Source organism: Enhydra lutris, unplaced genomic scaffold (assembly GCF_002288905.1).
Source record: "Enhydra lutris kenyoni isolate GAN:26980312 unplaced genomic scaffold, ASM228890v2 scaffoldscaffold68, whole genome shotgun sequence".
Taxonomy (NCBI): Eukaryota; Metazoa; Chordata; class Mammalia; order Carnivora; family Mustelidae; genus Enhydra; species Enhydra lutris.
Genome location: NW_019154152.1, coordinates 10,320,885 through 10,392,973, shown reverse-complemented (window position 1 = coordinate 10,392,973; position 72,089 = coordinate 10,320,885). Strand labels below are relative to the sequence as shown.

The window sequence follows — 72,089 nt, the reverse complement described above, 5'->3', positions numbered from 1 at the left end:
AAATTTATATATATAAAATATTTATATATAAAAATATATAAAAAATATATATAATATGTATATAACTTTTTTTGCCAGATTTTTGATACCCATATAGTTTGATAGTACTAGGATTGAGACTAGGGTTGATCTGTTTCTCCACTAAGCTTCCCCAATCCTCCTCATCAGAATTAATCAAAACAAGATGCGTGATACTGTGTCCTACAAAGCTGACCAATGCATTTACAGTTTCCACAGGGCTGTGGGCAGGAGTCCTGGTGTGCCCTGCTCTTCCTCTGCCCAGTGCTCTTGGATGCAAGGCTCCCCTGCCTGGGATGCACGCCTGCATGGTGTGGACCTGCTGTCGTGCACACACTTTGTGCTCAGCTCAAGTGTCCTGTCTTGTAGGATGTTCAAGGCCAGGTCAGGTGCTAATCTGGAAAGGACACATTTCCTGTTCCCTAAAGTCAGGCAGGTCACTTACATTTCAGGAAGTGAACTTCAACTACAGGCCACAGAATGCCGTCCTCCCCTCTCCAGATTAGCATATGTGTGCATTCTTTTTACCTCCACATAAGTACATAAGAGATTCCAATCTTGGGAAAATTGTAATTTAGATAGGGGCTAGACTGAAGAAGGGGATAACTAGGCTGAGAAATAAAGGAAACAAAATCTTTCTTCCCCTCCCCCTCCCCTTCTTTCCCTCCATCTCTTTCAAGACAGAGATTCACCAACATGAAAGATTTCAAGGACCAATACATGTCAGTTCTGGATTTACTGACCACAAATCATCCTTATCTTTCAATGAAAGGAGAACCCTGTAAAGTTGTCATAATAGGTAACAATGCATGAGCTGAGTTACCTGTATAATTGAAAGAATACAAATGGATTGCCTCCTTTACTTCTAACATTCTTCATACTTGTTAGTACAGATATTTGTTTATTTAGTAAATCATAGTGAACTATCACCTTCCTTTTGTTCTTCACAGTGGGCTACTTGGCAAAGGCATGAGACTTCTTAATGACCACAACTCAAGAGTGGGGTTCTTGCCCTGACCTTTGCCTCCTGCCACTTTGCTTTTAGAGCTCTGTGGACACCATGAAATTGAATGTAGAATAGTGCTTTGCATTTTGGGAGGGCATTGGCTTTTACCAGATTCTCAAAAACATCTGTGTCCTGCAAAGGGCTAGAGCACCATTGGAGAATCTTTCTCAGGTGTCAAGATTGTTCTAGCAGGGGCATGACCAAGATGATCTTTCATATCATTCACAACAAGGGTTCCATTTACCTTCAGAGGCACACCCTTTCCTGCAGTGGTCCCTGAGAGCTGGAGTCCATATGTGTCCAACTCTTGATTGCAGCTCAGGTCATGATCTCAGGGATCTGGGATCAAGTAAGTCTCACCTCAGGCTCCACTCTCAGGGAGTGTGCTTGAGGATTCCTTTTCTCCTTCTGCCCCTTACCATGTCTGCATTGTGCACACACTCTTTCATTTATATATATAATTTATATATATATAATTACACATATGTATAATTATATATATATATATATATAATTTTTTTTTTGATGTTGAACCAACCTTGCAACCACGTGGTCATGGTGAATAATCCTTTTAATGTACTGTTAGATCCTTTTAGCTAGTATCTTGTTGAAAATTTTGGCATCCATGTTCATCATCATTAAAAACCATCATCATGGTTTTTAATTCTTCTTTTTGGTGGAGTCTTTGGGATGAAAGTAATTCTGGCCTCAGAGTTTGGAAGTTTCCCTTCCATTTCTGTTTTTTGGAATAGTTTCAGAACAATAGGTATTCTTTAAATGTTTGGTAGAATTCTCCTAGGTAGCCATCTGGCCCTGAACTCTTGTTTGTTGGAAGGTTTTTGATTACTGATTCAATTTCTGTGCTGGTTATGGGTCTGTTCAGGTTTTCTATTCTTCCTCTTTCAGTTTTTGTAGTTTGTTTCTAGGAATGCTTCCATTTATTTGAGACTGTCTAATTTGTTCACACATAGTTGCTCATATTATTCTCCTATAATTATATTTTTGCAGTGTTGGTTGTGGTCTCTCCTGTTTCATTCATGATTTTATTTGGGTCCTTTCTCTTTTTGATAAGTGTGGTTAGGGGTTTATTGATCTTATTCTTTCAAAGAACTAAGTTCTAGTTTCTTGATCTGTTCTTTTTTTTTTTTTTCCTATTTCATTGATTTCTGCTCTAATCTTATTTTCTTCTCTTGCTGGATTTAGGCTTTATTTACTGTTCCTTTTTTTGGGCTCCTTTTAGGTGTAAGTTTTGTTTATGTATTTGAGACTTTTCTAGTTTCTTAAGGCCTGTATTGCTATGTACTTCCCTTTTAGGACTGCCTTTGCTGCATCCCAAAAGTTCTGAATTATTGTTTTCATTTTCATTTGTTCCATGTATTTTTAAAAATTCTTTAATTTCCTGGTTGATCCATTCATTCTTTTGTAGGATGTTCTTTAACCTTCATGTGTTTGTGGTTTCTCCAACATTTTTTTCTTGTGTTGTCTTTGGACTTTTATAGCATTGTGGTCTGAAAATATGCATGGTATGATCTTGGTCTTTTTGTACTAGTGAAGACCCAATTTGTGACTATGATCTGTTCTGGAGAATGTTCCATGTGCACTTGAAGAATGTGTATTCTGTTGCTTTAGGATGGAGTGTTTTGAATATATCTGAAGTCTTATCTGATCCAGTGTGTCATTCAAAGCCCTTGTTTCCTTCTTGATCTTCTGCTTATCTGTTGCTGTGAGTGGGGTGTTAAAGTCCCCCACTACTATCGGATTAATGAGTTCCCTTAATTTTGTTATTAATTGGCTTATATAGTTGATTGCTCCCAAGGTAGGGGGATAAATATTTATAATTGTTAGATCTTATTGAGTAGACCCCTTTACTATGATACAGTGTCTGTTTTCATCTCTTATTACAGTCTTTGGTTTCAAATCTAGTTGTCTGATACAAGGATGGCTACCCCAGCTTTCTTTTGAGATCTATGACCATGATAAGTGGTTCTCTACCCCCTCATTTTCAATCTGGAGGTGTCCTTGGGTCTATAATGAGTTTCTTCTAAGCAGCATATCAATGGTTCTTGTTTTTTTTCCCCTCTAAATCCATTCTAATATCCTATGTCTTTTGATTGGACCATTGAGTAGTACATTTACATTCAGAATAAATATTGAAAGATATGAATTTAGTGCCATTCTTTTTCCTGTAAAGTCACTGTTCCTGTAGATCATTTCTTTCTAGTCTTCATTATTTTTAGTCTTTTTCTCTGCTCAAGGGATCTCCTTTTAATATTTCTTGTAGGGTTGGTTTAGTGTTTACAAGTTCCTTAAGTTTATTCTGAAAAGAAATAAAAATTTAAAACATTCTTTTAGTTTTTCTTTGAACTAGAAACTTTCTCTCCTATTCTGAATGATAGCCTTGCTGGATAAAGTATTCTTGACTGTATATTTTTCCCATTTAGCACAGGCTGTCCTTTCTTGCCTTCCAGGTCTCTGTGGACAGGTCTGCTGACAGCCTCATATATCTACCATTGTATGTTAAGGACCTCTTGTCCTGAGTTGTTTTCATGATTTTTCTCCTTATCTTTGTAATTTACAAGCTTCAGGATAATATGTTGAGGTGTCGATCTATTTTTGTTGATTTTTGAAGTGGGTTCTCTGTGCCTCTTATACCTGAATGCCTGCTACCTTCTCCAGATTAAGGAAGTTCTCAACTATAATTTGTTCAAATAAACCTTCTGCCCCCTTTTTCCTGCTCCTCATCTTCTGGGACTGCTATAATAAGGGTATTATTTTGATTTATGGAGTTGTTGAGTTCCTTGACTTTCCCTTTGTGATCTCAGTTTCCTTTCCCTCATTTCAGCTTCCTTATTTTCTATTTTATTTTTTATAACACTGATTCACTCTTCTGTTTCATTCATCCTTGTTTTTATGGCCAGCACCTGGGACTACATCTCTGTAACAGCATTTTAAATTTCAGTCTGACTAGATTTTAGTTCTTCTCTCTATACAGTAGGAGATTGTCTAGTGTGTTCTATGCTTTCCCCCCACCCAAGCCCAGCTAGTATCTTTGTAATAGTTGTTTTAAAATTCTAGTTCAGATATCTTAATTATATCTGTATTGATTAAATCCTTAGCAATGAGTACTTCCATTCTTTTGGGGGTGAATTTATGTCTCATTTTTTCCAGAAAAGAAAAGAAAAACCAAAACCAAAAAAAGTATATATAAAAATAGGAATTAAAGAATAAAATTAAAAACACATATTAAAAGACTAAAAAATAAAAATACAAAGAATGCCATATACTGTTTTCCCCAAGAGCTGAAGCTTTGCAGGCCTCTATGATCAGTAAATTTGGTGAGAGCGAGTTGTTTGCACTGGTCTTTTGGGGGAGGGGCCTGTTGTGCTGATGCTGATTGTTAGGTGTACTTGCCCTAGTGGAAATGCACCTCCAGTGCACTGGGGGAGGGCTTGGTGTAAGGAGTTATGGACTCCACCAGGTGGTGCTGTTTTGCTCCCTGAAGGTTCTCAACACTGATGGGTGGAATGAATAGGGCTGCTCTGCTCTCTAGCCTGGAGCTGAAAATTCTCACCCCTTCACTCCTCAGTAAGCTTCAGAGAAAAGCAGCCAATCACTCTTGTTGCCATGGTTTCTGTCGGAACTCTGTTCAGGCCTGTGACCAAGCATTTTTATTTCAGGCATGAGACTGAGTTTTAAAACTCCAAATTTCAGGGACTAGGCACAACTCTGCTTTTTTCTAGACCCCTCCTAGGAAAGTGGTCATGTGACTATGCAGCAGTTCCTAGTTTATAGCAACACAGAGCAGAAAGCTGGTACCTAGACCCACTGTTCTCAGCTGGCTGTCTTGCTTCTATGCCTGGGAACTCTGCTGCACTCAGACACCACTGCCTGTTCTTCTTGTGACCCTGGGGATCCTCAGGCCATGCTGTCACACCTGGGATTCTTCTCCACTTCACCTGAGCACCTTTAAGCCAGGCACATCCCCTCACTGTAGAAGACTTCTAAAAGTTCCCATTTTGTACTCTACTTCTTTATAATACTTTGCAGTAGCTTCCTTAAGCAGGCTTCCCACCCCTCTTCCGTATCATCAACTATATCACTCTGGATTTAAGCCTCCACACCTCTTACCTTCCAAACAGTGGCCGCTTTTCTACTTGAAGACTTGCAACATTTTTCTTAGCCCTCCAATTGATTTCTTAGGTGTTCAGAATATCTAGTTGTATTCCAGGGATGAGACAAACTTAGGATATCTCTACTCCTCTGTCATCTTAACTCCTCTATGCGTAATTTATGACAACTTTATTGCTATTGGAAATCATTTGAAAATACAGATTTAGGAGTATATTGTTTACTTGAAAATATTAGCAATAAGTATAATGTACATATGAAGTATATTTTGTGCCAAAGGAAATACTTGTTATGTAATAGTAAGTAAAAATATGACCTACAAATCATGATATATTATACATGAAGATATCATTAAATGACAAAATGTTTTCTAAATATTAATGGTTTTACGAATAATAATTATACTTTAAAGAAAAATATTGTTAAAGTGCTGAATAATAAAAATTTAAATCTAAATAAGTGGGATAAAAATGATAAATAATGGACATACTTCATTTTTTTTCCATTTTTAAAAAAACTTATTTCTTTTCAGCGTAACAGTATTCATTGTTTTTGCACCACACCCAGTGCTCCATGCAATCCGTGTCCTCTCTAATACCCACCACCTGGTTCCCCCAACCTCCCACCCCCCACCCCTTCAAAACCCTCAGATTGTTTTTCAGAGTCCATAGTCTCTCATGGTTCACCCCCCCTTCCAATTTCCCTCAACTCCCTTCTCTCCATCTCCCATTGTCCTCCGTGCTATTTGTTATGCTCCACAAATAAGTGAAACCATATGATAATTGACTCTCTCTGCTCGACTTATTTCACTCAGCATAATCTCTTCCAGTCCCATCCATGTTGCTACAAAAGTTGGGTATTCATCCTTTCTGATGGAGGCATAATACTTCATAGTGTATATGGACCACATCTTCCTTATCCATTCGTCCGTTGAAGGGCATCTTGGTTCTTTCCACAGGTTGGTGACCGTGGCCATTGCTGCTATAAACATTGGGGAGCCTCTTTGTCCTAGCGGCTTTCAAGAGATTGTATCTACAATTGTGATTCCTCAATTTGACTATCAGGTGCCTTGCTGTTTTTTTGGAATCTATAATCTTGGGGAGACCGTTTGGCCTCTAGTACATGAATGCTGGTTCCATTTGCGAAATTGGGAAAATTTTCATGAAGAACGTGTTCTACTATATCTTCTAGACTTCTTTCTTTCACCTTCCCTTCAGGGATTCCAATAATTCTGATGTTGGAACGTCTCATGGCATCAATTATTTCCCTGATTCTGTTTTCGTGGCTTCTAAGCTATTTGTTCCAGGCTTCCTCCTGATCCTTTCTCTCTATCTGTTTGTCCTCCAGATCACTAATTCTATCTTCTGTCTCAGTTACCCTAGCTTTTAGAGAATTTAGATTAGATTGGAACTCATTGAGAGCATTGTGAACCTCATCCATGGTGGCTTTCAGTTCTGCCCTAACATTATGAACATCATCCCTGGTCGCTTTCAGTTCTGCCCTAATCAATTCCATTTGGTCATCCATGACTTTCTCCAACCTAGCTATTGCCTAGATAATTGTTAGCCTGAATTCTCTTTCTGACATATTGTCTATGTTGATAGCCGTTAGCTCTGTTGCAGAAGGCCCATCCTCTGTATTTTTCTTCTGTTGGGCATTCCTCCTCCTAGTCATTTTGGTGAGAGATGATTGAACGGATGTAGCTGGATGTATCGACCATGGTGCAGTCAAGGTGCACCCTGGAATGCTTCTGAGAAATCAGGATTCCCCACCCAAATGAGAGAAAAAAGAAAAGAAAAAGAAAAAAGAGAGAGAGACAGGAAAAAAAGGGAAGATAAAAGAGAAGGTTCAGCACAAATGGGCCCCAAGGTAAGATTTATGAAGTATACAAACAAAAACAGACAAACAAAGAGACTAATAAAAGTATATGACAAGAGAAAAAAAATATATATGCAAATAAAGGAAGAACCTTGTCAAAAAAAAAAAAAAAACCCAAGTGTAAGATTTATATACTATCAGGACAAACACAAAAACACAGAAACACTGGCAGAAGAAAAAGATGGGAGAGTGGTTATAAATTCTCAGTGTGGGCGAGGAAGGTTGTTTTGATTCTTCTCGGATGTATCTTGATATCTTTGTTAAAGGACTCAACTTTCCTAAGATAAAGGGGGATTAAAAATTGGTTTACCTATAGGGGTAGCATTGATTGGGGGAAAGGGGATTACCTTGAAGTTTAACTCTATATGAATATTAGAAAATAAAAATAAAAAAAGGGAATAAACTAGACTAAACTAAACTAAAATTTAAAAAAAATTAGAAATGCAAGAGAGAAACACAGGTGTATGTATCAAAAAGTTCAGGTTAGAAGGTTATTATGGAATTTGATGTACTGGACATCTCACTGTGATGGTAAATAGGTTAAAAAAATTATCTATATAGGGTGCCTGGGTGGCTCAGTGGGTTAAGCCGCTGCCTTCGGCTCAGGTCATGATCTCGGGGTCCTGGGATCGAGTCCCGCATCGGGATCTCTGCTCAGCGGGGAGCCTGCTTCCATTCCTCTCTCTCTGCCTGCCTCTCTGCCTACTTGTGATCTCTCTCTGTCAAATAAATAAAATCTTAAAAAAATTATCTATATAAAAAAAAATGAACCAGAATAGTGGGAACGAGTTAAAAATAAAAGTTGTCCTATGAAGTAGTGGTGGTTGTTCTCTTGTAGTCTTTTTTTTTTTTCTTTCCTGGTTGGTTGTCTGGTTGAGGGGCCTGCCACGTGGGTTTTCAGTCAATGTTCCCTGAGTTAAGTCCTCCCGCCCCCCTCAAGGGGGTGGGCTCTGAGGAAACCAGATTTTTCAGACTTCTGTTCTCTGGAGGTTTTTATGTTTGTTCACTTTTTTTCCCTCTCGCCTTAACTTTTGATGGTTTTTGTAGGTTTAGAGGAAAGCAAACTGCACCCTGACCTCCCTCTCAGAGAGAAGCCTTAATCTGGTCCCCCGTGGGTGCTGCAGAGGCCATATAAATTCCCCCTTGGCCCCTGGCAGAACAGGTTCTGAGTCACAGTCCCTGGGGATGCAGGATCTTCTGCTTGTACCCAAAACCATGGCGGTGGCGGCTGTCTGGGCAGCTCCAGACTGCCAGAGAGTTTCCAAGCAGCGATTGCACACTCAGATTTTGCTGCTGGCCTGGGCTGGGAGTGCCTGGTCTTTCTAGTCTAAGAGCGTCGGGCTTGCGCACACCTCTCTCAGGGGAGGATGTGGGTCACTTGCACGTCTCAGGCTCTGATAGCAGGGCGCAAGTTCAAGAGCACCAGTCTGGGCCTTCGCGTACCTCTCTCAGGGGAGGGTTTGGGGTTCGTGTGCGCCTCAGGCTCTGGTAGAATGGCGTGGGTCTAAGGGCTGGGCCTTCGCGCACCTCTCTCAGGGGAGGGTGAGGGGCGCGCGCGTCTCAGGCTCTGTTAGCACGGCTCAGCGTTCTGCCATCTGGCGAGGCTCCCAGCCCCTCACAGGAGCTGGACCCCACGCGTTCTCAGGCACGGTGGCGGCTCAGGGACCAAGACCTGGTTTCTCTGCCGCACTCTCTCTGGCTCAGTGCCAGGGGAGGCTGTCCTGGGTCCGGGACTTAAGCCCCTGTCCCTAGCCGCCCCGATTCCCACAATTTCCCCCCCGCAATCCTTTGCTCTTTTTGAGTGCTTTCAACCAGTCTCCAAGTTAATGCTGGTCCCCAGATGCAGGGCACTCTTGTATTATGAGTATTACTTTCCAATCAGTTGCCTCTGGTGGGTCCCTCCCCCTTTTGTTTATCTTCTGATATCAGTCCGACGTTCCCACTTGGCTTTACCTGCCCACTGGCGTCTTCTGCCCCTATAGAGATCCAGACGTGTATAATTTTGATCTCAGGCTGATTTCATGGGTGATCGGACTTCTTTGGTAGGTAATCAGCTCACTCTAGGGTACAGGTTGAAATGGCGCCTCCTCCTACTTCCCTGCCATCTTGTCTCCCCCTCAATGGACCTACTTTAAATCAGAACAACTTCTGAAGTTAAAAGGGAAACACCCAGAGGAAAAGCCTGGTGATTTGACATAAAATTTAGGTCCTCCTATATAACTAAAATTAAAAGACATAAAATGAGGAAATACTTCGAAAGAATATTCCTCCTTTGGAAAGCTGCAATATGTTAAACATACTATTGTCAAATATGGAGTGATTATTTACATTATGATAAACTCCTAAATTGTTATAATTTGTAGTTAATAAAAATGGTTGGGGTACCTGGGTGGCTCAGTCGTTAAGCGTCTGCCTTTGGCTCAGGTCATGATCCCAGGGTCCTGGGATCAAGCCCCGCATCGGGCTCCTTACTTGGCGGGAAGCCTGCTTCTCCCCCTCCCACTCCCCCTGCTTGTGTTCCCTCTCTTGCTGTGTCTCTCTGTCAAATAAATAAATAAAAATCTTTATTAAAAATGGTTAAAATGTGTTTTAAATATAATAAAATACTTGTTAGACATATACATGAAAATAGGACATAAGATTTTGCATAGTTTGATTTCAAAATGTAAAAAATTGAGGCGTTAAGATGGAATTATATAATAAACATAAGGGTCATAAAAGGAACTTATTCATGCCATTTAAATATTTTCTAAATGGCCTACAATGAGAATTTCATGCACTTTCTCTTTAAAATGAAAAATTCCTTTGTCAATATAGTATCTAGTTTATTAGTAGTGTTAGTAAATATACCACATGGGTATATACCCAAAGGAAATAAAAACAAGATATCAAAGGCATATGCATTCCCATGATTGTAGCATTATTTATAATTGTAGCTTGTTTCCATATCTTGAGACTAAGTGTGTGGCAATGGGTGAATGATAAATTATGATTTATATATGTGTATGTATATGTATTTGTATATATGTGTGTGTATGTATGTATATACATATATGTGTATATACACATTTGTGCATATGTGTATGTGTGTGTGTGTATATATATATATATAAATATATCTATTATTCAGCCTTAAAAGGAGATCCTGCTATTTGCCATGGATGACTCTAGAGGACGTTATGCTAAGTGAAATAAACCAAACACAAGGAAAAAAAAAAAACAACCCTATGACCTCACTTATGTGTGTAATGTAAAAAAAAGCTGAGTACACAGAAGCAGAGAATAGAACCTGTGGTTACTGGGGCTTGGGAAGTGGGGTAATTAAAGAGATGCTGGCCAAAAGGTACAAAGTTGCAGTTATGGGGGGAGAATGAGTTTGGAGATGTAATATACAACATGTCTGTAGTTAGTAAGGTTGTAATGAACACTGGAAATTTGCTAAAAGTGTAGATTTCAGGTGCTCTCACCACACATACACATGAAAAGGAGGTTTCAGGACTTCACTCCTTTGTCCTCAAAAGAACCTGAGCACAGTACTCTCCTTGGACTGAGCAAGCCTGCTCCTGCAAAGACCCTGGGACAGGATGCATTGATTTTCAGAAGTCCTATATCCTTAACAACTCTAGCATGATCATTAGAAATAGATGAAGTAAAAGCAGTGCTCTGGCCTGGGATTTTGTTTAGCTCTTCCTCAGTGAGTCTCTCAAGCTTTGAGACTTCTTGTGATGTCTCTAGACAATCATATGCAAACCTCTACTCCTTAATGTCCTTCATTCTAACTAATGACATTCTTAGAATCAGGGATTCCTACATTTAATTATTCCTATTTTTTAAAGTAGCATTATTCCTTTTATTTATATCCTGTCAACATGCATGTCTGTAATATGAGGATGTAAATGAGTTACATGTTTTATAGTTGGCAGAACAACCCTGGAGGAGATTGAGGGAATGGAGACTGATCTCTCCTGTGGTTTTTGAGGGCTGATGTGTGCTGGGGGGTACTGAGGAAGGGTTTTTTTTTTTTTTAATCCCTGTAGAAGGCCATGTAATTTAGTGATCCCCTCCTCATTGGGGCATTCAAGGCCTTTTGTGAGCTGACTCCTGACGTCCTTTACTGCAACACTGCCCATGTCACCTCCATTGGACACCAGGCCATTAAAGCCTCACCATTTCCAGATCATGCCACATTCTCCATGTCCCTGCTCTGCCTGGGGATAACTGCCATCGGCTTGTGGAAAATTCCTATTCCTCCTTCCACACCCACTTCTCATCTCTTCTCCTTTCTGACACTCTCTCCAACAACAGCTCCTTCCCAGTGTGCTCTTCAGTTGATCTTCTCTTGGAGGAAGATAGCATGCTGTCCATATTTATTTTTTCAACACTTTGTTCAAAAATCTATGTTCTTTGTAGAGAACATTAGAAATTATGAAAAAGACAAACATGACATGGAACCCATAAACCCATAAACTTACAGCCCCAAGCAATTTTATTAAAATTTTATTTTTGGGGCACCTGGGTGGCTCAGTGTGTTAAGGCCTCTGCCTTCGGCTCAGGTCATGATCCCGAGGTCCTGGGATCGAGCCCCGCATCGGGCTCACTGCTCAGCAGGGAGCATGCTTCCTCCTCTCTCTCTGCCTGCCTCTCTGCCTACTTGTGATCTCTGTCAAATAAATGAATAAAATCTTAAAAATTTTTTTTATTTTCTATGGCTACGTATCTACATACTTACATATGTGCACGTACATCTGTATCTAAGTCTGTGTCTGTATTTTATCTCCATCCGTATCTATAGCTTCATCTACTCCTGTATCTACCTGGAAATTATCATGTGGTACATATTTTCTGGAAGTACATTGTTGACATTGTTTTCTAATATCTATGAATTTATATGATCAATTACTATGCCCATATAATATTTTATTTCTGGGTTTATGATAATTTACTTAGTCAAGCATTCTTTTAAGACTTTGTTGCTGGCATTATGACTGTATATTTACAAATCAAGGCTCAATTCTACTTGCTGCTTAAGTATGCAGCTCAGATGTGTTTACATAAATTGTTCATAATTACTGTCTTCAAAATTTCTGGCTTCACCTTATTCAGTTTGCTCACTTGTCAAGACAATCAGAGAACTTTAAGAGGTAATAGTTGCTCAGTGTTCTCACCTTGGGGAGCTAAGCTTTGAAATGACTGAGGGGCACAGTTGGTTAAGTGTCTGACTCTTGGTTTCACCTCATGTCATGGTCTTAGGGCTGTGAGATCAGCCTGAGTTGGGCTCCATGCTCTACAGGGGGTCTGCTTGATTCTCTCCCTCTGTTCCTCCCCCTCCATGTGGGTCTCTCTCTAAGATGAATGAATAAATCTTAAAAAAAAATGGAAGTGGAAAAAGAAAGGCATTATTTCTGGGGGAGGGTGTGGAATATTGATATCTGGAAGATTCTTCTGCTAGAAACTAACATGTAATTTTACCATTTGCTTCCCAGCAGACTTTCCTTCATTCATTAGCTTAATCATTCAGGAAGCTTGTTTGGAGCGTGGGCTATATTTCAGGCATCCATCCTAACTGGGCTTATGGATTGAGAGAGTGGTGGGTATGTACACAGATGGGATCAGTAAAATGTTCCAGGTGTGGGTCAGAGAGCACCTCCTGAGAAGGGCACCATATCTCATCCTGTTTTCTCCAGAATGAAGAAGAAATGAAGCCAATAATAAAGTATCTTCTTCACAGGGTTTCTGAAGATATTAGATGAAGGGGTATCTTAAAATATCTAGCTCAGGGGCCAAGATAAATCTTACGCTTGCTAATAATGTTAGCATTGGTTACACTCCAGTTCCCTCTCTTACTGCCTTTTTTTCTTTCTGGGAAGGAAAATTGGATCCTAGTTCTCACACCTGCAGAGATGCTCTGGCTCCTTTCCCAAAGTCACCTCCAACATTGGCTTGGGGCAGGTGGCCAGCTCGCTGCCATTTTCAGGGCTCCTTGCATGGTTTTCTAGGAGGTGTCTGTAGTCTAAGTAAATGCATTTTCTGTTTTCTCATCTCTAATCTACAATTATTAGGGCACCTGCCACTGATAGGATAGCTTCTCCTGATTTGCCACTTGTTAGGAACTTCCATCCTGCCCAGATATCCTCAGCTCCCCTCCCAGACCTTACTTTCTGAGTCTGCTAGAACCAATCAGATTTGCCCCTCTGTTCTTTAGCACTTTGTCCACGTGTACCAGTAGCCTCCAAGAGTCCTGTCACCTCTGGTCTCTTGGGGACAGAACACCAGCCCAGTCCTTACTGTGATCTGGAAACCTCCCCATCCCCAGATGTCTAATTCACTCACCAGCCTTGGGCTGGCTCTCCAGGAGCAGACCTCATGAGCTCCATAATAAAATTCAGCTTGTGGGTCTGGAGTTGAGCTGTTTATCCTCTTTTGTGGAACCGTGGAGGGAACACTTCCACTAGGGCTCCAGGGACATAGCCAGTCTCCACCAGCCTCACCTTCTTCCCAAATAGGCTGGCTCTCTCAACCCATTTCCTGTCTCCCTTTTTTCCTCCTGATCATCTTCTCTCTTGCTTCTCTCAAGATGCTCTGGTAGGAAAGCCTTTTCCATCTAACCTAGCCTTGCTAGAGACCTATTTTAATGAATGTTAACTCATTCTAAATACAGAATTAATTCATTCTACATTTCCAATATAACAATATAAATGCTTGTGATTAATATGTACCGATAACTTGTAAGTTTGTGCTCTTCACAAAAGCGATCATGTTGAAGTTTTCAAAAGTTTCTCTCTCTCTCTCTCACACATATACACAATGGAATATTAGCAATAAAGAATGAGATCTTGCTATTTGTGACAAATGCATGAACCTAGACAGTATTATGCTAAGTGAGATAAGTCAGAGAAAGACAAATACCATATGCTTTCAGTTATATGTGAAATCTAAAAACAAAAACAGGCCCGTATATACAGAGAACTAGTGATTGCAAGTATGGAAAGTGGAGCAGGATGGGCAGAATGAGTAAAAGGAAGTGGGAGGTATAGGCTTCCAGTTATGGAACAAATAAGTCACAGGTAATAAATGGTCTACATGGTCTCATATTCATTTATCATTATATTTATTCCAGTTATGGAATGAATAAGTCACATGTAATAAGTACCTATAAAAGGTATTTATAATAACATAATTATAATATTACCTATAAAAGGTAATAAAATAAGTAATAAATAAAAATGAAATAAATAAAAGTAAAAAAATAATAAATAAATAAAAATTAAAAAATAAAAAATAAATAAAAGGTTCAGCATGGGGAATAAAGTCAATGGTATTATAATAGCACTGGATAGTGACAAATGATAGCTATACTTTCAGTGCATAGCATAACATATAAACTTGCTGAATCACTGTTGTACACCTGAGACTAATGTAATGTCATGTATCAATGATACCTCAATACATTTTTAAAAACAACAAAGAGCTTAGGATAAATGAATATGAGACCATGTAGAGTGAAAACACAGGGCATAAAAGCATAACAGCTGACAAGCATAAAGGCAAGGATTTTGCTTTTTTTTTTTTATTATTATGTTAGTCACCGTACAGTACCTCATTAGTTTTTGATGTAGTGTTCCAAGATTCATTGTTTATACCCAGTGCTCCAAGCAATATGTGCCCTCCTTAATACCCATCACCAGCCTGGTGAAGGGTTTTACTTTAATTGCTTTATAGCTTAAACTTGAGCTGTTCTCGGTATAGTGTAGGGACATAAGAAATACACATAAATTGCTGGTGGCAATGAAAATTGGTACAACCACTATGGAGGAAATGCAAGTCTAACAAGTCTACAAATGCACTTAAACCTTGACCATGATACTTACACTTTTAGTAATTAACCATAAGATTTATTGATATGAATGAGAATATGAAGAGAGAATAAAAGAACAAGAAAAAAAAAAGAGATCCTTAGGTATTGCTGGAACAATGCCAAAAGTTCTAACATGTAGTTGGTGTCTAAAATGAAATGAGAGCGAGATTAGACAGAAAAAATTTTGAAAAAATTACTGAAATTTTCCAAATTAGATTAAAAATCATAACTTTGCAGATTCAGAAAGATTAGTGGATCTCAAAGAAGATAAAAACAAAGCTATGCCTTGATGCATCACAATCAAACTGAAAATTAAGAGACAGCCAACATTGTCTTTGAATACCCTGTAGCTCAATTACTAGATCGTATGGTCTTTCTATCTTTAATTTTTGGAGGAATATTCATACCTTTTTCAACAGTTTCTGCACCAATTTATCCTGAGCTTTTTTTTTTTCCCCTTGGCCACTCACTTGCTTTATTAGCTCACCAGTCCCAAAAGTTTGAACTGCTTCCATCCCCAGTGGATTAGCAATGACAAAAATTCTGCCATAAGCTGACTAATGGTAGAAGAGCCATATAATCACAGTAGTTAAAGACATAAAATTTGCTTCAGTTACCTATTGCTATGGTGTAAAATTACTGGCTTAAAATAAGAACTACTTTATTATCTCTGACTATTCTGTGGGATGATAGGCTCAGCTGGGTGGTTTTTTATTTTATTTTTAAGTTAATTTTATTTTTTCAGTGTTCCAAGATTCATTGTTTATGCATCACACCCAGTGCTCCATGCAATACATGCCTTCCTTAATACCCATCTCTAGGCTCACCTGTCCCTCCACCCCTCCTCCTTCCAAAACTCTGTTTCTGAGTCTGGTCTCTCATGTTTCATTTCCCCATCTGATTTCCCCCAATTAACTTTTCCTTTCCTTCTCCTAATGTCCTTCATGTTATTCCTTATGCTCCACAAATAAGTAAAACCATATGATAATTGACTTTCTCTGCTTGACTTATTTCACTCAGCATAATCTCTTCCAGTCCCGTCCACGTTGGTACAAAAGTTGGGCATTCATCCTTTCTGATGGAGGCATAATATTCCATTGTATATATGAACCATATCTTCTTTATCCATTCATCTGTTGAAGGGCATCTTGGCTCTTTCCACAGTTTGGCAATTGTGGCCATTGCTGCTATGAACATTGGGGTACACCCTTCTTTTCACAGCATCTGTATCTTTGGGGTAAACACCCAGTAGTGCAATTGTAGGGTCATAGGGTAACTCTATTTTTAATTTCTTAAGGAATCTCCACATTGTTTTCCAAAGTGGCTGCACCAACTTGCATTCCCTCCAGCAGTGTAAGAGGGTTCCCCTCTCTCTATCCTAAGCTTTTTAAATGGCTACTAGCCTCCAAGAAAGCCTAATGGAATTTGCAAGGGTCATATTTCCTGAAACTCACGTAACGTTATTCTATTAGTCAAAGCAAGTCAGAAGTCCCTTCCAGATTCAAAGGAATGGGTAATAGACTGCATCTCATGATGGGGAAAATTGGCTTGTGTGTGCAGTCAAGGAAAGAATTACTGGCAGCCATTCTTGCTGAGTGTCAACCACATTTGACAAACTGTCAGACTGATAAATGTTCAAAAGCTTGACACCAGACTCTCCTGGCAAGATTATGAGGAAGAACAGCACTTGCATACACTGCTAGCATAAAGTCCGGAGCTAGAGGTGAATTGCCTAGGATTGTGGAAGCACCTGGATCAAGGCTACTGAAGGATTTATGAGGCATTTCATTTCATTTATTTATTTTTTTAAAGATTTTATTTATTTATTTGACAGAGAGAGATCACAAGTAGGCAGAGAGGCAGGCAGAGAGAGAGGAGGAAGCAGGCTCCCTGCTGAGCAGAGAGCCTGATGCTGGGCTCAATCCCAGGACTCTGAGATCACGACCTGAGCCGGAGGCAGAGGCTTAACCCACTGAGCCACCCAGGCACCCCTCATGAGGCATTTTTAGAAATTATTGAGAGTAACCCTGGGCTAGATAATCAACAGCTCTAGTATATAGAACTTCACCTGTACACCAGATCCCAGTTCCTGAGCCTCTTACCTTCTGTTTTCCCACAGTAGAAAAACCCTTCCTTGCCCCCCAGAAGTATCCAGTGAGTTCCATGGTCTGTAAACTAGTCCTCCTCAGGATTCTATTTTGCTTCAGATTCATCACCTTTTCTCTACTGATGTTTAATGAGTGTTGATGAACAGCTAGCCACCAAACTTCAGTAGTATTATCATTGTCTAGTTTTGGTCCTTCCATCTCTTCCTGGAAGATAGCTTTCCTCAGGGGTGTGTGTTCTCAAAGCGGTTGTGTGGCCATAGAATGACCTGCTGGTAGCTGTCCTCAGCAGGCTGGTCCTCACAAGCCTCTATTGGCACTCCTTTTACAAGAATGTTTTTCAGTTGTTTCACCATAACTTAGAGAGTTGTACAGAAACAAAAAAGAGGGGATTTTCCTACTACAGAAATAAAATGCAGAGATAAGAGAGTTGAACTCAGAGTGGGAGGTGACTATATTTACACGTACTCACTATGTGCTCAGTTTTGAGTCAGACATTGAGTGAATGCAGACATGCTGATGGTTGTCTTTCTATGAGTTTCATATCTTGACTCCCTGAACTTCCCACGACATGAGTTCTACACCAAGCTCCTCTCCTGCAAGTAGAGATGGGAATATCAAATTCAACACACAGAGAGGGCATGGGAGTGGGGAAGCCCAGTATATGAGAGCAACTTAATTGCCTTAAAGTTAATTTTATGAACAAATAAAAATGTGTTGATAGCCTTCTAATGACCTCCACAATGATATGTATTGTCTGTATTAGAATGGATTTTACTAGTGAATTATATACATAATTGTTATTTACTATTGTATGCCAATCTGAATTACTCAATGCTTTCTCTTTTATACTGCTTATGTATTACTCCTATAATCAAACATTTATAATCAGGACAAAAACAAAGGAAGACAGGAATATGCAGAAAAGTGACTATAAATTATTGATCCTGGTGATGGTGTATTTTACATTAAAAATCAAATGGCTTGTTCCAGTTCTAGTCAGCCAAAGGAAATAGTGCTTTTATAACAATTATAATTCACATGTTGCTCCAAACAGCCCTACATGTCATACACATTCCTTTAGTTAAAGACTCCAAAATACAAATTTTATCACAGTGCTAGATAAATTGAACTTTGGATTTTGTCTTGATTATGAAGAAATATTTTATGGGAAAAGATGCCTATTAAATAGATATTGGTTTTAAATAATGGAGAGTGTTGATTACACAGAATGTAATGCTTTTTTAAAGAAGTACAGGGATTTCTTAGAAGGAAATACTAGGAGTGAGAGTGTCTGAGTATGGAAAGCCACAAAGATACACACATAAAATTTGAGGATAGAGATCAAATAACAGGGAAGGTGCCAGAGGACTAGGCATCAAGAGAAAACAGTGGTAGGAAGTAAGCATAATGACTTGACCCACATGGGACTGTGGGTTTGTTGGTGGAGTCAGAACCCAAGGGCACTGGGGCCTTGGAATAAAAGTGACCTCCTAAGTCTCACAAAGATAATCACTCTGTAGTCTAATCTGTAAGTCACTAAATTTCCTCCAGTTACTGATTCCATTTATGCTTTGAAAGACTTAGTGTGAAGCTGATGACTGATTTTGTCATATGTGAGGTGAGATTCTAGGAGTAGGGGAGAGTTGAGCTAGATAATAGGCCTTATAGGCCCAAGGTAATGGAACTGATTTTGAATGTTGGAATGTGAGGATCTTTGTTTGGAGTCTTGTGAACAGACTGTAGAGGAGACCAACGGCCAACATTTGGACAGATAGGGCAGAAATAGATGGTAGGTTCTCAAAGGACTTTTAAAGTGTCATTTGGATTCCAGAAAATGAGTGCTCAAAGGAAAGTCTTGCTTTGGTCACTTACCTTAAATCTCTCTTACCTGGTCTTTCTTCTCTCCTACCTCCCCTCCTACTGCCCTGTTTGCCTTTCCTTCTATGCTATGCTTTAGGTACATTGATGAAAGGACGTGCCCCATCCATCAAGGAAGTCAAAGGTTGTTAGAGATGCTGGATAGAGAAGAAAGTCATTCCTGATTAATGAGACATGTTTTCTAATATTTAGAAATCTGGATCATGTAGGCAAAGCCCTGCTATGCTTGGCAGATTCTAAGAAATTCCAGGTGAGAGGGGCAGGGAAAGGACTCAGCAGTACAAAGCAGGGTAATGTCTGGGGCAGGCTCAGGAAATCTTCTTTTGGAAGGAGACCTGAGGGACAGTCTTTTAAAATAATTTGGAGTTGGGTATGCCTGGGTGGCTCAGTTTGGTTAAGTGATTGCCTTCAGCTCAGGTCATGATCCTGGAGTCCTGGGAACGAGTCCCACATTGGGCTTCCAGCTCCATGGGGAGTCTGCTTCTCCCTCTGACCTTCTCCCCCTCATGTTCTCTTGTTCTCTCTCTCAAATAAATAAAGAAAATATCTAAAAAGAATTTGGAGTTGGACTAGCAGCTGTTCTAGGCAGCTGTTCCAAAGGCCATGTTCTCTAACCCCTCGGCTTTCCTCTATGACTGTAAACAAAGCCAATCCCCTTGGTTGTTCCTTTTCTCAAAGATACCCTTCAGTTTCTGAAGGACTTTCTCTTTCCCTGCTTCTGATTGTGTTTGATCTCCAGCTCTGTTCTTTCGTCATTAGGTCTATGGGGTTGTCATTGTTTTGGGTGCCACTTGCCACTTTTCTATTTCTTCTAGGATTGTGGCATTTCTTAGAAAAGTATTATTACAGTATCTGACCATGCAATGTACAGAAGGCAATTGTCCATTGGAGGAAAAATCTCTATCAGACTGTCTATGCCCCTCAAATGCCAGAATCCCTAGACTTTTCTCTCAGGAAAGTGGAGTTAGTTCATTTGAGCCAATCTGTGTTCTCTCAGAGGGTAATTTGGTACCCAAAGAAGGGGAGTATTTTAATTCAGAAATTAAATGAGAGAGACAGAGAAAGAGGGAGGGAGGGAGGGAGAGAGAAGAGAAAAGAACTTGTATGAGTTACAAATTTGTTAGGTGAAGAGCCTAGGTACTCTATTAAGATTTTTAAAAATTTTTTGTGAGTATTATACATACAGTTTAAAACCTCAAATATCCTCTGCCTTTACCATAAACAATAGTTTCCCTGCCCCATCTCACAACTGATCCTTGCTCCTCAGAAAAACCACTTTAACACTTCTATTTCTTTTATTACTTACCTCCATATATACAATACATTTATATTGTTATTTCTTGATTCTTATTTTAAGATCACTTTTGTATGTCATACACTGGCCTTTTTATAAGGAAGATGGGCATTTAGCTTTCCCACATGTAAACCCCTCCCAACCAAATACATACATGCACATTCAGATACACACAAATCTCCCTTTTCCTGATTTTATTAAGTGATATACCATGATTTTTAAGATGTGTATTTATGTTTACACTATTGTGATTATAACTGAATTATACAGTGACATATGGTTATATTTCTATTCTTGAAAAAAAAAATTTTCTTTCCAGGAGTAAATAATTGCCTATTTTTTGTTTGCTTAACTTTTATGTGGCTTACTTTGCACTAGAAATATAAATTACATTTCAAAACAATCTTTCCCTTTTTTCTCTTTGAGACTTTCCTTTAGGATCTCTGCTCCCTTGATCCAGTCCAGACTCATGATACTTCAGGCCTCAAGACAGTGACTGACCTTCATCACTATTCGAGGAGGTCCCTCACTTCCTCACAGCCTATGCCCTCTCTGGCATTGTAGCACTTTGTTTTAGCAACTTTGTTGGAGCCCATGTTTCTTCATTTTTGGTTCATTCCCTCACTTCGGTATTTATCTCCCAGTAACTTCTTTGAAAGGCTTAATGGGAGGTCAGTCTTTTGAGATCTTTGAAAGTCTTAAAGAACTTTTTTACTCTTACAAATTTTTTTATTTACTTGGGTGTAAAGTTCTGGATTTTGAGTCATTTGGCAGAAAGTCTCCCTGAATAAATCTCATACTACACATAGCACCTCGACTCACTTTTTGGAGCCTCATTCTTTTTTTTTTTTTTTTTTTAAAGATTTTTATTTATTTATTTGACAGAGAGAGATCACAAGTAGACAGAGAGGCAGGCAGAGAGAGAGAGAGAGAGGGAAGCAGGCTCCCTGCCAAGCAGAGAGCCCGATGCGGGACTCAATCCCAGGACCCTGAGATCATGACCTGAGCTGAAGGCAGCGGCTTAACCCACTGAGCCACCCAGGCGCCCCTTGGAGCCTCATTCTTAAAATGAATTGGAAGATCTGGGTATATGGTATGTAAGCTAACACTACCAGGCGTAAATAAACAGAAGTTCATGAGGTTTCATTTGGTTCAGTATGTAGCCTTTAATTTTACCCTGTCCTCTGGACATGGTTGGGGTGGGGGTAGTATGCTAAGAGTCTCCAGCCTTAACTCCATCAGAGAATAAACCTCCAGCATTCTGAAGGAATGTGGTACCTAGATGGACAGCTTGGGAAAGAGGATCCTGGAGTCTAGCTGATTTTTATATAGATTTTCAACCAATAATCTTCTTTAAAAAGCCCATCCTTATCTCTATTTAGAAAATTTCCTGATACCTTTAATTTTTGAGATGATCTGGGTTCTGAAGTGAAAATTAACTTGATTTTTGTTTTCTACTCAATCCCATTAGTTTTTTTTAAATTAACATATAGTGTATTATTTGCTCCAGGGGTACAGATCTATGAATCATCAGGCTTACACGTTTCACAGCACTCACCATAGCACATACCCTCCCCAGTGTCCATAACTCAGCCACCTTATCCCTTCTCCCCAACTCCCAGCAACCTTCAGTTTGTTTCATGAGATTGAGTCTCTTATGGTTTCTCTCCCTCCCGATCCCATCTTGTTTCATTGTTTCGCTCCCTACACCCCACGACCCCCTGCCCTACCTCTCAACTTCCTCATATCAGGGAGATCATATGATAATTGTCTTTCTCTGACTTATTTCTCTCAGCATAATACCCTCTAGTTCCATCCACGTCATTGCAAATGGCAAGATTTCATTTCTTTTGATGGCTGCATAGTATTCCATTTGTGTGTGTGTGTATATATACACACACACATCACATCTTCTTTATCCATTCATCTTTTGATGGACATCTAGGTTCTTTCCATAGTTTGGCTATTGTGGACATTGCTGCTATAAACATTCGGGTGTGCATGCCCCTTTGGATCACTACATTTGTATCTTTAGGGAAAATACCCAGTAGTGGGATTGCTGGGTCATAGGGTAGCTCTATTTTCAACTTTCTGAGGAACCTCCATACTGTTTTCCAGAGTTCAAGCCTATTAGTTTTATCCCATGTGCTTGGTCAGTAGTCCTCTATCTGCTCTCAAACTGTCCCTTCTCTGTTATTATCTCTTCTTCTGCTTTTTATATTTGATGTTTTTGTTATTTTAACTGATGTTTTAACAGGTAGTAGGAGGAAACAGTAGTAAACACAGGCATTTAATTAGATATATTTAATCAGAAACCTCAAGAAAAACATTTATATGTAATCTGCATTTCTCTTTGTCTCTGCTAGGCAAAATTAAAGTCCACATTGGCTTGACTCAGAAATGGCTAGCTTCAATCATACTGGTGTTAACCATGTAGTCTTCTACCTGTTGGGCATTCCAGGCCGAGAAGACCTGCACATGTGGATTGCCATCCCCTTCCTCATCTCCTATGTCTTTGTTCTCCTTGGAAATGGTCTGCTCATCTTCATTATCCTCATCAAGAGCAGCCTCCATGAACCTATGTATCTTTTTCTCTGCATGCTGGCTGGAGTTGACATTGTCTTTGCCACAACCACAGAACCCAAGGCATTGGCCATTTTCTGGTGCAATAGTAGAGAGATCTCTCTTAATAGCTGCATTGCCCAGCTCTACTTCCAGCATTCCTCCTTTATTTCTGAGTCAGGCATCTTGCTGATGATGGCATTTGACCGCTACATCGCAATATGTTATCCACTGAGATACACCATGATACTCCCCCGCTCTCTGATAGGGAAAATTGGTGTGGCTGTTTTCATGAGAGCACACTGTACAATTTTTCCCATGATATTTCTTCTGAAGAGGCTGACTTTTTGCAGAAATAACATCCTACCACATACATTCTGTGAACACATTGGCTTGGCCAAGTATGCCTGTGATGATATCCGTGTAAATATCTGGTATGGATTTTTTGTTTTAATGTCAACAGTGATCCTAGACATTGTCCTCATTTTTGTTTCCTATACTCTGATTCTCCATGCTGTCTTTCGTATCCCTTCCCGAGACGCTCGCCACAAAGCTCTCAACACATGTGGTTCCCATGTCTGTGTCATCGTCCTTTTTTATTGGCCTGGGATCTTCTCTGTTCTCACTCAGTGCTTTGGCCGTCACATCCCACTACATGTCCATATCCTGTTGGCCAATGTCAGCATGCTTGCTCCACCTATGCTGAATCCCATCATTTATGGGGTCAGAACAAAACAGATAAGAGACCAAGTGCTTTATGTATTGTTTCCAAAGCAGAAATAACTAGGGATGGCAGAGACTGGTTTCTCAGAAACTCTGGTCCTTTGTGAGATGGGCTTTCTCAGCAGTGAACCAGAGAACTAGAAATGAATCCCCAGCAAAATAGCTCCTTGAATTATGGGCCTGTGGAGCAACTTACCTAAGACTGTCAGACTTGCCCCCCTAATCAATCTGTTCTTAGATTGATTCTCAACCCACAGTGCCTGTGGGTTGACTGAGATAGTTACAGCTCATTATTTGGGGAAGGGACCGGTTTCTCTGTAGTAATCATGTATAACTCTGTAATATTCAATTCAATTTTGGGAACAGACAATATAATATTAAGTCTCATTTAGATAAATGGTTTTCTGTCTTGAGCTATGTCAAGCCCTGAGACCTCTCATCACATGCCTGGACACCTATGTAAACCCTTCATCCCTTCATATGCTTTCTCAAATTATCATGGGCAATAAGAGGACTTAAGTCAACTGTACTCCTAACTTTTGACATTTTGGGAGTTGTTTCTCAAAAATCATCCCCCTCAGAGGTACAGAACAAATTCAGACTTCCTTTCCAGCAATACTTCCAAATTAATTTTACACAGTCTGTGCTTCAGTCTCAAGGAACTGTCTGTCTCTATTTTCTCCATGTTCAGTCATGTTGTCTGGTACATTTTCCCTACAGGATTCATGTGCCTGGAATGACCTCTCCTGTCCTTGATCTTTTATTTTTAAAATATTTAAAAAAATTAAAAAATCTGAGAGTGCACACGAGTAGTGGGGGAGGGGCAGAGGGAGAGAGAGAAGCAGACTCCCCACTGAACAGGGAACAAGCAGGGCTCAATCTCAGGACCCTGAGATCATGACCTGAGTCTAAGGCAGATGCTTAACAACTCAGTCACCCAGGTGTCCCTGTCCTTGACTTTTTAATAAATTCCCTTTATTCATCTTTCAAGGTCTAGCTTGGTGTCATCTACTCAGTGAGGTCATTATAACCACCTCATCTCAGATAAAGATATGACTTCCTCTATGAGGTGATACTATATTGTTTTACTTCTTTTGAAAACATTTACTTTGTTTTTTATATAAAGATTCCATAAAGAAATAAGAAAATGAAAATTGCATATGATCCCACCACCCAAAGAAATTTACTGTTACCATTTTGGTATAGAATCTTCCAGATTTTATACATAACTCTTACTCCAACAACTGTAACCATACACGCATATTCAGAACTTAGACATGATTCTGTAATTCAATATTATCATACAGGCCCATAGTGTGGCTATTTTTAAGTGATGGTACATTTGGAAATCTGTTAATGACTATTTTGTCTTTTAATCATTTACTTAAAAAGCATGCTTACATTTTTTTTTTTACAATAGCTGAGGTAGTATTCATCCATTTAATTAATTAATTAATTAATTAATTAATTTTTAAAGCTGTCATTCATTTGAGAGAGAGAGAAGAGGAGAGAGGGAATGTGTGACGGGGTGGGGCAGAAAGGGGCAGAGGCAGAGGGAGCAGCAGACTCCCCACTGAGCAGGGAGCCTGATATTGGGCTTGATCCCAGGACTCTGAGATCTTGACCTGAGCAAAGGTATATGCTTAATGAACTGAGCCTCCAAGATGCCCCTCATCCTTTTATTTATTTATTTATTTATTTATTTATTTATTTATTTATTTTTAAAATTGTGGAGCACCTGGGTGGTTCAGTTGGTTAAGCATTTGATTCTTCTTCTTCTTCTTCTTCTTCTTTTTTTTAAGGATTTTATTTATTTATTTGACAAACAGAGATCACAAGTAGGCAGAGAGGCAGGCAGAGAGAGAGGGAAGCAGGCTCCCTGCTGAGCAGAGAGCCCAATGTGGGGCTCGATCCCAGGACACTGGGATCATGACCTGAGCTGAAGGCAGAGGCTTAAACCACTAAGCAACCCAGGTGCCCCTATTTTTAAAATACTTATGTTTTTGTAATCATTAACAACATAAGTGCTATGCTAGGGACATTTTTGTATATAAGATTTATCTATTTTTTGTGCATTAAGCTTTGCATATTTTCAACCTTCAAAATAATTACTAGGTTAGGGGTATGAAGATTTTAGTCTTCTCTGGCACATTGAAAAAAGGCATCTAGGGAAATTATTAATTTTCATTCATCAGAAATACATGAAAGTGCCAAAATTTATTGTACCCCCCTACTAGTATTTAGTAAGTAGTTCTATTTTATAAAAATCTGCCACATGGCAGAGTAAAACCATTTTTCAATGTTCTTTCATTTGAATTTATTTAGTTAACAGATACATTGGATAATTGTTATGGATATTCTATTTCTTTGTGGATTAATAGTAACAACCATTTATTGAATCTACACAAAACTTATTTCATACTTTATCTTATTGAATCTTCACATTAAGCTTGTTATTGCTTTTATTTTACCCATTTTGCAGATGTAATTTGAAGCTTAGTGAGAATATATAACTTCCCCAATGTATTAATTTATTGAGAGTATTTTCTCAGGTGGCTTAAATTACACATTCTGTAATTTTCTTTGAATGGTTTGGTTGGCTTTTGTTTTACTTAAAGAAATAGAGTATGAAATATTTTCAAATCCATCTTTCTTTTCCTTTTTTGGGTTTTATTGTTTTAATCTTAGAATATTTTCTTCAACCTATGATTTGATTATTTTTATATATCTTCTAGTTTCTCATGGCATACTTTCTATAGTTAATCTTTCAAGAAATATATTAATAAATTAAGCAAAAGAAAACAAACTTCAATGACCAATAATAAGAAAACTGGGGCATGATTGTTAAATTTTAGTATGTTTTTCAGTTTTTATATGATTATGTCTTTCTGACTATATGATATAGTTAACTTTTTTCTTTTTTTTTTGATATAGTTAACTTTTTTCTATAACATGTTTGTCACTCAGTAAAACGTCAGAAAACAAATTTTCTAATGTTTTATGAGTTAAAGAACAGGTAAAACAACTTATTGTACTGTTCAAACCTTCTATATACATACCAATAAAAAATGATTCAGTAATTATTGGCGAAAAGAGTTAAATTCCTCACAGTGATTATTTGGCAGTTTTGTGTAATTCTTGTAATTTTTTTCTCTGAAACAGCTGATCTTTGAAACACAACAGTTTTGAGATTGTTAGTATACTGTTCAGTAGGCTATGTTTATAGCTACATAGGTTTTCTATTGGTTAGTGTTCTTTTAGTGACCCATTTATATGTTTTACTCCCAAGCATTTTGTGCTCATGATTTAAGTTGATGTTCTTTAAATGTAAAACTGTATTTTTTGTTTCCATATCTGATAATCTTTGAGTTTTATTGCTATTGCATAGTCCAATTTTCTTTTTTGTTTCAAATTTCTTTTTTATTAGTTCCAGAGGTAGAACTTAGTGATTCATCAGTTGCATATAACACCCAGTGCTCATCACAAGTGTCCTCCCTAATGCCCATCACCCAGTTACTCCATCCTCCCACCCATCTCCCCTCCAGCAGCCCTCAGTTTGTGTCCTAGAATTCAGCATTTCTTACAGTTATATTTCTTATGAATTTAATATACTGTTTTAAGAAGTTGATTCTTCTGTCTCTATCCTGCAAAGTGTTTAGCCTGTCTTTTTGCATCTCTTTGCTTCTCTCTCCAACTTTCTAAAGATCTTTTAGTTCCTTTTAACAAACTATTTAAGAAATCCACTGAATTTTTTTAATTTCAAGAATTGCATTAAAAATTAACAAGTATTTTTTAGAACAGTTTTAGGTTTATAGAAAAATTGAATTGAAAGTACACATTTCCCATATACATCCTTACCTCCTCAGTTGCCTAGAGTTTCTCCTATTTTTAGCATTTTGCATTTGTGTGATACATTTGTTACAATTAATGAGCCATACTGATACATTGTTAATAAAATGAATAACTTACATTAACATATACTCTGTGTTACACACTTCTATGGGTTTTGAAAAATGTATAATGACATATATTCACCATTACAGTATTGTACAGAGTATTTTCAATGCCCTAAAAATACCCATGTACCCCCTATTTGTCTTTCTCTTGCTCTCCTTGAACTCCTGGAAACCACTAATTTTTTTTTTACTATGTCTATAGTTTTGTCTTTTCCAGAATGTCATAAGGTTGGAATCCTACAGTGTGTAAACTTTACTTGCTGCCTTCTTTCACTTAGTGTTATACACTTAAGGTTCTTTCATGTTTTGGGGGGCTTGATATGTCATTTCTCTATATTCTGAGTAACATTCCATTGTATGGGTGTACTAGAGTTTGTTTCCTCATTCACCTGTTCAGAGATATTTTGGCTGCTTTCAAGTGTTGGCAGCTATGAATAAATCTTTAACATCTGTGTGCAAGTGTTTGTGTCGATATAAGTTTTCAATTCTTTTGGTGATTGCTACATCATATGAAAAGAGTATGTTTAGCTTTTTAAAGAACAGCCACATTGTTTTCCAAAATGGCTGTACCATTTTGCATTCCCACCAGCAATGAATGAGTCTTGTTGATCCACATCCTCACCAGCATTTGGTGTCAGTGTGTTGGATTTTAGCCATTCTAGTCGGAGTATAGTGGTATCTCATTGTTTTAATTTGCAATTTTTAAATGAAATATGATGTTGATTATCTTCTCATCTGCTTATTTTCCACATCATGGGTTCTCCATATCAGATTTCTCATATTTTGTTTTCCTAGACAGAACATATGCTGCAAATTTTACCCCAAAATCATGCTTTCGAGGACCATGGTTATGAATGCTCATGGTTATCTTCCTTAGGTGGAGGGATTATTCTTTGACAGGAGAGATGGCTCCTTCAATAAGGAGAAATGGGTGGGAGCAGATGCAGATATGTTTTTATGTTCAGTTTCTTGAATTTGTGTGTTTCCAACTGATTTATTCTGATTTAGTAGGCAAGGTTTTTTGCCAAGCATAAAGAGCTAGGTTTTGGAATCAAGGTTGGAGCTTTGAATATACATATGAAATGTTAATTAGGTGGAGAGATTTAGGTTAATTAGGTGGAGAGATTAGGAGGTTTGATTTAGCTGACTTGAGCATATGTGTAAGGTTGCTGGGCTCTGCTCATAGTCTAGGCTGGTAATCATTTTAGTGGCATCATTTTGCTTTCCAGGTGACTAGCCAACTATGGTTTTTGTTTGGTTCATAATAATGTTGAGATGGACTAGATAGAATGGAGAAAAAGATTTGAAGGTATTGATGGGAAACAAACTGACTGGTGGGGGGATGGATTAGCCCGTGATGGGTATTAAGGAGGGCACGTATTGCAATGAGGACTGGGTGTTATACGTAAACAACAAATCATGGAGAATTGCATCAAAAACTAATGATGACTAACATAACGTAATGAAAAAAAAAGTTTGAAGGATTTGAGCATCCTTAAAGGTATTATAATGAAGGGCAACAGAATTTAAAAGTTAATTAAGAAAGGAAATCATACAGAGTGGGTTGGAGGGTTAGAAAGGAAATCGTGGTATTGATTAGCAGGTTTGGTGAGATTAGTAAGCAGATAGTCAGCATATAGTTGGGCAAGTAATTGTGGCTAGGCAGTGGGATGTTTGAATTAGTAAACTTGGAAGGGGAGAAAAGGTGTAATGGGAATGCATAACTAAAGTAAAGTAAAGGAAAATGCAACTGAAATCAGAGGAGGAAATGGGAGCAAGAGCACAGGGTAAAGAAATGGTTTTCCAAATGAACATTGAAATCCCTATGACATGAGTGTAAAACATGCACGCATTTGTTCGTGAGGGTATCGAAAGAATCTTGAGACTGCTTTGAGGAATGGGGAAGGTAGATAACATTATCTCAAAGCAGCGTTAGCTCCTACACTAAAGTGAATGAGCACTAGTATGGAAAAAATTATTAAAGAAAAATTCCTATCAATAATAAAAAATACTACATGGAAATAGAAACATTGCCATAACAGTTCCTTCTTTGAAATATCAAACATTTAAATAATCTAGGACAAAAATGCAAATTTATATGTAAATATGTTCATTATGGAATATTTTTTAACAGAAAAATAGCAGTTTTATAAATGTATTGTAGTATGTCACTAATGTGGACTATTTAGTCACTCAAATTTTTCAGGGAATATTTATAGACTACTCTGTGGCAGCTGAATTAAAGGAGCTACATGGCTGATAGAACATTTGTTACAAACTGGGGACATTTATTACCAATTGTAAATTCAAAATTCCTGTATTATAAAATAAAGCATGCAACATGTACAGTTTTATCTTACCATATATAAATCCATGAATAAGGGAGAAAACAATCTTGGAAGGTCATCAATGAAAATGTTCTATCGATAATCCTTGGATGTTGGAATCAAAGGATTAGTCCTATATACAAAATGATATAAATAAACTTTCTGTGCATTTGATTTTATTAACATTTTATCATGGCATGGTCAACATAGCACTTAATACATATTGATTGAATGGGTGGTGAAAGAATAAATGAATGTTTGAGAGAATCTATAGGATTCTAGCTCCTAATATGCCTCTGTGCCTTCTGGAAGTCAAGGATGAAAAGGATGACCCAGAGTGAGGTGTGGGGCCTTGATGAAAGTCCCTAACCACAATCCTATCCTCTGCCCTCCCTTTCCCCTCTAAAACCTCTCTCTCCTTCTCTGCTCTCCCAAGTCCATACAGCTTCTTGGTACTTTTCATAGGGGGCTTCTGGTATTCAGGCAAGGAAGGGTTAAGTGCTTACTGTTATGTCACTGGCAGTAGTGGAAATCCTAAGGGAGAAGAGAGTCACATGAATAAGTTCGTGGTCCCCATGATATTTCAAAGATGCTCAGATGCAGTTCTTCTTTCAACCTGGTCCCCTGGCCACTGCACAGAGTCCCCTGGTTGTGGGAACACCCTGCCATCTGGGCAGGGGCATGGCTTCTGTCTGTGGTTCCTCAGGGCTGTGACAGACAGTTTGGGTGAGGAGAGATGTGGGTTGGTATTGACTCAGGATAGTTTGATTCCTCTCTGGGTTCTTCTTTTCATAGGCATCAGTAGTGGGGTCTGAGCATGGGGATGAATTTATTGTTGAAATATATAGGAAGTATATAGGAAATGAAATATATAGGAAAAATGATGGATTGCCATCATCATTTGGTAACCCTTTAGAGGCTGTATTTGGAATTCTCCATCCCCTGACAGCACAGACAGAGAGGAAAGACCAAAATGTTTCCCTAGATGCTTTGTGGCATAGTGGAAATACTAGTGGAAGGAGAAGCAGGAGAACTTCTTGACTCATTTACTCTATGAACTTGGGAAAATTGCCTTTCTGTCTGTGGCCTTGGCAAAAAGTTACATGATCATTCTAAAGCAGGGGTTGGCAAAAATTTTTTTGTAAAGGGCAAGAGTAAAAGTCTTAACCTTTAAACATGGTCTCCATTGCAACTACTCTGTCCCACAAAAGTAGTCCTGAACAATATGTAAATATGGTGAATGGTTGTGTTCCAATAAAGTTTTACTTACAAAAGCAGGTATTGGGCAAGATTTGGCCCACAGGCTGTAGTTTGATGACCCCTGGTGTAAAGTGCCAACCAGAATTGATCTACCCAAACATGAGTCAGAGATCTAAAATATTGAGTGGAACTAGTGACACGGGAGTGTTGTCCTATGGTTGCATTTCTGTGAGAGTCCTTTCTTCTGGCAGTGGTAAGGGCTCTAAGCCTGGAGACAGGGGTAAGAGTGGAATAGTCTCTGGAAGCTCTACCTCTCAGAAGAAACTGATTTCATGTGAGGAGAACCAGCGTGCTGAATGAAGATGGCAAATTTATGACCTAGATAAGTCATAACTTACCTTTGTGGGAGTGAGTTTGAGTTTGACTGGTTAATGACTGTGTGTGAATTTGGGTGGGTATGTCTGTGAGGAAAAGTTTAAAAGTGTGTATGTGCATGTTAATGTGTTCACAGTGAGGAGCTATTTGTATCAATAGTGAAAATGTGTGTTAGTGTATAAATCTTTTTTTTTTTTTTTTTAATTTTTTTTTTTATTTAAGTTTTATTTTTTTTTTAAACATATAATATCTTTTTATCCCCAGGGGTACAGGTCTGTGAATCGCCAGGTTTACACACTTCACAGCACTCACCATAGCACATACCCTCCCCAATGTCCATAATCCCACCCCCCCAACCCCCTCCCCCCATTAACCCTCAATTAGTGTATAAATCTTCATCGAAATTGGTAAGAGTGATTATGCACCTGGTGACTATATAAAGGAATGTGTGTGATAATATGCACCTGAATGGAAGATTGTGTGTCTGTATGTGGATCTGTAGCAGGCACAACTGGAATAGAATCCCAGTGGGTCTGGTTCTAAACCCCTGTGACTTTTTTCTATATTACATTGTCTTGCATGCCTTACATATTGTGGAATAGACAGGATTAGAAGAGAGTGGGGAGGAAGCCAAAGAAAGGTGGCTTAGGTAGTAAAAAATAGCAAAATGGAAGTTTTTAAAGATAATGGAAGCTTTGATTCTAATGATCTTGGATTCAAATATCATCTTAGCTATTAGTTGTTTGAGCAATCTCTTGTCTGAGAGTCAATTTCTTAATGCATGAACTTGTGTTACACTCAATTTCATAGATTTGGTGCGATGATTATAAAATATCTAACACTTTTTAAATTTTTTTAAAATAATTTTTATTTTTTAAATTTCTTTTCAGTATACCCGAATTCATTGTTTATGCACCACAACACTTAATAGGTATTTAATGATCACACAAAAGTATTGACAGAAATTGGAGATTCCTAACAGCAAATTAAAAGTAACATTAGATTTGGCAACTGTGATATGATAGATTATTTTAGAGAAGGAAGCCTTAGCAGCATATTGGGGTTATAAGTAAAGTGGCTTTGGGTAAAGATTTGGGGATGATAAGAGGGTAGAAGGAGAGAGAGTACATTTTTCTGTGAGACTAAGGTGAAGGGGAATGAGATAGTTGAACATATTTTCACATGATAGAAGAAGCTAACAGAGAGGGAAAGTTTGAAGTTACTAGAGTGACAGATTAGTGGGGAGAGGCTTAAAGAGAAAGTTGGGGGCCAGTGTGGCTAGGGTCCAGCCAGATGAATGGCTGAGCCTTGAATAGGGGGAAAGGTGATTCAAATATAAATTTGTAGATGGCAGAGTGACAGTGGGAAGTTTAAACGAATGAAAAATAGTTTTTTTAATCATTTTTTAAAATTTATTTTCAGCATAACAGTATTCATTGTTTTTGTACCACACCCAGTGCTCCATGCAGTCCGTGCCCTCTCTAATACCCACCACCTGGTTCCCCCAACCTCCTACGCCCCCCACCTCTTCAAACCCTTCAGATTGTTTTTCAGAGTCCATAGTCTCTCATTGTTCACCTCCCCTTCCAATTTCCCCCAACTCCCTTCTCCTAACTCCCCATGTCCTCCATGCTATTTGTTATGCTCCACAAATAAGTGAAACCATATGATAATTGACTCTCTCTGCTCGACTTATTTCACTCAGCATAATCTCTTCCAGTTCTGTCCATGTTGCTACAAAAGTTGGGTATTGGGGCACCTGGGTGGCTCAGTGGGTTAAGCCTCTGCCTTCGGCCAGGGTTATGATCTCAGGGTCCTGGAATCGAGCCCCGCGTCGGGCTCTCTGCTCGGCGGGAAGCCCGCTTCCCCCTCTCTCTCTGCCTGCTTCTCTGCCTGCCTCTCTGCCTACTTGTGATCTCTCTCTCTGTCAAATAAATATTAAAAAAAAAAAAAGTTGGGTATTCATCCTTTCTGATGGAGGCATAATACTCCATAGGGTATATGGACCACATCTTCCTTATCCATTTGTCCGTTGAAGGGCATCTTGGTTCTTTCCACAGTTTGGCGACCGTGGCCATTGCTGCTATAAACGTTGGGGTACAGATGGCCCTTCTTTTCAACCATCTGTATCTTTGGGGTAAATACCCAGTAGTGGAATTGCAGGGTCATAGGGAAGTTCTATTTTTAATTTCTTGAGGAATCTCCACATTGTTTTTCTTTCACCTTAAGCCAGGAGGAAGGGAAACACAATCCTGATGAAGGGGACCAACGTGGAGTAGGGCAGATATGAGTGACTCTAAGGATGGTGTGGTAGCCAAACTCTAGCTCCACAATTTACGGGCCAGGTGACCTTGGGTAGGGTACTACTTAAACCCTGTAAACTGTTTGCTCCCCTATCAGTAAGATGAGGGAAATGACTGCATTTATCTTAATCACCACAGTGTGAGATAATGAGTATGCAGCCCTTAGTACAGAGCCCCTCCTAACTGATCTGTCTCCATTTTCCAACCTGTCTCCTCCCTTCACCACCCATCTCACCCATCTTACACAAAACTGAGAGAGAGAGAGAGAGAGAGAGAGAGAGAGAGAACTACTTAAATTGCTAACTTCATCATGCCCTTCTCTCACCACAAATCTTTCAGTGACTCTTACTGCTGCAACATAAATTCTAACCTCCTTACACTGGTACTCAAAGTCCTCAGGGATGACCCCTACCTCACTGCATGACATTATTTTCTACCATTTTGTACCACATCCTCTTTTCTCTGGTAACAGTGAATCATAATTTTCCTCTAAACTCCATGTCCTTCTAGATCTCTTGGACTTTGTTCATGTTATTCCCTCCTCACATGACTTTATTTGATAAAACATTACTTCGTCAAGGTTCCACTTAGAGTAGTGCCTTTTAGAAAACCTTTTCTGAACTCCTGGAAAGCTCTCCATGTTTCTACAACTTGTAGTGTTTAAATTTTCCTTTACACTATCTCTGTCATTTAGATATTTTACTTAATTGTCTCCCCCAAGTAGGTTTCCTAAGGAGCCATGGTAGGTGCTCAGCAAGGCTTGTTAAATTATTGTCAACTGTGACCAGTTTCCTATTGAGATGCATATTATATTCTGATAGTCAAAGTGGAAATTCCAGTATTTGTTATTCACAGCTCTTAACTGTTTATAACAATCCGAGACTGAGATCTATAGCATTCTAGAGCTGGAACAACTCTATTACAAATTAAATAATCCAACTTCTCCCCAACATTAAATTTAAGGCAATTAAAGAGAGACCCAGAGCAGGAAAGTAATTTTACTGAGATCACATAGTGTATAGAATGTCAAAGAGTTTTAACCCACGTTTCTGGACCTTCTGACTAGGATTCTTTCCACAGCTCATCCAGTGAAAAATGATCTTTTCCTACCTCCCCTACTTCAACTGTATTCACCATTTTTTGGCAAAAGAGAAGAGGTGACTGCAGATCTTAGACACCAACACTGGGTTACTTGTCCTGGGAATGGCAACCTTCAACTATACTGGTACCAGCCACTCATTCTTCATTCTGGTGGGCATCCCTGGCCTGGAAGACTAACACACGTGGATTTCTCTTCCTTTCTTTATTTCCTACCTGGTTGCTGTCCTTGGGAATAGTCTCCTTGTCTTCATCATCATCAATGAACGTAGCCTCCATGAACCCATGTATCTCTTCCTCTGCATGCTAGCTGTGGCTGACCTCATCCTGTCTACTACCACTGTGCCCAAAGCCCTGGCCATATTCTGGTTTCATGCTGGGGAGATCTCCCTTGATGGCTGTGTCACTCAAATCTTCTTCATCCATGCCACCTTCATTGCTGAATCAGGGATTCTGCTGGCCATGGCATTTGACCGCTATGTGGCCATCTGTGACCCATTGTGCTATACTGCAGTGCTCAGTCGTGCCATAATCATAAGGGTTGCCCTGGCTGTGGTCATGAGAATCTTCTCTGTGATACTCCCAGATGTGTTCCTGGTCAAGAGACTGCCTTTCTGCCATAGCAATGTGCTACCACATACGTACTGTGAGCACATGGTGGTTGCCAAGTTTGCTTGTGCTGATATTCGTGTCAATGTCTGGTATGGCTTGTCTGTTCTCCTCTCTACTGTAGTGCTAGATGCCTTGCTCATCTTGGTTTCCTACACCCTCATCCTCAATGCAGTCTTCCATCTCCCTTCCTAAGGAGCTCGGCAAAAGGCCCTGGGCACATGTGGCTCCCACCTTGTAGTCATTTCCATGTTCTACTTGCCTGGCATTTTTACAATAATTACCCAGCGGTTTGGGCATCATGTTCCCCTCCACACTCACATTCTGTTGGCCAATATCTGCATGTTAGCTCCTCCCATGCTGAATCCTATAATTTATGGGGTCAAGACCAAGCAGATTCGAGAACGTGTGGTCAGTACTTTTCACAGTGGAACCATGCTGAGTCTGTGTGACTAATCAGGTGGTATGTTTACCACTATAGGGCCTCACATCTTCTTCCCCTGCTTTGTAGTGCCTTATGAACTAAGGGTTCTATTGGTTGTGAACAAAGTGATATATTATGACTTTGAAAGATAGATTGCCATATTGCTTTGAGAGGAGTAGTGTTTAGAAAAGAGCATGAGCTTTTTTGGCTATCGAAGTGCAAGCAATAAAAACAAAATAAACAAGCAGAACTACATCAAACTAAAAAGCTTCTGTATACTAAAGGAGGCAATCAACAACAACAACAACAAAACAGGCAACGTATGGAATGGGAGAAAATATTTGCAAATCATGCATCTGACAAAGGGCTAATATCCAAAATATACAAAGAACCCATACAATTCAATAACAAAATTCAGTGGCAAAAGAATAACATGATTAAAACATGGGCAAAGGGACTGTATAGACTTTTTTTTCTTTTCTTTTTTTTTTTTTTTTTTTCAGAGAAAACCTACAAATGACCAACAGGTACATGAAAAAATTCTCAACATCACTAATTATCAGGGAAATTCAAGTCAAAACCACAATGAGATATCACCTCACACCTTTTAGCATGGTTTTTGTAAAAAAGACAAGAGATAACATGTGTTGGTGAGGGCCTGGAGAAAAGGGAGCCCTTGTGCACTCTTAGAGTATAAACTGGTAGAGCCACTAAGGAAAAAAGCATGGAGGTTCCTCAAAAAAATGAAAACTCGAACTGCCATATAATCAGAAATTCCACTTCTGGGTATATATATATATATGAAGGAAATGAAATCACTATCTCAAAGAGATAACTGTGTGCCCTCATGTTCACTGCAGCATTATTTACAATAGTCAAGACATGGAAATGACCTATGTGTCTAGAGAGATGAGTGGATAAAGACAATGGGATATACACACATACACACTATTACACAAAATGGAATACTATTCAGATATAAAAAGGAAATCCTGCCGTTTGTGACAACATGGATGAGTCTTGAGGGCATTACAGTAAGTAAAATAAGTTGGAGAAAGACCCATACTGTATGACCTTACTTATATGTGGAATCTAAAAATAAATCAAACTCATACAAACAGAACAGACTGGTGGTTTCCAGAGGTGAGTAGTGGGGGATGGAAGAGAGGGGTGAATGTTGACAAAGTGTACAGCTTCCAGCTGTAAGATGAATAAGTTCTAGGAATGTAATGTATAGCATGGTGACTACTATAGTTAGTTAATACTGCACTGTGTAATTTGAAAGTCTCTAAGAGAGTAAACTCTAAAAATTCTTAACACATGGAGAAAAATTTAACTATGTAAAGTGGTATATGAGTTAACTAACCTTATTGTGGAAATCATTTTGAAATATAGATGTATTAAATCATTATGTTTTATACTTTAAGCTTATAAAATGTTATGCCAATTATATTTTAATAAAGCTGGAAGATAAAATGTACATATATACAATAGAATACTATTCAGCTATAAAAAGGAGAAAATGTCACCATTTTTGACGACATGACAGCAGGTGTTATACTACATGAAATAAGCTGGACACAGAAAAACAAATATCATATGATCTTTTATATGTGGAATCTAAAAAAGGCAAACTTACAGACGTGGAGGGTAGAATGGTGGTTGCCAGGAGCACCGGGGTGGGGGAAATAGGTGTTGGTTGAAGGTTACAAACTTTCAGTTATGAAACCCAAGGATCTAATGTACAGTCTAATGATTATAGTTAATATATTATTGTATACTTGTAACTTGCTGAGATTTGACATTAAATGTTTTCACTACACACACAAAATGTAACTATGTGAGGCAAGGAATCTGTCAATCAGCTTGATTGTGGTAATCATTTCATAAAGTATACATGTATGTACATGGTGTACATATATGTACACCGTAAGTGTATACAGTTTTTATGCCAATTATACCACACCAACACTGGAAGAAATTTAGAATGTAATGTATAGTTTCATAAAAGTATCATAATCTCTAAATTGCTTGATTATACCTTTATCATATGGCTGTGATAGAACTAAAAAAATATAAACAGGATCTTGAATATGTATGACAAAGTAAGCACTGGATACATTTTTAACTTCTTAGCTTGTTTATCTTTAAATATTTGGTGTGATAATTTCTGCCTCTTCTAATACAAAAAGAAGTTGTAGAATCAAAGACCACAAAAGTCAACAGGCTTTACTTGCATTTTAGTGGTAAATATTAGAATTAGAATTAATGCTGGTACAATCTTTCCTCATTTCTCAAGAGAATTTTTGTTTGATATGCAGGGTATACCTGGATCACTTTTTAGTAATTATTGATGGGTTAGAAGTTGAGATACTCTAAAATCTCTACAACTTAATTCCTTTCATTGGGGCCCAGGGGGATGGTAGTATGTCATTTGTGTAGTGGATATCTCCAAGTATTGGGGTAACCTGATACGCCAAGGTATTTGGATTTTGAGAAATGAGAATATTTAAGTTTATATCATCATGTTAGTTTTCTCCTACTAGCATATCAATTAAAGGGAACAACTAATGATGTACTATACAGTGGCTAATTGAACATTAAAAGAAAACAAACAAACTACCATTTCCATTAATCACTCCAAGGCAAAGACATAGCAGCAGAAAAGTGGATTTTATAATTTACCCTTAAAAAATTTCTCTGTGACCTTGACATACAGAATCCCACCATTTCCCAGTACATCCCCATTCATATAGGACTGGGTGCTTCTTTTCTTCCTTCAGTTTATCAACCAAGACAACATTGACTTTGCAAACTTTTATTGGTTTAGCTCTATAATATTGTCATCTTGCCTGAAGATTCTGTTCTTTCTATCCTTCCTTCAAAGTAACTTCTTTCTGTCCACTGTTAAGATAGACCTATATTCATTCTTATAAATAATTCTTATCAATAAACCTTAAGGTCATTGACATCTTTGTACATTATCTAAATTTCATGAAATGAATATTTACCAGATTTACAGAGAGCAAGCTGAGATTCTATTTTATTTTAAAAAATTTAATTCCAGTGTAGTTAACATACAGTGTAAATCAGTTGCAGGTATATAATAGAGTGATTCAACAGTTCCAAATATTACTCAGTGCTCATCAGATAAGTATATATATATATATATATATATTTTTTTTTAAGAGTGTGCTCCATACACAGTGTGGAGCCCAACATGGGGCATGAACTCACAACCCTGACATCAAGATCTGAGCTGAGGTCAAGAGTTGGAGACTCCAGTGATTGAGACACCCAGGTGCCCCCAAGTAAATGTACTCTTAATCCCCCTCATTTATTTTACCCATTCCACCACTCACCTCCTTTCAGGTAACTATCTGTTTGTTCTCTATAGTTAGGAGTATGGTTTTTGGTTTCTCTCTTTTTTTGTTCTTTGTTTTGTTTCTTAAATTCCACACATGAGTGAAATAATACAGTATTTGTCTTTACCTGATTGGCTTATTTAACTTAGCATTGTGCTCTCTACATCCATCCATGTTGTTGCAAATGCCAAGATTTCATTCTTTTTTATGCCTGAATAATATTTCATTGTGTGTGTGTGTGTGTGTGTGTGTGTGTTTCACATCTTTGTGATTCACATCATTCACATCAATATATGATGTGTGTTTCACATCATATATTGATGACCCTTGGGTTGCTTCCATAATTTAGCTATTGTAAATAGTGCTGCTATAAACATAGGAGTGCATATATCCCATCAAATTAGTGTTTTCATGTTCTTTGGGTAAATACTTAGTAGTGCATTACTGGATTGAAGGATAGCTGTTTTTAATTTTTTGAAGAAACTATACTGTTTTCCACAATGGCTCTACCAGTTTGCATTGCCAATAACAGTGCATGACAGTTCCTTTTTCTCCACTGCCTTGCCAACACTTGTTTTTTGAGTTTTTGGTTTTAGCTATTTTGACAAGTATGAGGTGATATCTCATTGTAGTTTTGATTTGCATTTCCCTGATGATGAATGATTTTGAGAATTTTTTCATGTGTCTGTTGGCCATCTGGGATTTGGAGAAATATCTGTTTATATCTTCTGCCCATTTTAATTAGATTTTTTTTTTTTGGGTATGTGTTGAGTTGTATAAGTGATACATAGAATTTTTTTGAGAGTGAGTGCATGAGTAGGGTTGAGGGGCAGCGGTAGAGGGAGAGAGAAAAATCTTAAGCAGGCTCCACGCTCAGCATGCAGCCCAATGTGGGGCTCAGTCTCACAACCCCGAGATCATGACCTGAGCCAAGATCAAGAGTTGTATGCTTAACAGACTGAGGCACCCCAGTTTTTTAAAAATTAATTTGAATATAAGCCCTTTATTGGATATGTCATTTGAAAATATCTTCTCAATCAGTAGATTATCTTTTAGTCTTATTTGTTGTTTCCTTTGCTGTACAGAAGTTTTTTATTTTGCTGTAGTCTCAATAGTTCATTTCTGCTTTTTGTTTCCCTTGCCTCAGGAGACATCTAGAAAAAAGTTGCTATGGCTGATGACATAGCAAGAGGTTACTGCCTGTGTTCTCTTCTAGGACTTTTGTGATTTTAGGTCTCATATTTAAATAGTTTATTTTTGTGTATGGTGAAAGAAAGTGGTCCAGTTTCATTCTTTTGCATGTAGCTCTCCAGTTTTCCCAACACCATTGAAGAGATGGTCCTTTTCCCATTGCATATTCTTGCCTACTTTGTCAAAGAATAATTGACCGTATAGTTGTGGGTTTATTTCATGTGCTTTCTATTCTGTTCCAATGATCTGTGTGTCTGTTTTTGTGTCAGTACTATATTGTTTTGATCACCACAGCTTTGTAGTATAACTTGAAGTCTCGAATTGTGATGCCTCCAGTTTTGCTTTTCTTTTTTTAGATCACTGTGGCTATTTGGGGTCTTTTATTTTTCCATACAAATTTCAAGATTCTTTGTTATAGTTCTATGAAAAATGCTCTTTGTATTTTGACAGATATTACATTTGAATGTGTAGATTGCTTTGGGTAGGATAGACATTTCAAAGAAGAAATAATGCCTGTTCTTCTGAAGCTGTTTCAAAAAATAAAAATATTTGTTTTTCCAATCCATGAACATGGAATCTCTTTGTGTCATCTTCAATTTCTTTCATCAATGTTTTATAGTTTTCAGAGTATAGTTTTTCACCTTTTAAATTTTATTACTAGATATTTTATAATTTTTGTTGTAAATGGGATTGTTTTCTCTAATGCTTCATTATTGGTGTATATAAATGCAACAGATTCCTGTACATCAAATTTGTATCCTGTAACCTTGCTGAATTCATTTATCAGTTCAAGCAGTTTTTTGGTGGCGTCTTTAGGGTTTATTTGTATAGAGTATCATGTCGTCTGCAATAGTGAAAGCTTTACTTCTTCCTTACCCGTTTGAGTGCCTTTTATGTCTATTTATTTATTTATTTATTTATTTTCAGCATAACAGTATTCATTGTTTTTGCACCACACCCAGTGCTCCATGCAATCCGTGCCCTCTCTAATACCCACCACCTGGTTCCCCCAACCTCCCACCCCCCGCCGCTTTTATTTCTTTTTGTTATCTGATTGCTGTGACTAGGACTTATCCAGTACTGTATTGAATGAAAGTGGTGAGTGGACATCCTTGTCTTTTTCCTGACCTTAGGGGGAAAGCTCTCCCTTTCCCCCCATTAAGGAAGATGTTAGCTGTTGGTTTTTCACATAAGGCCTTCATTACTTTGAGATATGTTCCCTCTAAACCTACTTTGTTGAGGGTTTTTATCATGAATGGATATTGTACTTTATCAGATGCTTTTTTCACATCTACTGAAATGATCATTTGGTTTTTACCCTTTTTTTTTGTTGATGTGATATATCATGTTGATTGATGTGTGAATACTGAACCACCCTTGCATCTAGGGAGTAAATCCCACTTGATAGTGAATGATTTTTTAAAATGTATTGTTGGATTTGGTTTGCTAATATTTTGTTGAGGATTTTTGCATCTATGTACATCAGGGATAGTGGCCTGTACTTGTCTTTTTTGGTGGTATCTTTTTTTTTTTTTAAAGATTTTATTTATTTATTTGAGAGAGAGACAGTGAGAGAGAGCATGAGCGAGGAGAAGGTCAGAGAGAGAAGCAGACTCCCCATGGAGCTGGGAGCCTGATGTGGGACTCGATCCCGGGACTCCAGGATCATGACCTGAGCCGAAGGCAGTCGTCCAACCAACTGAGCCACCCAGGCGTCCCTGGTGGTATCTTTATCTGGTTTTGGTACCAGGATGTTTTCCTTCCTCTTCTATTTCTTGGAAAAGTTTGAGAGGAACAGGTATTAACTCTTAAATATTTGGTAGAATTCATCTATGAAATCATCTGGACCTGAACTTTTGTTTGATGGGAGTTTTTTTCTTTTAAATTAGGTTAGTCACCATACAGTACATCATTAGTTTTTGGGAGTTTTTTGATTACTGATTAAGTTTCACTGCTGGTAATCAGTCTGTTCAAATTTTGTTTCTTCTTGCTTCAATTTTGGTAAGTTATACATTTCTAGGAATTTATTCATTTCTTCTAGGTTGTCCAATTTGTTGGCATATAATTTTTCATAATATTCTCTTTCAGTGCTTTGTATTTCTGTGGTGTCAGTTGTTATTTCTCCTCTTTCATTTGTGATTTTGTTTGAGTTCTCTTTTTTTAATGAGTCTGGCTAGAGGTTTATCAATTTTGTTGATCTTTTCAAAGAACAAGCTCCTGATTTAATTGATCTGTTCTATTTAGTTTCTGGTCATTTATTATTTCCTTCATTCTGTGATTTGGGGCTTTTTGTTTGTTCTTCTTTTTCTAGATCCTTTAGGAGTAAGGTTAGGTGGCTTGAGATTTGTCTTGCTTCCTGAGATAGACCTCTATTGCTATAAGTTTTCCTCTTAGCATACTTGTGCTGCATCCCAGAGGTATTAGACTATTTTTTTTTTTCATTTCTCTCCATGTAATTTTTGACTTTTTAAAAAAAATTTCTTGGTTGGCCATTAATTGATTAGTAGCATGTTATTTAACCTCCATGGATTTGTGCAGTTTCCAGATTTTTTTCTTGTGGTTCCTTTCTAGTTTCATAATGTTGTGGTCAGAGAAGATACATGGTATGACTTTGATCATACAATGATCAAATTGATTGAGACTTGTTTTGTGGCCTACTATGTGATCTAGCCTGGAGAATGTCCCACGTGTACTTGAAAAGAATATGTATTTTGCTATTTTAGGATGGAATGTTCTGCATATATCTGTTAAGTCCATTTGATCCAGTGTCATTCAAAGTGACTGTTTCCTTGTTGATTTTTCTGTTTGGTGATTTGTCCCTTGATGTAAGTGGAGTGTTATGGTTTCCAACTATTATTGTATTATGATTTATTAGCTCCTTTGTTATTAACTATTTTATGTATTTGGGTACTCTCCTACTGGGTGTATAAATATTTACAGTTGTTCAAATTCTTGTTTAATTTTCCCATTTGTTATTATAGTGTCCTTGTCCTTTGTTACAGTCTTTGTTTTAAAGTCTATTTTGTCTGATCTAAGTATTGTTACCTGGCTTTCTTTTCATATCCATTTGCATGGTAGATGTTTCTCCATCCCCTCATTTTCAGTTTGCATGTGTCTTTAGGTCTGAAATGAGTCACTTGTGGGCAACACATAGATGGGTCTTGTCTTTTCATCCATTTTGTCATCCTATGTCTTTTGATTGGAGTATTTAGGTTCATTTACATTTAAAGTAATTTTTGATACATATGTATTTATTGTCATTTTGTTACTTGTGGGTTTTTAAAAATCAATTTTTATTAACATATAATGAATTGGTTCAGAGGTACATCTGTGATTCATCACTCTTAAATAATTCACAGCACTCACCATAGCACATACCCTCCCCAATGTCACCTCATCCCTCCCACTCCCTCCCTTCTAGTAACCCCCAGTTTGTTTCCTGAGATTAAGAGTCTCTTACAGTTTGTCTCCCTCTCTGGTTTTGTCTTGTTTCATTTTTCCCTCCTTTCCCCTATGATCCTCTCTTGTTTCTCAAATTCCTCATATCAGTGAGATCATACAATAATTGTCTTTCTCTGACTCATTTTACTTAGCATAATACCCTCTAGTTCCACCCATGTTGTTGCAGATAGTAAAATTTTTTTTTGATGGCTGCATAGTATTCCCGTGTGTGTGTGTGTGTGTGTGTGTGTGTATGTGTGTGTGTGTGAGACACATCTTCTTTATCCATTCATCTGCTGATGGACATCTAAGCTCTTTTCATAGTTTGGCTATTGTGGTCATTGCTACTATAAACATTTGGGTGCACGTGCCCCTTTGGATCACTAAATTTGTATCCTTAGGGTAAATACCTACTAGTGCAATTGCTGGGTCTTAGGGTACTTCTATTTTCAACTTTTTGCGGGACCTCCATACTGTTTTCCGGAGCGGCTGCACCAGCTTGCATTCTCACTAACAGTGTAGGAGGGTTCTCCTTTCTTCTCATCCTCCCCAACATTGGTTGTTTCCTGACTTATTAATTTTAGTCATTCTGATTGGTGTGAGGTGGTATCTCACGATGGTTTTGACTTGTATTTCCCTGATATGGAGTGATGTTGAGCAATTTTTCATGTGTCTGTCAGCCATTCGGATGTCTACTTTGTAGAAATGTCTGTTCCTGTCCTCTGCCCATTTCATGATTGGATTATTTGTTCTTTGGGTGTTGAGTTTGATAAGCTCTTTATAGATTTTGGATACTAGCCCTTTATCTGATATGTTGTTTGCGAATATCTTCTCCCATTCTGTCAGTTGTCTTTTGGTTTTGTTAACTGTTGCCTTTGCTGTGCAAAAGCTTTTCATCTTGATGAAGTCCCAATAGTTCATTTTTGCCTTTGCTTCCCTTGCCTTTGGCGATGTTCCTAGGAAGAAGTTGCTGCAGCTGAGGTCAAAGAAAGAGGTTGCTGCCTGTGTTCTCCTCAAGGATTTGGATGGATTCCTGTCTCACATTGAGGTCATTTATCCATTTTGGGTATACTTTTTTGTGTGGTGTAAGTAAATCATCCAGTTTCATTCTTCTGGATGTGGCTGTCCAATTTTGCCAACATCATTTGTTGACGAGACTGTTTTTTCCACTGGACATTCTTCCCTACTTTGCCAGAGTTTAGTTGACCATAGAATTGAGGGTCCATTTCTGGGCTCTCTATTCTGTTCCATTGACCTATGTGTCTGTTTTTGTTGTTCTTTTCTAATCCTTCTCTCCTTTTTTCCCCCCTTATGGTTTGCTGAACTTCTTTAGTGATATACTTGGATTCTTTTATTTTTCGCATGCTTATTACTGGTTTTTGATTTGTGGTTATATATACTAAATTTGTATATAATACCCACATATAGCAGTCTATATTAAGTTGATCATTTAAGATTGAACCCAATTTAACTCTTCTCTCCCCATGTTTTAGGTATATATTGTCATACTTTACATCTTTTTGTGACTCTTGAATGATTTTTACAGATATACTCAGTCATACTTCTTTTATGCTTCCTACTTTCTTTTTTTAAATATTATACGGCCATTTAAAATCTTTAATCAAATTTCATCAAAGATTACCAGCCATATTACATGCCATGCTTAGCTTTCTATAAACAACTTTGCTTTCTGTGTATAAATCAGTGTTAATAAAATAAAAAATAAAACTGTATCCTAGGCAAAGAACTTTATTAACCTTGTTTCAAACTTTATTCCCAGGCTGCTTCAGCTTAATTAGCTGCAAAGAATGAATTGTGTATAAGCAAAAACTGAAAAGAGCTGCAGTGTCCAAGGGGCTTGGGCTTAAAAATATCAGAGATCTAGATTTTATCAGATCCATGAGCAAAATTTTAAAAAGCAGTCATAATATAAAATAGCAGCTCCCAGTAACTTCTTCAAGTTTTATCTTTTTCAGAAGTTGACTCAATTCAGTTTGCTTCATTCTTGGAAGCTTCGTCAAAATTCCCCACAAGCTCTGGAACTTCATCATCATCATCTGCTCCAGTAGCAAGTGGTGCTTTTCCATGCAGAGATTGTTTGGGCAGAGCTTCAGCCAGTCTTGTTAAACTAGTCAGCCTGTCTGCACCAAGTTGGTTTAAGATACTGGGTAGCATTTCTGTCAGCTGCTTTGTCTCAGCATAGCCTGTGTTCATGCCAGCGATGCCTGAACTTTGGGGTTTAAAGTGGATCACTGTTCCTTGGTTTGTGAACATATTCAGTTTTTCAATACCAGAGATATTGTTTACCCCTAACTTCTTTAAGGAGAACTGAGGTTTTTTTTTTTTTTTATCATCTGCTGTAGCCATTCTATGAACCACCTTCTTCTTTTGGCGAGCAGTTCCTTTCCCACCAATGTGCACTTGTGCTTGCAGTTTGGCGAGTTTCTCCTGGTTCATGAGTTTCTTTAATCTTGTTGGAGTGGAAGTGGGACTGCACAGGGTACTAGGGTTGGTGCTCAGAGGGGTCTCAGGCGGATAGCTGAGATTAGGTGCACACACGCAAGATGGCAGCTAGAGCATGCTTCCTACTTTTACTTATCTTTTCTTTCCACTCAGAGTCCCCTTTAACATTTCTTGTAGGACTGGTTTAGTGTTCATGAACTCCTTTAGCTTTTGTTTGTCTGCTAATCTCTTTACCTCATCTAGTCTGAATGATAGCCTTGCTGGATAGAATAGTCTTGGCTGCATTTTTTTTTTTTCCCTTTCAGCACTTTGACTCTATCATATCACTCTCTTCTGGCCTACAAAGTCTCTGCTGAAAAGTTTGCTGAGAGGCTTATGGGGTTCCCTTGTATATAACTATCTATTATCATGGTGATTTTAAAATTCTCTCATCACCAAAGAAGCAGAAACTAGTAGGAGATAAATATGAAGAGATTTATTGCAAGGACTTGACTTATGCAATTGTGGGGGTAGGCAAGGCAGGTCCTAAATCCACAAGATAGGGCATCAGAAACAGCAGGCTATAACTTTGGCAGGAGCTAAAGTTGCTAGGGGTATATGGATCATCTTCAGTGAAGTTTTGCTTTTCAGGTTTTTTACTTAATTGTCCTGTATAACTTGGGCAGGCCTAATAAAATCTCCTTAAAGTCACATGATTATGGACTTTAATAACATCTATAAAATGCCTTCACAGCAACATTTAGATGAATGATTAAAGAACTGGGGGCTTATGGCCTAGCCAAGTTGACATATCAAAAATCTATCCCACCTTCCATTTAGATTGATACACCTTTTGACCAACTCCATTAAGAAGATGTGGTTGGAAGTGCATGGTAGGGATAGGGGAGCACAGGCGCTGGATATGTGATGTGGTAATGTAAGGCATGTATCATTCAGCCTTTATTTTCAAAGGATGATTGTTTTTCTATAGGTGATATGGAGCCATTTATGATCTGATGTGTGTATGTTACAACAGTAATCCTAGATGTATACAAGAACAAGGATCGAATGGGATATGTCAAGGCCCAATGCATTTAGAAAGCCCTTTTGCAAACCATGGAAGGTGTATAAAAGATCTGACCAAAGGGCTAGAGCTGGAGAGGAGGAAACAAGACTTGGGTCACATAAGACAGCAGAAACAAATTTTGGTTGATCGAGGTGGTTTGAGCCAAATAGAAGTAGTTTGTTTCATGGAAGGAATCAGAAAGCAATCTAGTGCTAGGAATGCTGATATAGATTTTCAGTGAACTCCCCTGCCAAAGTCTGCTTGCTGGTATCCTGACCCCTCTGCAGAGACAAAGTGGTTCAGAGTTCCTGGGGAAATGAGGAGGGTCAGTGGCTGAGAAGGGCACCAACAGGAGAGGTATTGGTGTCTAGAGAATGCCACCACAGGTCAGTGGATCCCTATCATCCCATCTCCAGAGGACAGAGGACAAGAGGAGCTGCATTTCTTCCTCCATCATTAAAACCAGTACTGAAGAAGGGCCGCAGAGGTCCAGTGAAGGCACATTCAGAGAAGGTATAGATGAGGGAGCCGTGGTCAGTGATGTTATAGAAGGAGACAATGCGGGCCTCATAGTCCAGGAAGATCCCAACTTGGCGTGGAGGGACCTGAAGGTGGAGGGGAGTCTGGAGGCAGGTGCCAGCCTCATATTTTTGTTTGTTCCACAGCCAAATTATCCAGAAGCCCGTTTCAGGCCTGAGCAAAAATTGCCCCTTCCTTTGCACAGAGTCTCTACAAACACCCAGGTCCCAGGCCTCCTTCCCTGTCACATCTACCTCCCAGTAAACCTTTCCAGAGTCAAAGTACTGGGCACCCAGGACCATGGGATAACTGTCAAATCTGTCCTCATTTTCAGGCACTTCCTGCCGTCTGTCTCCGAGCCTCACTTGTCTCCGATCCTCTGAAAGGATAAGCCACGGATTGGCTGTGTGCGGATCCAGAGTGATGTGTACTGCAGAGAGAGGACCACAGTCAGGCGGGGAGAGGGAGGGGAATTAGGAACCCTGGGCTTGTGGTGTGAGGTAAGGATGAGAGGTGAGCATGGCCTCACTACAGGAGGAAATACCCCCCAGCATGACTTTAGAAGGAACCACCTATCTGTCCCTGCCTCACCTACCCTGACCGGCTATCTCTCCCTGACCCTGGGACCCATTCTGCACCCTTAACACCCCCTGTGTTCCCCAGTCCCACTTTCCTGGTGCTCGCCTCACCTCCACATGTCCTCAGCATCCTCTTCAACCCTGGCACAAGGCACACGTTCCTCAGGCCTGGGGAGGTGATGTCCAGCTCCTTCAGGTTCCAAGACTCACTCCTGGGCAAACAGTTATAGACTCTGTTTCCAACTCTTGCCTCACCCTCCTGAACCCTGATACTATAACCTCACTTGTGGATAACACTTTGAAGCAAATTTACAAACACCTGTATTAAGATCCCTGGGGGTGGAAGGTAAAAAGTGGTAGGACTTAGTTCCTATCTAGGTGTTCCTGATTACATGGGCTCCTGAAGCTACTGCATAGTCTCTATCTCCTCTTCAAGCCTGAGGTCAGCAGGCAAGCACATTCTGTTTCATTTTACAGGTGAGGTATCTGCTACAGATGGAATTACTTCCATAAGGAAGCTTCCATGTTGCTGGTCTCCCACCTGGCTCTTTCTGGGAGATGTGTAACCAACTAGATTCTTTTTAAAGAAAGAGTTCTAGGAGGCTGTGGACTTAGAACTTCACAGAATTTCCCAGTTTGTTGGGGCTTCACTTTGTAAAGCTCTTATAGTCCAATTACTTTGGGCAGCTCACTGAGATGTCCATTAATTAGCATCAGACCAGAAAATATTTTATGGAAGACTGGATCTTTGAGAATAGGGAGGAGAATGGGGAAAACATTAGTGCATGTTTTTCTAACTTGAAAACCTTTCCCACAGGTATATATGTATGCTTCCTTTCACCCCCTCCTCTTATAAAGAAAACCTCCTCTTACCTTCCCAGGACATTTTTCACCTCCTGAGGAGAAAAGAGATAGAATATGAATTCTGGATCACTGGTTTATCATGGAGACCTCAAGACCTCAGTTCTGTGGGTGAGGTGATGCCCTTCCCCACGGAGGTCCATGGGACATTGCTCTACCCTGTTCCTCTGGGCCAATACCTGAAATATTTCCCACCAGCCTGGAGGAGAAAGGGTGTGGATGTTTGTGGGGTAACCAGCATGGGTGTGACCTCTAGAGAGGGGAAGGATGACCGGTTTAAGGACTGTGATTCGGAAGATAAATTAGAAAGCCCAGATTTGTGGGTAGAGGAGTTGGAGGAAAGTGGAAAGGAACAAGCCCAGCCTGGCCGAAGCCCAGAGGGAGTCACAGGGTGAGAATGGCCAAGTCAGGGTGCACAGAAACTGCTCCATCTCATTTGCAGGCTTGTGTTGTTTGGGAAGGAATGGATTTTATGCTGGAGTTAATGCTACTTTCTCATGTATGTGAAATTGAATCATTTGAGAATATGCTGTTGCAGGCCTTGGGAGCCCTTCACTGGGAACTGGCACCCTCCTGGGCCCAGTCAAAAGTGTGTTTAGAAAGCATGGTTCAGTGTTGGGAAGAAGTAACCTTTAGAGTGGAAGAGGGCCTGCCAAATCAGGCCAATCCAGTCAGCCTTTTTGCACAAACAAAAACAAAGAATGCCTTCATGACCACATCTGACAGACACCTTGAAAAAGTTTGGGAAGAGGAAAACTGTAGGAGGTCAGAGCAGAAGGGACTTTTGAGACTCTGGTCTCCTATAACAAGGTAAACATATTAGGGGATGAGAGAACATACATCGATGAGGGTTTTTTTTTTTTTTTTAAACCATTATATGCTTATTTTAATTTTAGCTATGGCTCTTATTATTTGGGTTAAAGTGGTTAAGTTATTTAGCTGTAGTCTCTGAATTTCTCAACCTCTCTGCTCTTCTGTTTTCTCATCTATGAAATGGGGATAACAGTACCCACCTCACTGCATTGTTGTGACAGAATGAATACAATGAGGTGTGTCCTATGTGCTATTTAAGAAATGGTCATTGTGGACATGAAAACAAAAAAATCAGTAACATATCAACACATAATTTTGTGACTACTATTGCTCAGGACAAATTTCCTTTTATGCTGAATTTCTTCTGATGAAAGAGTGAGACCATGTTAAGAAAACCCAATGCTAACAGGATTTGGGTAGTTCATAGAAGTGGCAGGAAGTGTGAAGATGATACATCGTAACTAAAATCTGGGGAATCTTTGTTATTCAGTCCACTCCCTCCCTCTTGTTTCACAGGTGGAGAAAGTAGGTCTTGGAAGAGAAAAGCACTTGCCCTAGAATTATGGAGAGAACTGATGGCAGGGCTGGGGCTGGGCTACTGTCTCTTAATTTCTAGTGCCATGTTCTCAGTTACGTCTATGAGAACTTTCCCATGGCCAAACCATCATGCAGAAGCTTTTGTGGTTTCTCTCATTTAATCCTTACAAAAATCCTTTGAGATATGTAATATTATAATGTCCACTTAACATAGGAGAAACCTGACACTCTGAAAGGTTAAGGAACTTTCTCAGGATCGCAAACCTGGTATGTGTCAGAGCAGGCTCTAATGGGGATGCCTGCTTTTTTAAATTGCTGCAGGGAAAATTCCCTCCTAAGTTGGCACCTTTCCATGGCTTGAATGCAGACCACTCATGGGTCTGAATTCTGGTTAGTCCAGACACCGAGTTTCCATTTGCTGATGCTAGAGCTCCCTGAGGCTACCCATTTTTCAGTTCATCCTTGAGCCTCAGGGAGAGGGCTGGCTCACCTGCAGCAGCTCCACGGCTGAACCCCTGCTCCTCCTCTCCAGCTCCATCACCAGCTCCTGCAGGGCTTGGCTCTTCTGGGCCAGCATGGCCTCCACCTCCCCCAGGATTCTCAGCTGGTCCCTCTCCTCCATGTCTAGCCTCTGCAGTTGCCGCTGCTCCTCTGTAGCCAGGAAGTTTTTCTGCTGCACAAACTCTGCGTGAATTCTCAGTTTGTGTGTTTCAACCTGATTCTTTAGTGTCAGTGGGAAGAAAGAGAAGGTTCAGAAACGAAGGTGTTTATATCTATTTCTATTCCCTGTAGACTCATCACTCTGGGTCTGAGAACATACATACGTACACACTATTTTGCTGGGGAGGTACGAGTGTGAGGCTTCTGAGCTAAGAGAGAAATGGGATTATGGGGCAGGGGGCACACTGTAGCAGCCCTACAACCATAGCTGCATGGGCCCATGGTATCAAACTTTCTACAGCCTCTTTCAAAACCTAGTAAGCACCCAACTGTGCTGCTCTGTCTTCACATCTCCATGAGTTCCTGAGACTGTAACACCTGTCCCCACCACCAACAACCTCCCAAACAGCCTCACAACACTGTTCCTCAGTCCTGAGGAAAGAGAGTCCTTGGGATAATCTTTGCCATCTCCTATTAGTGACTGAAGGTCACCTGATACACAGGATGACTCCTTTTGTCACCACAGCCTGACTTACCCTTCTCCAATCTCAAATGTTCCCTTTCTGGGCTCTATTGGCCATGAGTTCCCGCCATTCCTCTAATCCCTGGCCCCCCCAACCCCTGTCCCACTTACAGAGGCAGAACAAGCTTTAGTTCTCCATTCTACTTTGGACCAGTGATCTGGACAAGGTCAAGCACCTACCCAGTCACATTGGTTTTTCTATGTTTTGACTTGGTCATTCCTGTAAGTCTGTTACTCACAGCCTTTGTCATTTCCTGACAGGTGTAGCCATTGGTCATCTATTTCTATTGGGGAACCTCTGTCCCAGATACCAAGGCAGGCATGCTATCATGTTTTAAGACTAGGCTCAAGGATTGGGAATTTAAGGTATGGCTTGTTCCTCTTGGCACCTTCTCCTAAGACTCTTGATTTTTCTGATTGGGAACCCTCTCCTTTTTATTCTCTATCAGGAGATCTAGAGGGCAGCTGATTCTTCGAGAGTGAGATACTATCACTCCACATATGGGCATAGCTATGGTTAGAGCTTGAGACAAGGACCCTGGACTCTGCCCTGGCTTCTGATCAGAGATTCCCTTTGGGATGTGACACTTGCCTTCCAGGCTGTTCTCTTTGTTGCAATATTCACTTCCATCTCTTCAGCCAACTCCTGTCCTTTTCTCAGTTTCCCTAATGCCACTTGAAGCTTCTCCTGCAGAGAAAGATAGGTTAGCACCCAACTAGACCAAGAAGTGGGGTGGAGTGGTAGAGTGGCATGAAGATGACCATGCTGGTACTTTGAAAAACCTGAGTTCAGAGAAAGAGGGAAGACTACAGTCTGACTGGGATAGGAATTCTATGGATAAGAAGACTTTGGGAAAAGCCTGATGTTTCTTAAAAAATGCATCCAAGAAGGTGGCAGAGAAATAGGAGAACCTATTTCAGCTGGTTCCCTGAATTGAGCTAGATATTTACCAGAACACCCTGAACATCTGTGAAATAAGCCTGAGTTTTAAGATTATACACTTCTGGATCTCTACAGGGGCAGAGGATCAGCAGTGGAGTGGTACAAAGTTGTTGAGAGTGCACAGACTGATATCAGAGGATAAACAGAAGGGGGAGGGAGCCACCAGAAGATAGAGCTACCCCACGACTCAGCAATTGCACTATTGGTTATTTACCCTAAAGATACAAATGTAGTGATCCAAAGGGGCACATGCACCCAAATGTTTATAGCGGCAATGTCCACAATAGCCAAACTATGGAAAGAGCCTAGATGTCCGTCAACAGATGAATGGATAAAGAAGATGTGATACACACACACATACATGGAATACATCAAAAACCTTAAAGATTTGCCATTCGCAATGACGAGGAAGGATCTAGAGGGTATTATGCTAAGTGAAATAAGTCAATCAGAGAAAGATAATTATCATATCTCTCTTACATGAAGAATTTGAGGGGCAGGGCAGGGGGCCGGGGGGTGTAGGGAGGGAAAAAATGAAACAAGATGGGATTGGGAGGGAGACAAACCATAAGAGACTCTTAATCTCAGGAAACAAACTGAGGGTTGCTGGTGGGGGGGTGGGATAAGGTGGCTGGGTTACGGGCATTGGGGAGGGTATGTGCTATGATGAGTGCTGTGAAATGTATAAGCCTGATAATTCAGAGACCCATACCCCTGGGGCAAATAATACATTATATGTTAATAAAAAGATTAAAAAACAAAAATATCAGAAAACAAAATAAAACAAAACAAAACCTCCAAAAAAACTAGAGTCCAGGACCTGATGGATTCTCTGGGGAATTCCACCAAACATTCAAAGAAGAAATAATGCCTATTCTCCTGAAGCTGTTTCAAGAAATAGAGAAGGAAAACTTCCAGATTCTTTCTATGAAGCCACTATTACCTTGATCCCCAAACCAGGCAAAGACACTATCAAAAAGAATTTCAGACCAATATCCCTGATGAATGTGGATGCCAAGATTCTCAACAAGATCCTAGCTAATTGGTAAAGAAGTCAAACTCTCTGTCTTTGCAGATGACAGGATACTTTATGTGGAGAACCCAAAAGACTCCACCCCCAAACTACTAGAACTCATACAGCAATTCAATAATGTGGCAGGATAGAAAATCAATGCTCAGAAATCAGTTTCTTATACACTAACAGTGAAACTGGAGAAAGGGAAATTAGAGAAGTGATTACATTTACAATAGCACTGAAAAACATAAGATACCTTAGAATAAACCTAACCAAAGAGGTAAAGGATCTCTACTTGAAAACTATAGAATACTCATGGAAGACTGAAGAAGATACAAAAAGATGGAAAAACATTCCATGCTCAGGGACCAGAAGAATAAACAATGTTAAAATTTCTATACTGCCCAGAGAGATCTATACTTTCAACACTATCCTGGTCAAAATACCATCAATATTTTCCAAAGTGCTAGAACAACCCACCCTAAAATTTGTATGGAACCAGAAAAGACCCCGAAGTGCCAAGGAAATGTTGAAAAAGAAAAACAAAGCTGGGGGCATCACATTGCCTGATTTCAAGCTTTATTACAAAGCTGATCACTAAGACAGCATGGTATTGGCACAAAAACAGACACATAGACCAACGGAACAGAGTAGAGAGCCCAGATATGGACCCTGAACTCTATCGTCAACTAATTTGCGACAAATCAGGAAAAAATAACCCGTGGAAAAAAGTCTATTCAATAAATGGTGCTGGGAAAATTGAACAGCTATATATAGAAGAATAAACTGGACCATTCTCTTAAACCATACAGAAAGATAAACTCAAAATGGATGAAAGATCTCAATGTGAGACAGGAATCCATCAAAATCCTAGAGGAGAACATAGGCAGTGACTTCTTCGACATTGGCCACAGCAACTTCTTTCAGGACACGTCTCCAAAAGCAAAGGGAAAAAAGTGAAAATAAACTTTTGGGACTTCATCAAGATAAAAAGCTTCTGCACAGTAAATGAAAGAGTCAACAAAACAGAGGCAACCCATGGAAGGGGAGAAGATATTTTCAAATGACACTATAGACCAAGGGCTCATATCCAAGTTTTATAAAGAACTTCTCCAACTCAACACCCAAAAAACAGATAATCAACTCAAGAAGTGGGCAGAAGACATGAACAGACACTTCTCTAATGAGGATATACAAATGGCTAACAGACACATGAAAAAGTGTTCATTATCATTAGCCATCAGGGAAAGTCAAATCAAAACCACACTGAGATACCATCTTATACTAGTTAGAATGGCAAAAATTAACAAGGCAAGAAACAACAAATGTTGGAGAGGATGTGGAGAAAGGGGAACCCTCTTACACTGTTGGTGGGAATGCAAGTTGGTACAGCCGCTTTGGAAAACAGTGTGGATGTTCCTCGAAAAATTAAAAATAAGAGCTACCCTATGACCTGGCAATTTCACTACTGGGTATTTACCCCAATGATACAGATGTAGTGAAAAGAAGGGCCATATGCATCCCAATGTTCATAGCAGCAATGTCCACAATAGCCAAACTGTGGAAAGAACCAAGATGACCTTCTACAGTAGAATGGATAAAGAAGATGTGGTCCATATATATAATGAAATATTACCCATCAGAAAGGATGAATACCCAACTTTTGCATCAATATGAATGGGACTGGAGAGGATTACAGTAAGTGAAATAAGTCAAGCACAGAAACTCAATTATATGGTTTCATTTACTTGTGGAACATAAGGAATAGTATGGAGGTCATTAGGAGAAGGAAGGGAAAAGTGAAGGGGGGAATTGGAGGAGGAGACGAACCATAAGACTGTGGACTCCAAGAAACAAACTGAGGGTTTTAGAGGGGAGGGAGGTGAGGGAATGGGTTGGCCTGGTGATGGGTATTAAGGGGGGGTACATATTGCATGGAGGATTGCATGTTATATGCAAACAATGACTCTTGGAACACTACATCAAAAACTAATGATGTACTGTATGGTGACTAACATAACATAATAAAAAAAAAATGAAACCAAACTGTTGTTGGGCTGCAGGGGTGGGGCACTACTCATTCCTAATTAACTAGGAGGCCACAGGAAATGTGATTCTTGCAGCATTTTCCCCAAGTATATTCTCTGCTCCTAGGGAACGAGAAAGTTGTGCTGAGCTTGCAGTTCTCTGCTTACATTAGATACGGAAAGGTGGGAGACCCCCTACCTTTCCCCAACCCCTCCACTTCCACAGGCGATGCTGCCTGCCCACCACTGGGGAACAAAGACCTCGAGGGACCCATATCCCTTTTACCTGCTCATGCCTCTATGCTAGGGCCTCACCTGGTATTCCCGAGCAGCATCTTCAATAGGGACCATGTGGTGGTTACGGTGGCTCTGGGACTGGGAACACACCCAGCAAAGGGTCTTCCCATCTTCCTCACAGAACAGGTGCAGTTTCTCTCCATGCACCTTACACCGGTCCCCCTGTGTGTCCTCCTTGGCACTCTGGGCCATTTGTTTGAGGTTGTCCACCATGTTAGCCAGTGGCCAGTTGGGTCGGAGGTTTTGGAGCAAGAAGTTGTGCTTACACACAGGACAGACACCGCCCCCATCTTTCCCGACTTCGGAGATGCATTCGTGGCAGAAGTTGTGGCCACAGTCAATGCTCATAGGCTCCACCATGGGATCCAGGCAGATAGGGCATGTAACCTCCTCCCACATCATTGCCAAGGGCGCTACTGAGGCCATAGGGCTAATGTTCTTAGTAAGCAGCAATGCAGAGATCCTGGGGGTAGCCTGGTGGGGAGAGGAGAAAAGGAAATGAGAAGATCATAAGCGTTGTGTGAGAAAAAATAGTCCAAAGGAAAACATGAGAATGAGTTTAGTGGAAGGGGTGAGAATAAGACCAGAACAGTAATTTAAATAATAAGAACTTCTCTAGTCTCATCCACTTATCTAGTCAGACAGAAGGGGAAACTGAGTCCCCTTAAAGAGACTGTGAATGTTATTGAGAACTTCAGAGATAAAGCTATTTACAACTCTATTTTCCTCATGGCCATCCTTGCTTCATTGTGCCTGCCCAGGTTTTTCCTATCCATACCCTCCCCTCCCTGGTCACCAGTCCTCCGCTGAGTAGCTCATCATCATGATAGGGGCCATTCACTATGCACACTCCCTGTGCCAGAGAAGGTGTTGTATGCTCTGCAAACATCACTAATCTGCACAATAATGGCAAGAGTTATATATATCTGTGATTATGTACATAATATATTTATTATATATGTCTATCTGTATGTATCTATACCTGTAGGTATGCACGTGTGGATATGTTTGTGTTTCTATATACACAAACTTGTAGACCAGCGCGCTTCCTTGGGGGAACCTGGTAGCTGTCTCCATTGCCTCTGGGGCATGGACTCTTAAGTTTCTAACACCGGAAACCATCCTACCCCTCTCACCCTCAGAGGGTAACTGTCGACAGGGGTCCCTGGGCCACGCTCCAGGCTAGGTTGCTGCCCCATTCTCCTGCTCAAGGTGGTCAGGCCGTGGTAGCAAGGCAGCCCTCAACCCCTCCTCCTTCCCGGTGGCGTGGAAGTCCTTTCCGAGCCAGGCGCACTCGGGCAGGGGCTGGGGTGTGGCCCGGGCTGGGGCTCAGGGTGTTCCATTGGGACTGCAGGCTCTAAGGGGGTGAGCAGGGATGGAAGGGGCCCTTCGGATCTGGGGCAGGGGAGAGAGGTCCCCCTGTCTCTGGGCCACTAGGGTCGGGGCAAGTCACTTACCTTTCCAGGGTACTCACCAGCTGGCGGCAAGTTGCCTATTTCACTTTCGATTTCCCCTCAGAGGCGCGTCTGGAAGGGAGGCGGGCGGAGGGGCGGAGAGTGGGAGGAGAGCGTGACAAGCCAGCTGGGGTGGAGCTAGGGCGCAGCAGGTGGCGGAAGCCGAGGCTGGCTCTAGTGAGAGCTCCTTAGCTATTCGTCCTTGCTTCCCGCTCCCTCCCATGTCCTCAGTATCTAATAAGAGAAAATATCGCATCTAATATGGAGGAGTCATGCTGCCTCCTTTGACACTGGTCACCATCACTCCACACCTACGTGCTGTGCCGTGCCCACTTACGGGAGCTGCTCTTAGGGAGGTTTGGATGGCGACAACAGGGCCTGGAGGTCTCTCTTACAGGCCACCCTCAGCTTCCTACTTCCAGAAACAAGTCCATTTGAGGAAGGACTCGATATTCATTCACTCATTCATTTAAAGATTTTATTTATTTGACAGAGAGAGAGAGACAGTAAAGGCAGGAACACAAGCAGGGGGAGTGGGAGAAGGAGAAGCAGGCTTCCCCCCAAGCAGGGAGCCCAATGTGGGGCTTGATCTCAGGACCCCGGGATCATGACCTGAGCTGTGGGCAGATGCTTAACAACTGAGACACCCAGGTGCCCAAAGACTTGATATTCTTTTAATGTCAGGGGGTAAGGGATTTATACCACATGACCCCAAGGCAGGTGTCACACCAGTGACTGGTAAGAAAGGAATTGACATTCACTGGGCACCAACTGTGTACTTGTCACTGAGCTAAGGATTTTCTGAGGTTATTTTTTATTTTAAAAATTGCAGTAAAACAACAAAACTTACCATTGTAACCGTTTTCAAGTATATAGTTCAGTGGCATTAAATATACTCACTTCATTATGTGACCATCAGCACCATCCACAGAACTTTTTTCATCTTGCCCAACTGAAACTGTTATCTGTTCAACAATAATTCCCCCATTATACCTTCCCCTCAGCCCCTGGCAGCTACCATTCAATTTTCAGTCTCTACAAATTTGACCCCTTTAGGTGCCCCAATGTAAGTGGAATCATATAGTAGTTGTTCTTTTGTGACTGGCTTATTTCACTTAACTAAAGGTCCTCAAGGTTCCTCCATGTTGTAGCATGTGGCAGGATTTCCTTCCTTTTAAAGGCTGAATAATATCCCCATGTTTGTAAATGCATTTCATTTATTCATTCATCTGTGAATGGACACTTGGTGGCTTCCATCTTTTGACTACTGTGAATACTGTTGCTATGGCAGGTTGTATGATTTAAGCCACATAACAATTTAGTGATTTAGGAATTATTAAACTCACATCCCAGGAGAGGACATGGATTCTGAATGGAGTAAAGTGACTTGCTTGAAGTGGCATAGTAAGTAGGTGCATGAGAATTAAAGGTCCAGGGAAGACCCTTATTTTAGTGACAACCCAGAGATAACAGGCTTCCCCGTCAGCTCAAGCAGAGGCTGTAGGAGCAGCTGGGAGGGATGTGGTCATAAGCTGTAAAGGAGGAAGGGAAAAAAGGAAGGGCGAGGAGACTAGAATAATTCTCAATTCCTTCCAACGTATATATATATATATATATATATATATATATTTGTCCCTGTATAACTGCTTAATGTTTTCTATAGATTTAGGGAACCTAAAAATACTTCATGCCTTTTTGAAATTTCCAGTTCTGTTTTTAAGAGAATTTGTGTAGTGGAAGGTTATCAGGTGACATCTAACATCCAAGTTGCATCACTGTACTGATTTGATTCCTGGACCATAGTCCCAGAAAGCAAAGTGGAAAAAAAAAATCAAAGGAAGAGACCCATGTAGGAATTTGCAGACATTCAGAAAATGCTCTGCTTCACATCACTGCACTCACTCCTATAGGCAGTGAGTAAGCCACTGTTGGGTGTGGTAGAAAAGAACACAGATCCCATGATAGGGCAGACATGGATTCAGGGCTAACCCTGCTATTTACCAGCCACGTGCCATCTCTCTGAGTTTCCTTTTATTTACCTATTAAGTAAAGATATTAATATATACCACAGTGTTGCTTTGGTAATATTCAATAATATGCATCTAGACTGCTGGATAGAACACAGGCATGCTCAGTAGTCCCCACCTTGGTACTGGCTGTAAGACCAAAGCTGCTAGTCATTCCAATTTCCCCTCACTCACTGCCAGTACCTTAGTCCTCCAGTGTACTTTTCCTGGTGAGTCAACCAAATCATTCCTGAAGGATCAGTATCCTTAATGTTCCTGTCTTTAATGCACTGGCCGTTGCCATCAGGCAATCATAACTAGGAATCTCTCCAATGTATATTTTGGGTTTTAGGCATAGTCCTTCTTGGCCCATTATGTACCAGTCACTTGAATTCTTTCTGGTAATAAGGATAATTCACTCCAGCCAGTATAGAAACCCCCATCCTCTATTTATCAGTGGCTGAAGAAGCTCCAGAGCCAAGGGATAGTTGCAAATTCCAGTTTATTAGAACCAGCTTTGCTTACTCTGGTAGAAAGTCCTAGTTATTGTCATTGTCCCCCCCCCCTTTTTTTTTTTTTACTAAACAGGCTGAGCACTATATTGGGGGATGGAAAGAAAGTGTTCTATAAAGGAGCTGTTAGTTTGGTGATAATAGGGGCCACTTCTTCCCCCCACTTGATTCTCTGAAGTGTGTGCATATAGTAGATATGAAAAAAATGCCACCATATATTTATTGATTTTAATCACTTATCAGAGTTTATGGGACAACCTTCCTATGTCATAGGTTGGGGTTTCCAAACTGGTGTCATAGCTGTGCCTTTAGCAGGGCATCTCATAGTCTTATTGGGCCAACTTTTTCTGGCTGATGGTGTACGTTGAAAGACTAATGCATTCCATAGGGCAATCCCATTATCAGAGTTCCTTGATTGCAAAATCAGTTTCTCAGTGCAAGTGATGTTGGGATATCCTGATGGTTTAAGTCTGAAAATGGTGGTGCTGGCAGAAGCAGTGTAGGATAGAAGATGAATCTGTCTTTGAAATATTACTACCTATTTTGTGAGGACAAAATGCTGTTGGTTCGATGCAACTAATGTGCCACTTTTATGTATCTTTCCAGAGCAGCAGGGATGGAGGCTCTAACCGAGCACAGGCTTCCCCTCACTGAGGTTTCTCTGTTTACCACTACTGATATGGACCCTTGCACAAAAGTCCATTGAATGGCAACAGGTCACTGGAGCAGACACTGATCAATAGCCACTGGATGGCTTTAATTATTACTAATTAAAACTGATGTTTTTAGAGTCTAGGTTCCTGGCACAGGGTATCTAGTTTAGTAATAAAGGTTTAAGCCCTGTTTGATTCCATATGCAATGATCTTAACAACAGTCCTGGCAAGGCTTTTTAATATTTATTTATTTGAGAGTCAAAGAGAGAGAGAGCACGCAATGAGCAGGTTGAGGGGCAGAGGGAGAAGCAGACTCTCCACTGAGCAGAGAACCTGATGTGGGGCTCAATCCTAAGATGACCTGAGCTGAAGGGAGATGCTTAACTGACGGAGACACCTGGGTACCGCCCCCCCCCCAAGCAAGCCTTTTATTTCTACATATTTAAGGCCAACTCTTCTCAGTCTCAACTCAAATAACATCTTCTTTATATAAAGACTTCTCTATTTCTCTCTTGTCTACTAAAGAGTCCATTTTAGTTTTTACACATACTTTACTTTCTTCTGGAGACATAAATTAGTGCAGGATAGGATTGGTGCCTGATTAATCTGTAGGTAAAGTGGAACCCCAATATTGTGAACCATTTCAAAGACTACTGGATAATGTAGACTTTAGAGCGAATAGAACAGTCTCTCAGGAGCAGATGGAATTGCTCTTGGGTTTCATCCATCTACTTCCATTTACCAACTTCCCTCCCATTCCAGATTTGAGAGACAACCTAACATTAGCCATATTTATTAGCTTTAAGGCAAAGAATGCATCTCAGAATGCAGAGCTAGAAAAGCTAAAGAAACAATTTCATCAGAAAGATGCCTATATTTCAACATAGTTAATTAAAAAAATAGTTAAGACTCTATTAAAAATCATCTCTCAACTTTTTAGAGCCTGAAACATAAGAACCTGAAAAATTTCTAAGATTTCAATGAACGAGAAAAAGGGGTGTGTAGTAGGTATGGGAAAGCCTTATATTGGGGTGCATCCCATGGAGGATGGGAAAACCTAATTGGGAAAACCACTAGGAAAACCTCAAGAGATGCTATTGGCCTCAAGCAGACAGAACCTTGAAATGTCCTGTTCTTAAATCTGCAGGACACACTAGGACCTGGAGTGGAATAAAGAGGAGTCAGGACATCCTGCGGGGTAGCCTGTTGCCTCTATATTGTCCCCCTTTCCATGCTAGAGAGAAAGGAAGAGGGGATGGCTGAAGTTAGTGAATTAAATGCTCTGACATTCTAAAATAACTGAACAATATTTTTCAAGACTCTCAAGGTCATGAAAACCAAGGAAAAATTGAGAAACTATCACAGATCAGAAGAGACTAAGGAGACATGATGGCTAATTGCACTCTGGTTCTCTGCACTGGATCTAGGACCAAAAAATCGATACTAATAGAAAAACTGTCAAAACCTAAATAAAATCTGGACTTTAGTTACTAGTAATGTACCACTATTAATTCCTTAGTTCCGACAAATGTACCGTGTGTACGTAAGTTGTTAACATTAAGGAAAGTAGGGGGGAAGATATATAGAAACTACATGGTTTTTATAACTTTTCTGTGAATCTGAAAATATCCTCAAATAAAAAGTTTATTTAAACCACCTCCCTCCCACTCCTGACCCTGCCCAAAACTCTATGAATGTTAGGGGGAATGTGATCTGTGGATGGGCAAGATAGGGGTGTCCAGACATTACTGAAAGCCTGTTCTCGATTTCTTACTGGAAAGGAAAGGAGGGTCTATGGAGCTTATATGATGTGCCAAGTCCTTTTCTGCATGCCTTCATAGTCCAGCATAATTATAACAATCCTATGAAATAAGCATTATTCCTAGTTTATAAGTAAAGCATAAAAGGCTCAAGGGGTTAATTTGCTCATTATCACACAGTTGGTAAGTGACAGATCCAGAAATAGATCCCAGCTTTTCTACTACATCATGCTTGATGTGTGATCTCAGAGGGTATTGCCAGGAGAGAGAGACATTGCTTCATCATTATAGCTTTATTTTCAACTACCTTCATTCCCTAGGTATGGACAAAAAGAGAACTGTTTTCTCCTCTCTAACATGTTCCCCATGTATAAAGCACTCATGCACATCTCTTTGGCTACACTACCTGGGTTTCTCTTTGGGAGAATTTGGAAAGAACTTATATCTATTCTTTCTAGAAATGGAAATTTTTCATGGCCTCTGGTGCTCCAGCAGGACAGTTGGGTGCCCTGGTCTCTAACTATCCTCTTGGTCCCTACCTGCCTCCATCTGTCACCAGGCTGTTCATGGGGCTGGCCCTTTGGGAAAGGCAGGTGCTCAATCTGGGGCAATTTAGTATTCTTCTGATGCCCCCTATGAAAAATCATCAGGATTTTCTGCTTGATGCTTCCTTCCAAGTCCCAGAGCTGCCTAGCAGCACTCAGGGGGTTCAGGAAGTTCAACTATGAAAATCTCTTGGATTTGCACTTGGATCCCAGAAGACCAGTTATTCCCCTTATTTCATCAGGAGGATTATAAAGTATTGGTCTTTACTGACACAGCCAAAAAAATGCTTTTCACAAACAGAGGTACAGATGAGAAGAGATTCCCACTCTGGAGCGATGGTGAGTGCTGGCAGTGGAAGGTCAAACCTGGGGCCCAGGGTGAGGAATCCTTATAGCTTCAGCCTGTTTCAGCATTTCTGCTTCTGGGCCACACTGAACAGTCTCTGTTTAGGGCTGGCAACCACCCTTCTGGTCTTTCCAAATCCCAAGAGGTGAGTGTTAGAAGGCTTTTGCTGATCCTTTTTCTTATAACATAATAGGCTTGGGTGGACATCTGTAATGAGTTATTATATTAATCAATGCCGTCTTTTGAGCTAGACCATTCCTTGCTGTTCTGGGCTGAGAAACATGGTTACTTCATGATAATAGGAAACACCGTTCCTTCTCAGTCTTCAATTACCTGGCCAAATCTGGGCCAAATGAGCTATAGATGAATCTCCAGGTTCCCTGCAGAGGCTTCTTGTAGGACAGGCTGAATCTGACAGATTTCCTGCATCATAGTATGGGGTTTCTGATTTTGGAGCAAAGACAGGTATAGGGGATGGACTCTGCCTCAGTCTGGGGTTCAGGTGTGTGACCAAACCTCCCTTGAAACAGCATATTCTGACTAGTTTCGTCCAATATGGAGGGGTCACTTCCCATGTCATTCTAAGTCAAGAAGGCAGTCAGCTATGTAAGAGATGATCATAGTAAACATCGAAAAGATTATGATTTCCTGATGAATTCATTTAACCTCACCAAAACTCAATGAGAAAAGTACTCATTATGTTTTATGGGTCAGAACATTAGGACAGAGAGGTTAAGAAATTTGCCCATAGTCATGAGGCTGATCAGTAGTATGAAGCCAGGATTCAAACCCAAGCTGTCTGGGTCTATTGGTATATACTTCTACTCTGTACTGCCCATCCAGGATAAAATACAGGTTAGAGGCCAGCCTGTCCCAAACTCTGAAATGCTAATGTGAGAAGACACATAATTTTAATAGACATACAGTATTCATGCTATAAAAGATATTCAAGGAAGTTGGAGAGATCACTTTCGCAGACACTTTTGCTTTGTGTGTTGATTTTGGAGGGAAGATCACAGAAGGCTGGGTTATAACACATTGATAGGTGCTGATTTATACAAACAGGCCTGTATACCAGGATGATTCTATCGTTTAAAATTTTATACCATTCAGTACTAGAGATATTCCCACTCCATCCCAGACCTTGGCATCTCATTATAAATAGCCACACTGCATCAGTTAAATCTAATCAAGGATTCATAGTTGCCAACTTTCGAAATCAGGCAACACATATAGTTAAATTTGAAGGGGATCTACTGTTCAAAAATATTTAAAGTGATTTAGAAAAGACTGATAGAATCAGACTTACTTAATGATTTTTATTACTATATGGATCCTAAGTTGATACATAAATGAAAACCTTTTGAGGAACTCTGATTTTATTCCTCCACTCAGATTTCTCTGCAATTTCATTGATAGCTTTTGGGATCTAAGTCCTGTATTGAAGCTGTAGGCTCTGAGCAAGAAATCTCCCCACACATCCCCATTCATACATAAGTCATAATAGCAACTTCAAACAGCTAGAAAGCAGCTGGAGGTGGAAGGAGCCTGAGTTATTTCTGGGGAGTTAGAGACCCTGCAGACAGTTTGTGACTGCCCAGTTATAGCTGTGTGGCTCAGGTAGGTTTAGGCTAAGCTTATTTCTGAGCAGAGCAGTGATAGAGCTAATTTTGACTACAGCAAAACAGCATCATGGGCTTGTGGAAAACTTGGATCCCTAGTTCCAAGCTGCTGGTCTCTGCTAGGCTAGAGCTGTCCATACCAAAGCCGATTTTTCCATAAACTTCCTCTTGGCCCCAGGCCTGGGGCTTCTTCAATCCTAGGACTTAGCTGGCAAATCCAGAGGCTTAAAGCTTTACATCGCCTCGAGTGCTGGGGACTAATGCCTGGTTACCATAGAAATCTTTTGGGGTGGGGGAAGGTGTCTCCAATCGTCTCTAAGCTGGATCATTTCTTTTCAGTGGCTCATAGTTCAGCTACAGGCCATGTGGGCACAGACTTCCCTGACTAGAGAAAGACAAAGTCTTTCTGGAACCTGAATGAGGAAGATTGCGGAGGGTCAGAAAGTGTAGTTTAATTCTGTCCCTCCCCACCCCCGTCCTCAGAAGGATCTGCTCTGCATTGTTTCCCTCTCTGTCTCCCTCTTTTTTCTTTCCAGATACAGTTTTATCATGTTTCTCCTTTGCTTTCTCAGGAAACTACTACTTTGAGGAGAAAGTTCTTCTTCCTAAACCATGAGCCTATAATTAAACTTATGCATTATGCAGCACAGGGACAGTTAATAAGCACATCGGCCCCTTATAAACTTAGAACTTTTCTATGGGGGAAATTCAAGATTGATGATATTATAAGTGATTGGAGAGGAGGCAAGGGTGGTAAACGAGGAGATCCCATACATCCATAGTTCTGCGCTTCTTTGGGGATGAACATCTGTGGCACTAATAATCTAGCTAGCACAAAGCAGCAGCATAACACCGTGCTCAAAAATGAGAGTTCTGGAGTCAGACTGCTTAGATTTGAACCCAGGCTCATCCACTTTCTTACCTCATGAACTTAAGAAAGTTTTCCAATGACTTGGTGGCTCAGTTTTCACATAGCAGAGTGGGAATGATAATTATACCCACCTTACAAAGCAGTTAATACAGGAATATTAGCTATTATCATTTTTAAGTGCTTATTATTGCCAGGCGCTGTCCTAAGTGCCTTGCATGCATTCTCATTTTACAATGCTCTCAAAGGATAAATATTATTTTCAAAGATTTTAGAGGTGAGAATTCTGAGGAACGGACAGCCACATGAACTTTGGAGTCAAATGGATGGAGCTTGAAGCTGGTCTTCTGCAGACCCTTTGTGTGGTCCTTGGCAAGTTTCCTCATCTCTCAGACTATTTCTCCATTTCCAGAAGGGGTGTGTGTGATGCCACTAATAGGCTTTGGAAGTAGGGAGACTTCATGAGATAATGAATGTGAAATATGCTTGTTATTACATTTCAGTGCCTACCATGTGCTAAACAGTTTATAATCTTTCCCTGTGTTCATGCTCTGTGAGGTCAGTGTTCTTGTCCTTTCTATGACAAGAACACTACTCTTTGGTGAACTCCTTGTTACTCCTGCAGCACGGGAGTGGAAGAGGAGGGAGTAGCCTCCTTGTATCAAACACCACAACACTCTTGGGTCTTGGGTGCAGGTGGGCTATGGAAGGGGACTTGGCCACTGCTTCCAGGGGATGAGTCACAATCTGTGTGAAAAGGCTAGAAAAACTAGAAATGACTGGAGCAGAGGGGTCTGGCTGGACTGATCTGAAGACAGCTTTTATTGGGGGACCTCATTCCAGTGCCCAACTTCTGAATCCGCTTTAGAGGAAGTGGCTTTGGAGGGAGGGGACAGAAAAACTGGCCTTTAAGTTGTCTTGAGGGCTGGGCACCTAATAATCATAAAGTGCCAGAACAATTCTTCCTTGTATAAAGCAATTAAGCAAATAGCTTTATCTTTAGGCCAGCTTGGATTTAAATCCCCAGATCTACAACCTGGTTTCAAGACCTTGGCAAAGTCACTTAGCCCCTCTGAACCCTAGTTTTTTTTCATCAGAAAATGGAAAAAGGGTTTCTCCACAGGGTTGGAGGATTAAGCCAGCAATATGTGTATGGAACATTTATAAAAGGCCAATGTATTATTTCTGACTTTTACATTATTGTGTAAGAAAAAAGACCTTATGACCCTGAAGATGAAGGAAGGAGAAGGAAGAAAGCAAGGAGCATAGCAAAAAGGGAAAAATGGGGTAGAGCAGAGTAGATTTAACACTAGCACACTGATGCCTAGGAATCAGAGATCAGCTTCCACGTGCCTGAGATGTCAGACACTGACTTTTCCTCAGATGTGACTGTGGGCTTGTGGTTGTCATTGCACTCTGCTATGGACAGAAGCTTTGTACAGAATGACACTATATGGAATGGCAGTTGGCGAAAATGTTGCTTTGGGTGGTCCCTAAGCTGCTCTTTTGCTGAATAGACCGTTGTGTTTTTTTGAACAGGGGAAAAGCCCCTCCATTTGGGCTCTGGTCTATCAGATAATGCATGTCTTGCCTGACATTGGGACAAGTTTTGTAAACTGTCTACTGCACTGTCTTGAGAATCAGTGCTGAGCTGAGATCAGGATCATTCACCTACAGCAAGTTAGTCAACCTGAGACTCATCTTATTATTATGAGTGTAGGTAACATCCTTACTCAGTGTCTGGTACATGGTCAATAAATGATGGCAACTATTCTTATCATCATCATCATCATCATCATCATCATCATCAGAGACTGATGGGTGGATCCATATACACTCACATTGAAGCAAAAACACATTCCTTTAGTCTATCCCTGCCTTATGTGAATTTTCATTGCTATATGCCACTTCCTAGCACAGTGCTTAGCATAGAACAGAAAGTCAGTTTAGTAAGATAGTGCTTTTAAGACAAGTCATCTATTCATCCTTTCAGCAAATAGACAAAATTGAACGAAGGAAGGCACATAGAAAAGAGTGTATACTGCATGATTCTAACAGGGAAATTAATCTGTGATATTAGAAGTCAGAAAGGTAGTTATCATTGAGAGGATGGGGTCCAGAAGGGGTCCCAGAGTGTTCTTGGGGAGCTGACATTGTTCTGTTTCACTTCAAGGAAATTCAATCTTGACACTTAACGACAGGTAGGCTTTTCTATGTGTTTCATATACTTTAACAAAAAAGAATTAACAAGTATAGTAAATTTGCTGGTAGAAAGATATCTTATGAGTATTGTTTATAATGCTTAGGGAACCGGTGATAGAGTAAGCTACAGATGTAGCACGGACAAGGTCTCTCCCTCTCTGCACCCAGTATAAAGATCTTACTTAGACCCGATCCTTCAAAATGAGGGGCCAGATCATTAAAGGAAGTTATGATAGGAGACATCCTCCTATAACAAATCTGATCGCTGTTTCCTCTCTATGCATGTACTCATTTAAATGTCCATACTTGCCTTTTTTAAAGCTTTCTGAGAATTCTGTTAGAAATTTTGATAATGAATACAGAAAGACTGAAGAAAGTAGGACAGTTAGGAGGCATAAATATCTAGAGAAATAATGACAATTTGTAGTTTCATTGGGATCTGATTTGAGGAATATGTTTTGGAGTGAAAAAAAAAAACCAAAAAACAGATCTCCTCTACCTCCTGGGAGATTTCATGGATAACAGGAATGGGAGGAAAACCTGGCAGGTATTAGAGGGTGAGCTCTGGGGACAAAGTAGGGGAATTACAGTTTGTGCTTCTGTGAGACATTCAATTTATAATGCAAACAGATGTGAAGTTAGTAGACACAGGGAAGATGCAGTGCTGTTGCTGAGGAGAGAAGCTGGAGAGAATGGAGAGCCTAAAGGTGTGATGTGAAGTTATGGGATCAGAGGAACTTTCACACTACACTCTGGTCTCCTTGCTTAACTTTATTAATCCTGGGATTCTGGAAATTCAGCTGCTCTAACTCTTCAGGTGGTTACCCTCAGGCCAGTCAGCCTCACCCTTCTGCCCACACAAAGGAGAACTTCAAAGTACTTGGGGGCTATCATAAGAGCTTTTATGGCAAGAGGGCCAAAAGAAATATTTCAGAGGACAGTGCCTTCCTATTGAGTCCATGTCCATAGGACTGTCTCAAAAGCAGAGTCAGAAGCTTCAAGCAGCCAGGGAAGTGGAGATGGGCCTGGGGAAGATGGCATTTTAACAAAAGTGCATCATCTGAGTTCCTATCTTGTTTACCAGACTTAGCTTGAAGAACTCTTGGATACTTACTCTAAGTCAACCCATCTTCTCAGGAGAGAAATTTGTCACTATTGAACACATTCAAAAGAACACATATGGGGCCCCAAAGGAATTTCCAGAAAAGAAATACAGAAAATGTTGGTTTTATAGAGCACTAGAGGAAAAACCAAAACCAGCCTCCTCAGACAAAGATTTTGAAAATACATCCTTTGTTTGCCTGTGTCCTTTCTAGTGTTGTTTGTTAATAGTGTTGTTTATATATTGGGCTGTGGAAAACCTGCCTCTAAGAATAAATAAAAATGGAGTCTCTTCTGCTTATTCATAATACCATCCTAATTTTGACAGAAAATTATTCTCCATTCTTCATTATTTAATCTGAGGAGACACTCTGGAGATAGGCCTTTGAGTATAGCTTAAGTGAATAAAGAAGGTTGTTTAGGCCCAAGAAAAGATACTGAGTAGCTAAAGCAGTAAGCAGAGATCAACTCTTACAATGTATTCATTGTTACCATATCCAAAGAGAAGGCTAAAGTAGCCAGGAGATGGAGAGGAATGGGCTTCTAAGGGGAATGAGGTTTCTTTCATGGCCTAAGAAAGGGTTATGGGGCAGATTTTCTTTTCCATACCAACTTATTAGGGACTTTATATAAGTGATGATCAAATAAATGAATGTCTCTTACTTGTAGGATGGACAACTCCCTCCTGGAAACACTATGTTCTCCTGCAACACCAGCACTTCTGGTCATTCTACATTCCTCCTCACTGACTTTCCAGGCCTGGAAGCCTCTCATCATTGGGTTTCCATCCCCATCAACCTCATCTGTGTGGTTTCCATCCTGGGTAACAGTTTCATCCTTCTCCTGATCCGCACAGATCCATCCTTACATGAACCCATGTACATCTTCCTATCCATGTTGGCAGCCTCTGATCTGGGACTTTGTGCCTCTACCTTCCCCACCATGATGTGGCTCTTCTGGCTGGGTGCTCGTGAGCTGCCGTTTGATCTCTGTGCAGCACAAATGTTCTTCATCCATGCCTTCACCTATGTGGAATCTGGTGTGCTGCTGGCCATGGCCTTTGATCGTTTTGTTGCCATCCGGGAACCTCTGCATTATGCCACAATTCTGACCCACTCAACCATGGCCAGAGTGGGGGCTGCCATCCTGGTGAGGGCTGTCCTGCTCAACCTCCCAGGACCCATCCTCCTGTGGCGTCTGCTTTTTCCCCAGATCAGTGTACTTTCTCATTGTTACTGCCTACACTGTGACCTTGTGGGATTGGCCTGCTCAGACACCCAGATCAACAGCTTGGTTGGCCTGGTCTCCATCCTCTTGTCACTGGGCCTTGACTCCTTCCTCATCATGCTCTCATATGCCCTGATCCTACGAACAGTGCTGGGCATTGCATCACCTGGGGAAAGGCTCAAGGCACTCAACACATGTGTCTCACACCTCTGCATTGTTCTCATCTTTTATTTGCCCAAACTGGGGTTATCTGTGCTGCACAGAGTAGAGAAGCACAGCTATCCTGCTCTGGCAGTACTCATGGCCAACCTGCACTTCTTGGTCCCACCCTTCATGAACCCCATTGTTTACTGCATCAAGTCTAAGCAGATACGTCAGGGCCTCCTAAAGCGCTTCCAGCAGAAAAGGGTTGATATCTCCCAGAAGAACAGAAGGACCCAGAAACACAAGACCTCTGTGGGGAAACCTGGGTCTTTGGGTGGGGGAGAATTAGTGGTGGAGAGTTAATTTTTGAGGTCTGAATGATTCAGCTTCCATGGTTGAGCCCTTTGTGGGGGCACAATCAGCTTATATAATTATAATTTTGGGGGACTTGAGACCACTGAAAAGTATATTTAAGTATTACCTTGTTAGTCCTCTCATTGTTGTGATTAGAGCTATACTATTTCAGACTCATACTGTGACATCTCCTTTCCTAGGGGACCTAGCCACAGCACCTGAGAGAATGTGTATGCATACCCATTTGTGCAGGCACCTCTCTCCTTTTCCCCACTGGATTTTCCTCCCCCCATTTCATTTCCAAGCCTAAGGAAGAACTATATTCCTGTTATATATAAGGTTAGGTAGAAGTAAACTGTATTCACCTTAACACTGGCTTTCTCCCAAATTCAATATTAACCAGTTCACAAATCAAGAAACAAACAAGGGGGGCTGGTGTGGATGGTAGGAAACACACAGGGTGACACTGCACATGTTGAATTTATCTAGCACTTATTTGTAGCCTAGGGAGTGATAGTTTTCTCTTGATTCTTTTCAGGCATGTCTCTGTTTTGAGCTTGAAGTTTGGTACTGGTAAACCCAGGAAAGCTGCTCAGTAGAACTTCTGGATCATGCTGGAGCATCAATGGTACAGGTGGAACAGCCCACTCACTTCCAATGCAGATGATTTGCTAGGATATAAGCTCCATGAGGCCAGAAATTTGGGGACTGTTTTGTTCACTGATATGTCCCCAGCTCCAAGAACAGTGCCTACCATATAATAGGTGCTCAATATATATTGTTGAATAAATGAGTAGGGAAGACAAAGGGACAAAAAAAAGTCTTTATGGCTGGTCCTCAGGAAGGGTAAGGACTAAGAGATCTGAATGTCTGAGGCCTGTGGGGATAATGAGTAGTTGGTAAATTGCAGTGGAATGAGGTAAGGATGGGATGTCAGATATCACATGATTAGGACATCAGGATGTGACGATATCACATGATTAAGAAGCCTGTTTCCAAGGATGCATCTCAGAGAGGAGCTTAAAATTTTTTTGTGGAGATTTTCCCAAAGCTGTTTGCAAATTTCCAGAAGGAATTTTACCCAGAAACTGAAGGGTACCCCACACTAGAACTAGCATTGCCCTTGGCCTGCTCAGCCCTAAAATAACCAAACACTAGATGGGGCACTGAAATAGGGATATTCCTGGTAGAAAACCACTACTCAAATTTAATAGAAAAAGCCACAATAAAGCTATTTGGAACTTCTTGCTTTTATCTATAGCTATCTAGATAAT

At 40.1% G+C, this 72,089-nt stretch overlaps 3 protein-coding genes and 2 pseudogenes across 3 annotated transcripts; 3 read left to right on the top strand and 2 right to left on the bottom strand.

The window, feature by feature from the left end:
• The first annotated feature begins 22,565 nt into the window (after nt 1-22,565).
• LOC111159643 (olfactory receptor 52B4-like) lies at nt 22,566-23,510 on the top strand. Its single transcript, XM_022522193.1, has one exon. The coding sequence runs from the start codon at nt 22,566-22,568 to the stop codon at nt 23,508-23,510; it is 945 nt and encodes a 314-aa protein (XP_022377901.1).
• Nucleotides 23,511-34,814: 11,304 nt separating this feature from the next.
• On the top strand, nt 34,815-35,774 carry LOC111159331 (annotated as a pseudogene).
• A 9,643-nt stretch (nt 35,775-45,417) lies between these two features.
• LOC111159567 lies at nt 45,418-46,337 on the bottom strand (annotated as a pseudogene).
• Nucleotides 46,338-46,917: 580 nt separating this feature from the next.
• LOC111159611 (tripartite motif containing 21) lies at nt 46,918-57,532 on the bottom strand. Its single transcript, XM_022522149.1, has 7 exons — nt 57,478-57,532; nt 56,039-56,494; nt 52,331-52,426; nt 51,046-51,276; nt 49,218-49,240; nt 48,456-48,556; nt 46,918-48,196 (listed from the first exon to the last, which is right to left on the bottom strand). Exons 2-7 carry the CDS (start codon nt 56,444-56,446, stop codon nt 47,649-47,651), a joined length of 1,407 nt encoding a protein of 468 aa, XP_022377857.1. The 5' UTR covers nt 56,447-56,494; nt 57,478-57,532; the 3' UTR covers nt 46,918-47,648.
• Nucleotides 57,533-69,786: 12,254 nt separating this feature from the next.
• Nucleotides 69,787-70,824, top strand: LOC111159330 (olfactory receptor 51G2-like). The gene has a single exon (XM_022521732.1). It carries the CDS (start codon nt 69,787-69,789, stop codon nt 70,822-70,824), a length of 1,038 nt encoding a protein of 345 aa, XP_022377440.1.
• Nucleotides 70,825-72,089: the final 1,265 nt, after the last annotated feature.

What these genes read in the sequence shown, in the direction of transcription:
- LOC111159643 (XM_022522193.1), top strand. Translation starts at nt 22,566, where the DNA reads ATGGCTAGCTTCAATCATACTGGTGTTAACCATGTAGTCTTCTACCTG.
- LOC111159611 (XM_022522149.1), bottom strand. Translation starts at nt 56,446, where the DNA reads ATGGCCTCAGTAGCGCCCTTGGCAATGATGTGGGAGGAGGTTACATGC. An exon ending in CAAAGAGAACAGCCTGGAAG is followed by an intron (nt 51,277 to 52,330) that starts GCAAGTGTCACA and finishes CTGACACTAAAG; the next exon opens with AATCAGGTTGAAACACACAA. An exon ending in GATGCTGAGGACATGTGGAG is followed by an intron (nt 48,197 to 48,455) that starts GTGAGGCGAGCA and finishes CTCTCTCTGCAG; the next exon opens with TACACATCACTCTGGATCCG.
- LOC111159330 (XM_022521732.1), top strand. Translation starts at nt 69,787, where the DNA reads ATGTTCTCCTGCAACACCAGCACTTCTGGTCATTCTACATTCCTCCTC.